At 39.1% G+C, this 72089-nt stretch overlaps 1 long non-coding RNA gene across 2 annotated transcripts; it reads left to right on the forward strand.

Annotated features, from left to right (window-relative positions):
• Positions 1-2160: 2160 nt before the first annotated feature.
• On the forward strand, positions 2161-28836 carry LOC110143200 (uncharacterized). Of its 2 annotated transcripts, none has more exons than XR_011491883.1 (4): positions 2161-2398; positions 22975-23069; positions 23640-28145; positions 28460-28836. It is a non-coding gene; the product is annotated as an uncharacterized lncRNA (long non-coding RNA). The 2 variants fall into 2 exon arrangements; XR_002315534.2 differs by having other exon boundaries at positions 23640-27316.
• Positions 28837-72089: the final 43253 nt, after the last annotated feature.

The following is a 72089-nucleotide window of genomic DNA, read 5'->3' on the forward strand; positions in this document are numbered from 1 at the left end:
CCCTTCCTCCCTCCCTCCCTCACTTCCTTCCCTTCCTTCCTCACTTCCTTCCTTTTTCCTTTCCTCCCCCCACTCTCCTTCTCTTTCTCCCTCCCTCCCTTTCCTATTTTAAACTTTCTTTCTCTTCGTACTTGATTCTGATTGCTCTTTCTCTATCATACACATCGATTTTTATTGCAGTTAGGAGTTTTAAGGTATCAATTTAAGCCTGGAAACAGCTAAGTTGGACCCAGAAAGTTGAAGATTCTTCCCTGCAAACATGGCAATCAGGCTGATTCATTCGTCCCTTTAATTCAACAGTAGGAAGTTTTGTCGAACGAGACATCACGGAGTAACCTGAAGAGCAGGAGCTGTTCCCCCCCTGTCCTGGTGCAGTGAGTGCGTCCCTGTGTGATGGGATGTTAACATCTTGCTCTCTTTTGCTCAAATGCTCCATGACTGGAGATGTGCTTGTTCAGTTCAAGACTTTGTTCCTTCTAAAATTAGAATGCTTTTGATAGACATCATGCCTCTGGGGCAGGTAACATTTTTAACATTTAGTTGATCATAAATTATTGATTCATGCCACATAATCTTAGGGTAGAGAAAGCTGAGATCATCTCATAGACTATTTCATTGAAAAACAAACAAACACCTTTTATATGGGTGTGCTTTACATTTAAAAATGCATTTTAGTGTCCTACTGATGCATTGTTATCACTGTAGATGATCAGGATGCCACTTCAATTCACCCCCCAAATTTCCCTTATGTACTTACTAGAAGCATCTGTAAGTGGTATCATAAAGCATGTGTTCTTTTGTGTCTGCCATCTTTGACTCTTTGGTGGCTCAGATGGTGAAGAGTCCACCTGCAATGCGAGAGACCTGGGTTTGATCCCTGGGTCGGGAAGATCCCCTGGAGGAAGGCACGGCAACCCACTCCAGTATTCTTTCCTAGAGAATCCCCATGGACAGAGGAACCTGGTGGGCTACAGTCCATGGGGCTGCAAAGAGTCAGACACGACTGAGTGACTAAGCACCCAGCAGATCTTTGACTCAGTGGAACACTGCTGTTTGTCAGTAGATTCCTTCTTATTGCTGAGTTGTGTTTCCTTGTATGGTTACAGCACAATCTGTTTGTCTGGATATTCACCTTTTCATGGACACTGGATTGTTTTTTCTATCATGAATAGAGTTGCCATGAAGATACCTGCCAAGTCTTTGTGTGCAATACATTGTCATTCCTCATGGGTAAATACCTAGGAGTGAAATTACAGCCTCAAATGGTAAGGATATGCTTAACTTTATAAGAAGTTGCCATCTCTTTTCCAAAGTGCTTTTTACTATTTTATATAACACTTGTTCCATACCTTGCAAACACTTGCTATTGTTCACCTTAAAAAAATTTAACTATCCTGGTATGTGATTAGTGGTATCTCATTGTGGTTTTATTTTGCATTTACCAAATGACTACTGCAGTTTAACATCTTCTTATGTGTTTCTTTTCCATGTACTCTTGTGAAGTATTTGTTCAAATCATTGTCCTTTTTTTTTCAATTGGATTGCCTTTTCATTTCTAAATCATAAGAGGCTTTTTTTCTAATATAAATTTTGGCTACATGTTCTTTATATATATTTACAGCAAATATTTTCTCCAAGTATTTGATAGCACAAATCCTCATCATTACTTTAAAAAATTTCTCAGTTATTTTCAACTGTTTATTCTTTCAGATGTAGTCTGTGACTATTTAGCTGAGTTAAAAAAAATCACTTTGAAATTTTAATTTAACTTGTTAAATTTATCAATGAACTTGAGAGAAGCTAGACAGGTTTATAATATATTTTTCCTTTCCTGTCATATGGTATGACTTTCCATTTATTAAATTCTTATATTTTAAGTAAAGTTTTGCTTTTTAATAGAGTCATGAATATTTTTGTTAATGCTTAAATATTTATTGTAATGCTTATTATAGTGTAATAGCTTTTTCCACTGTATCATCTAGCTATTATGGAAGAAAGTTGTTATTTTAAAATATTGATTCTTTCAGTAACCACCCCCAAATCTTGGTTCAACACAGTAAACATCTATTTCTTCATCATGCAAAGCCCTCTGCAGGTCTAGGCAATTCTCCAGGGAAGTTACCCTTTGTATGTTGACTCAGTAACCATATTGAATTTATCTTGGAACACCCTTTTATCAGAAAATGCTTTCACAATTGCACTTGCCTTAGTCAAGGAAAGGGGAATTGGAGAATTAAGCTTTGACATAATTTAGTTTAAAGCATAAAAAAATGCTTTAGCCTAAAATGGGCAGGGGTCACTACTGCACTGGCCAGTAGCTAGTCACATGACCATGACTACCCTTAAGAAGACGGGAGGTACGCTGACGTAGAGGAGCATGGGATATTTGTGAATACTGGTATGTCCTCCATATTGGTTTTGTTGATGCAAATCTCTTAATAGGTGCAAGAATATTTCATTTGCTTTTTTGCAGTTTCTTGGCAGTTGTTTACTTTATCTTTAAATAATTTTATTGACTCCTTTAAAAATCAGGTAATTCTGGTGAAAAACTTTTGAATGATTTAAGTTAATATTAGGGGTATGGGGACATTCTAACTCTTATGTGAACTTAAAAGGCAAACCTCAAATGTTGTGTAAGTAAATGTAAACTTTGCTATTGAAAACTGAAAATGGAAAGAGGCTTCAAAATAGAATAAAATTATCTTGTATTAAAACAGTGTTGAATTTTTCAAGTGACTTTTCATAGTCTATTTTAGTAATGCTTTTATTTCCTTGATCTATTGGTGTTATGAATATCAGCATATTGTTTTATGTTAAATCATCCTTATATTCAAGGACTAAATTATTGTTGATTATTTTTACTGTGATAATATACTTGATTTAATTGAATTTTATTTAATAATATTTTTAATAATATTAATCATTGAGATGAATCTGCTATTTTCCTTTCAGTGTTATCTTCGCTAACTTTTAAGATATTGGGGATTTATTGCCTTTAAAAATGAAATGAGCAGTGTTTCCCCTTTTTACATGCTCTAAAATCCCACTCCAGTATTCTTGCCTGGAAAATCCCATGGACAGAGAAGACTGGTAGGCTATAGTCCATGGGGTCGCAAAGAGTTGGACACGACTGCGTGGCTTCACTTTCACTTTCTTTCAAAATGGCTCATAATATGGGAAAATTAAAAAGAAATGCCCCTATAAAATAATATAGGCATCTTGTGACTGAGTGATAGTCACTCAGTTGCGTCTGACTCTTTGCGACCCCATGGACTAGTGTTCCAAGCTCTTCTGTCCCTGGGAATTCTCTAGGCAAGAATACTTGAGTGAGTTGCCATTTGGTTGATCCTCAAACACTTGTCATTTTTCCTCTGTCTTTTGTCTGTTTGCATGCAAATGTATACAAACCATTTTAGAATTGATTTTGGTGGTTTATACATCCTCAGAAAAGTTTCTAAAATTTTTATATTTTCAAAATATTAAAAGTTTTCTATGTTATTTAATGCTTTCATTAAAACACTTTTATATTTTTTGTATTTATTTGTGAATAGATTTGACAATTTTTAGAATATTTCCCCCAAACATCAATTCTTAAATTCATTTTCAGTACTGCTTTGTTTCTTTATTCTAATTTATTCATATTGCCTTAGTTTTATATTTTTTTTCTCCTACTTTCCTTGGTTTTCATTTTATCATTCTCTTTTTAACTTCTTTATTTGACTTTATTTTTTCCTGTTTAATAACTTAAGTGTTTGCATCTGCAAATTTCTTTCTGAATACATCTTTGGCTACATACATTGCCTGATGTTATGTAATGATGTAATGATGTAATGTATATTACTGCCTAACAAGTTTGTAATGTTATTTTCCTTTCCTCTTTGAGAGAATATAGTGGGTAGGATGCATAAACTCAGTAATGCATTTTTATAATGTAATGCTTTGTTATTAATAGTGTGGCATAATAAATGGAACTCATGCAGTTTCTGTTTATTGAGATTTTCTTTGAAGTCTAACACTTGCATAATTATTATAAATCAGTGATTCTCATATTTCTAATGAGATTCTTATGAATTCCTGAGGTGCTTCTGGGAATGCATACATCTAGGCCCTTTTTAAAGATTATAATTTATTAGGGGTGAAGGTTTTCATTTTCCACCAATACTTAATTGATCCTGGTATAACTATATTCAGAGAAATACAACTATAAATGATGGAGTGACATTTGAATAAAATCTATATTCTCCATTTTGGCGGGACAAAGTTCTGTATTCCAGAATTGGTTGTCATCGTATTTTTCACCTTCTTAGAAATTACTCCAGCCATTGAAAAGAAACTGGAATTTAATACAAGAAATTAAGTATTTACAACATTATTAGCAACACTGAAGGAATGGGGTCTACATTGGACATCCAGTGAAACTCCCAGAATGTGAAAGAATGGACCTGGCAGCAAAGTTACTGTTTCTGAGGCCACTGCTTTAGTTGCAATGCCTCTCAGAACTCAGGAATTTGTGGAGACTGGAAACTAGAACCCTCCTTCTACCAAACCTGTTTCCACAGCCTAGTTTTCATAGACAGCCAAAAAGGAGTCAGGGATCTGATGAATGTCTTCCCTTCTGCTTTCTAAATCCTAGTAAGGGTACCAAAGTGACAGAACTAATTCACGTCTATAACTGAAAAAAAAAAATTCTGGGGGTTAGAGATTTTAGCTTTCCACTCTCTCCCACTAGACAGAGGATGGCATGGAATGTGAAAGCATTATGTGCTGATAGAAACAACTTGTATTAGGGATGTGTCCATGGACTTGAATGGATGACCTGAGACATCTAGAAGGAGAAATCTATCCTATATTAATTATTCATGATGGAGATGAGGAAGTTAAAGACTGCTTCAAGATTTTGGTCATTGGTTGGGGTTATCCCTGAACATGACAGACACCAAAGAACAATGTTGTGTGTATATAAAGGAAAATAACTTGAAGTAGTAGAAAATATTAATATTATTTTACAAATTTTGAGTTCAAGTTAACATAGAACTATGGCTCAGCTGGTAAAGAATCTGCCTGCAATGCGGGAGACCTGGGTTCGATCCCTGGGTTGGGAAGATTCCCTGGAGAAGGGAAAGGCTACCTGCTCCTGGCCTGGAAAATTCCATGAAATGTATATTCCATGAGGTTGCAAGGAGTCGGACACAACTGAGTGACTTTCATTCAGAGAACATGTAGAATATAATGAAATATCTAAACCTAAACCCACCAAAAAGAAAAAGTTAAAATTTGAGAGAGAAGCAGTGTATACATTTAATATAAAGAAAAATTATATCCAATATTGAAGCCATCAGAAGAAATATAAAGGGAAATTTAAATTAGATGTAGTATCAAAAATAGGAATATGTAAAAACTATTTTAGGAAGATATGTGTCAGGGCAAAAAATCAGTTACTGTGTGGGGACATGAAAGACATGGACTGAATTTCTAATTCTGTCTTTATATGGTATGTTGCATAAGAAAGTAGTTTAATCTTTAATGAAGCTGATTTTGTTACCTATAAAATGACATGTGGCAGTTAGCGAATGCTGCATAACAAAATTCCTCTAAAATCCATTGGCTTGAAACAACTAACATTCAGTATTTCTCATGAGTCTGGAGGAGGTCAGCTAGGAGGTTATTCTGGATAAGACTAGAGTTATTCATGTCAGTTGTGGTCTGGGGAGCTCATTCTGCTGATTTAGACTGGGCTCTTTCACACTTGTGTAAATTGATGAACTGTGGCCTTGTCTAAGACAGCTTTGTCTAGGACAACTAACATCTCTTCTTCATGGTAACAAGCTTTGGGCTTGTCCACTTAGCAAAGAAAAGTTTTAAGAGAAAAAGTCGGAGGGTCTTCTTAAAGATTAGGTCTGGAATTGCAACCTTGTCATTTTCAGTGCATTTAAGTCATAGGGCAGCCACAATTTTAGGATTTGGACAAAAACTCAAACTACAATTGATTGTATTTAGGGGAAGGACTTTATGAGCATTTTTCATTTTCTTCTTTTTGCTAATATTAGTTTAGAAGTTTTGAAATTGATAATTGTAACTAGAAAAAGTATACTTTAAATATATACATTATTTAGAAAGTATATTTCTTAGTATAAAATAAAGCATTAATTCATTTGCAGCCTGAATATTAACTAAGGTGACCCTCTGGTTGGAAAGCTTAGCAAAAATGATTTGAAAAACTTTTCCTAAAATTATGCATCAAATTTGCATAAAATGGCCTTTTTCAGATTTCTATGAATTCCTAGAAGATTAGTTTCTTTTGATCCTACTATCTCTGCCTACACAGTACTAGGTCTCAGTCACAGTAGGTATTGCTTCATTTCTGTACACACTGACCACTAATCCCTTTAATTTGCTTTTTTCACAAGCAGCATTAGCAGTAGGCTTGGGATGAATGCATACACAGACTTTATTGAGGGTTTGGGGTGATCAGGGTGATGTGAGAAGTAACTTCACACTATAGTAGAGGATACAACTTAAAATATAAAATACATTTGTCATTAAAGTTCCTTCTCTCAAGATGCTCTGCCCCAGTCCTGACCCATAGACCTACAGGCTCTTAGCCTGCAGCCCTGTTGCTTGAATTTTTATTTCCTCTCCAGTCTTTTCTACGTCTTGCATGTTGTATCTAATCCTACAAATTCTTGATTTTTTTTTTTTCCTCATGAAAATCAGTCTTGCCAATTCTCTGTCCTCTGCCTCCCTCCTAATATGCCTTTTGAAAGATTCAACCTTTTGACCCAAGGATTTCAGTAAAAATTTTTCTTTAAATGTGAAGAAATGGGAGTCATTCCATAATTGTTATATTTTTTTGCAAACACAAGAAATAGCTGTATGCATTGCTATTTGAAATCATATAAAACTCCCCTCCACCTTCATTTATTCAGTAAATATTTTTAAGCATCTACTATTTTCCATGCATTATGGTCCTCCTTAAGAATTCAAAAGTGAGTATATTTCTGTCCTTATGGAGCTTGTTCCTCCAATACCATCTCATTTCCTAAAGTTGCTAGGAGAATGAAATATTGTTCTAAATTCCTGTCTTATAGATATCAAAGTTTTTCCATATTATTTAAAAAAACATAAAGTGCATATACCAACCTTCAAGGGACATAATAGTAGTAGAACTTGACACTAAGGCAAAACAAAACAAAAAACCAAAAAACAGTGACAACTGCCTGCAAAATCTCTCAAGGAAGAAAATGATTCATTAATTTACCAGCCAACATTTTCTAATCATTTCCTTACTCATTAAGCAGCAAACTCCTAGAGATCAGGATGGTCCAGAAGGAATTTATCATATATTTCTGGACTCAGACATCTCTCTGCCAACTGGGGGAAGCAGAATGTATGTGTAAGGAGCAATTAGATAGCATTAAATACTAAATACCCAAATACAACCATTATTTCAGTGGTCATAAGGAAGGGGAGATGTCCATGAGGACCGATGTGTCCCAAGAAAACTTCACACAAGAATCAGGTCTTGATACATTTTGAACAAATTCAAAAGCATCTTGGTCTACTCTGAACTGGACCCCAAATTGGGTCAACTTGTAAGATAAATAAGCTGGATCACATTTATGTCTCAAAATCAGCCTGGCCATACAAAATTATACCAAAATGTTTTCTTTCTTTCTTCTGGCATGTACCAGTCTCGCATGTCTTTAATTCTATTCAATGCTACATCACTACATGCATAAGATAAAACACCTAATCATAGTCCATTACAAAGCTTTTAATAAGATAATAAAAAATCTACAGATTCCTTTGTGGGAGACAGTCAACCTTCAAGAAGGAAAGAGGCTTGTTGGGGGTGGTAGTGGAATTCAATAGCCCATTCAGTGTTGAAATGTGAACACTAAAGCCACTCTTTGGATAAATTCAAGCCAGATTTGGCCTTCAGCTCTAGCTGGGCAGTTCCCAGATGAGAGCAGGTCTTCAGTCTGTAGAGAAGAAGCGAGGAATAATGCCTCTTTTAATTAGTTTCAAAATACTGCTGCAATGCAGACTGACAGCTTCTGATGCCAGATTGTGAGAAGTACACATAATGGCAGTCTGTTGAAGAAGCCATTCTACTACTCAAGGATATGCTTATTGATATAAATTTAAAAACAAAACAAAAGAAACCAGGGTAAAGTGACATCAGATGACTAACCTAACAGTGAGATACCAGCATTATATCAAGCCAAGGCTATATAAAACTTAAAATCATAAAAATAATACATAGAAACTTTACAACTTGCAATCACTGTAGATTTTCTGTACAAAATTTAAATAAATAATAGCATTTTGTGATAAAATAAAGCACACATGAGCCCACTCTACTATAAAAGTAGAGAGTGGTATAACTAGATGTGACTTTTAAGATTACCATCATTTCTGAGCAAATCAGAGGGCTGGAGTCAGGCACTTATTAGAATTTTTACTGAGATACAAGTTTCAATTCAGTACTATTATGAAAATCTATGAGAATAAGTCTTTTCTGTAGTTGAGTTTTCTAGTAGGTAAATGAGCGTCTACCTCTCAACTTGGCTTCTTTGTAAAGAAATGGCCATCCAGGAATAAAGAAACTATAAGAATAATTGAAAAGGTGGTTAGCCTGTGGTTTAAGGTCATGTGCATAAGAAACTTGTACTGGTCCTTTGGCCTCAAGTGAGCAACACCCCGATTTATGTTTCACCCCCGCACTGAATGTCAGTGCACAGATACTCCTGGGAGAGAACATCTCTTCTCATCTTTAAGAGTTTTGGGGTTAGTTTGATGAGGCTGCCATAACCTAGCACCCAGAAGAGTGACTTCAGTTCAGTTCAGTCTAGTCACTCAGTCAAGTCTGATTCTTTGTGATCCCATGGACTGCAGCACGCCAAGTCTCCCTGTCCATCACCAACTCCTGGAACTTACTCAAACTCATGTCCATAGTTGGTGATGCCATCCAATCATCTCATCCTCTGTTGTCCCCTTCTCCTCCTGACTTCAGTCTTTCCCAGAACCAGGGTCTCTTCTAACGAATCAGCTCCTCACATCAGGTGGCCAAAGTATTGGAGTTTCAGCTTCAGCATCAGTCCTTCCAATGAATATTCAGGACTGATCTCCTTTAGGACGGACTGGTTGGATCGCCTTGCAGTCCAAGGGACTCTCAAGAGTCTTCTCCAACACCACATTTCAAAAGCATCAATTCTTTGTTGCTCAGCTTTCTTTATGGTCCAACTCTCACATCCATACATGACTACTGGAAAAACCACAGCTTTGACTAGATGGAACTTTGTTGGCAAAGTGATGTCTTTGCCTTTTAATATGCTGCCTAGGTTGGTCACATTTTTCCTTCCAAGGAGCAAGTGTCTTTTAATTTCATGGCTGTAGTCACCATTTGCAGTGATTTTGGAGACCCCCCAAAATAAAGTCTCTCACTGTTTCTATTGTTTGCCCATCTATTTGCCATGAAGTGATGGAACTGGATGCCATGATCTTAGTTTTCTGAATGTTGAGTTTTAAGCCAACTTTTTCACTCTCCTCTTTTACTTTCATCAAGAAGCTCCTTAGTTCTTCTTCACTTTCTGTCTTAAGGGTGAGGTCATCTGCCTATCTGAGGTTATTGATATTTCTCCCAGAAATCTTGAGTCCAGCTTGTGCCTCATCCAGCGCAGCATTTCTCATGATGTACTCTGCATATAAGTTAAATAAGTAGGGTGACAATATACAGCCTTGATATACTCCTTTTCCTGTTTGGAAACAGTCTGTTGTTCCATGTCCAGTTCTAACTGTTGCTTCTTGACTTGCATATAGATTTCTCAGGAGGCAGGTCAGGTGATCTGATATTCCTATCTCTTTCAGAATTTTGCACAGTTTATTGTGATTCACACAGTCAAAGGCTTTGGCATAATCAATAAAGCAGAAGTATATATTTTTCTGGAACTCTTGCATTTTTAATAATCCAACAGATGTTGGCAGTTTGATCTCTGGTTCCTCTGGCTTTTCTAAATCCAGCTTGAACATCTGGAAGTTCACAGTTCATGTACTGTTGAAGCCTGGCTTGGAGAATTTTGAGCATTACTTTACTAGTGTATGAGATGAGTGTAGTTGTGTAGTAGTTTGAACATTTTTTGGCATTGCCTTTCTTAGGGATTGGAATGAAAACTGATCTTTTCCAGTCCTGTGGCCAGTGCTGAATTTTCCAAGTCTGCAGGCATATTGAGTGCAGCACTTTTATAGCATCACCTTTTAAGATTTGAAATAGCTCAGCTGGAATTCCACCACCTCCTCTAGCTTTGTTCACAGTGATGCTTCTAAGGTCAGGGCATAGACTTGGATTACTGTGATATTGAATGGTTTGCCTTGGAAACAAACAGAGATCATTCTGTCGTTTTTGAGATTGCATCCAAGATGTAAGGTCTTGATGTTGCATTCTAGGATGTCTGGCTCTGGGTGAGTGATCACACCATCATGGTTATCTGGGTCATGAAGATCTTTTTTGTACAGTTCTTCTGTGTATTCTTGCCACCTCTTCTTAATATCTTTTGCTTCTGTTAGGTCCATACCATTTCTGTCCTTTATTGAGCCCATCTTTGCATGAAATATTCCCTTGATATCTCTAATTTTCTTGAAGAGATCTCTAGTCTTTCCCATTCTATTGTTTTCCTCTATTTCTTTGCATTGATTGCTGAGGAAGGTTTTCTTATCTCTCCTTGCTCTTCTTTGGAACTCTGCATTCAAATGGGTTTATCTTTCCCTTTCTCCTTTGCTTTTCACTTCCCTTCTTTTCACAACTATTTGTAAGGCCTCCTCAGGCAGACATTTTGCTTTTTTGCATTTCTTCTTCTTGGGGATGGTCTTGATTCCTGTCTCCTGTACAGTGTCATGAATGTTCATCCATGGTTCATCAGGCACTCTGTCTTTCAGATCTAGTCCCTTAAATCTATTTCCCACTCCCACTTTATAGTCATAAGGGATTTGATTTAGGTCATACCTGAATGGTCTAGTGGTTTTCTCCACTTTCTTCAATTTCAGTCTGAATTTGGCAATAAGGAGTTAATGATCCAAGCCACAGTTAGCTCCTGGTCTTGATTTTGCTGACTGTATAGAGCTTCTCCATCTTTGGCTGCAAAGAATATAATCAATCTGATTTCAGTGTTGACCATCTGGTGATGTCCATAGAATCTTCTCCTATGTCATTGGAAGAGGGTGTTTGCTATGATCAGTGCGTTCTCTTGGCAAAACTCTGTTAGTCTTTGACCTGCTCCATTTTGTACTTCAAGGCCAAATTTGCCTGTTACTCCAGGTATCTCTTGACTTCCTTCTTTTGCATTCCAGTCCCCTATAATGAAAAGGACATCTTTTTTGGGTGTTAATTCTAGAAGGTCTTGTAGGTCTTCATAGAACCATTCAACTTCAGCTTCTTCAGCATTATTGGTCAGAGCATAGGCTTGGATTACTGTGATATTGAATGGTTTGCCTTGGAAATGAACAGAGATAATTTTGTTGTCTTCGAGATTGCATCCAAGTACTGTATTTTGGATTCTTTTGTTGACTATGATGGCTACTCCACTTCTTCTAAGGGATTCTTGCCCACAGTAGTAGATATAATGGTCATCTGAGTTAAATTCACCCATTCCAGTCCATTTTGGCTCTCTGATTCCTAAAATGTTGACATTCACTCTTACCATCTCCTTTTTGACCAGTTCCAATTTGCCTTGATTCATGGATCTAACATTCCAGGTTCCTATGAAATATTGCTGTTTACAGCATCGGATTTTATTTCCATCACCAGTCACATCCACAACTGAGTGTTGTATTTGCTTTGGCTGCATCTTTTCATTTTTTTCTGGAGTTATTTCTCCACAGATCTCCAGTAGCATATTGGGCACCTACCAACCTTGGGGAGTTCATCTTTCAGTGTCCTATCTTTTTGCCTTTTCATACAGTTCGTGGGTTCTCAAGGCAAGAATACTGAAGTGGTTTGCCATTCCTTTCTCCAGGGGACCACTGATGACCCATCTGTCTTGGGTGGCTCTACAACAGCATGGCTCATAGTTTCATTGAGTTAGACAAGGCTGTCTTGTGATCAGATTGGTTAGTTTTCTGTGATTGTGGCTTTCAGTCTGTCTGCCCTCTGATGGAGAAGGATAAGAGGCTTATGGAAGCTTCCTGATGGGAGCGACTGACTGGGAGAGAGTGATTTAAACAACAGAAATGTATGTTCTCATCATTCTGGAAGCTAGAAATCCAAGATCAAGAAGTCTGCCATATTGGTTTCCTCAAAGGTCTCTCAACTTGGTTGGCAGGTGGACGTCTTCTCTTTGTATATTCAGAGGTCTTTTTTCTGTGAGTCTACTCTTTCATAAGGACACAAGTCAGATTGGATTAGAGCCTATCTTAATATTCTCATTTTAACTTAATCACCTCTTTAAAGACCCTGCTTCCAAATATAGTCACTTCTGAGCTATGGGAGGTTAGGACTTCAACATATGAATTCAAAGGGGACACAGTCCAGTTCATAACATCCCCTCCCACCTTCGCTTTGTTCTTCCTCACCCAGGTACCATCACCTAAAAGTGCATGTGTGTGGGCTTTGTTTTTCTTTTTCTCAACTTTTTATTTTATATTGGAGTATAGCTGATTACCAGAGGAGAAAAAAGGAGAAAAGAAGGATATTCCCATTTGAATGCAGAGTTCCAAAGAAGAGCAAGGAGAGATAAGAAAACCTTCCTCAGCAATCAATGCAAAGAAATAGAGGAAAACAATAGAATGGGAAAGACTAGAGATCTCTTCAAGAAAATTAGAGATGCCAAGGAAACATTTCATGCAAAGATGGGTTTGATAAAGGACAGAAATGGTATGGACCTAACAGAAGCAGAAGATATTAAGAAGAGGTGGCAAGAATACACAGAAGAACTGTACAAAAAAGATCTTCATGACCCAGATAATCACGATAGTGTGGTCACTCACCTAGAGCCAGATGTCCTGGAATGTGAAGTCAGGTGGGCCTTAGAAAGCATCATTATGAACAAAGCTAGTGGAGGGGATGGAATTCCATTTGAGCTATTTCAAATCCTGAAAGATGATGCTGTGAAAGTGCTGCACTCAATATGCCAGCAAATTTGGAAAATTCAGCAGTGGCCACAGGACTGGAAAAGGTCAGTTTTCATTCCAATCCCGAAGAAAGGCAATGCCAAAGAATGCTCAAACTACTGCACAATTGTAGTCATCTCACACGCTAGCAAAGTAATGCTCAAAGTTCTCCAAACAAGGCTTCAACAGTACATGAACCGTGAACTTGCAGTTGTTCAAGTTGGTTTTAGAAAAGCCAGAGGAACCAAATATCAAATTGTCAACATCCGCTGGATCATTGAAACAGCAAGAGAGTTTCAGAAAAACATATATTTCTGCTGTATTGACTATGCCAAAGCCTTTGACTGTGTGGATCACAATAAACTGTGCAAAATTCTTAAAGAGATGGGAATACCAGACCACCTGACATGCCTCTTGAGAAACCTATATGCAGGTCAGGAAGCAACAGTTAGAACTGGACATGGAACAACAGATTGTTTCCAACTAGGAAAAGGAGTATGTCAAGGCTGTATATTGTCACCCTGCTTATTTAACTTCTATGCAGAGTACATCATGAGAAACACTGGGCTGGAAGAAGCACAAGCTGGAATCAAGATTGCTGGGAGAAATATCAATAACCTCAGATATGCAGATTACACCACCCTTATAGCAGAAAGTGAAGAGAAACTAAAAAGTCTCCTGATGAAAGTAAAAGAAGAGAGTGAAAAAGTTGGCTTAAAGCTTAACATTCAGAAAACTAAGATCATGGCATATCGTCACATCATTTCATGGGAAATAATGGGGAAAGAGTGGAAACAGTGTCAGACTTTATTTTTGGGGGCTCCAAAATCACTGCAGAGGGTGTCTGCCACCATGAAATTAAAAGACACTTACTCCTTAGAAGGAAAGTTATGACCAACCTAGATAGCATATTAAAAAACAGAGGCATTACTTTGCTATCAGAGGTCCATCTAGTCAAGGCTATGGTTTTTCCAGTGGTCATGTATGGATGTGAGAGTTGGACTGTGAAGAAATCTGAGTGCCGAAGAATTGATGCTTTTGAACTGTGGTGTTGGAGAACTCTTGAGAGTCCCTTGGACTGCAAGGAGATCCAACCAGTCCATCCTAAAGGAGATCAGTCCTAGGCGTTCATTGGAGAAACGTCAATACTTTTGGCCACCTCATGTGAAGAGTTGACTCATTGGAAAAGGGTGATGCTGGGAGGGATTGGGGGCAGGAGGAGAAGGGGACGACAGAGGAGGAGATGGCTGGATGGCATCACTGACTCGATGGACATGAGTTTGAGTAAACTCTGGGAGTTGGTGATGGACAGGGAGGCCTGGTGTGATGCGATTTATGGGGTCACAAAGAGTCAGACGTGACTGAGCAACTAAACTGAACTGAACTGAACTGATATCTGATTAACAATGTTGTGTTAGTTTCAGGTATACAATAAAGTGATTCAGTCATACATATACATGTATTTATTCTTTTTCCAATTCTTTTCCCAGTTAGGTTGTTACAGGATATTGAGCAGAGTTCTCTATGCTGTACTACTACTGCTAAGCCACTTCAGTCGTGTCCAGCCCTGTGCCACCCCATAGACGGCAGCCCACCAGGCTCCCCCATCCCTGGGATTCCTCAGGCAAGAACACTGGAGTGGTTTGCCATTTCCTTCTCCAACGCATGAAAGTGAAAAGAGAAAGTGAAGTCTCTCAGTCGTGTCTGACTGTTCGCGACCCCATGGACTGTAGCCCACCAGGCTCCCCCATCCATGGAATTTTCCAGGCAAGAGTACTGGAGTGGGGTGCCATTGCCTTCTCCACTATGTTGTGCAGCATGTCCTTTTATACATAAGCTTGTGAAAGTGAAGGTTGCTCAGTCATGTCTGACTCTTTGTGACCCTGTGGAGTATACAGTCCATGGAATTTTCCAGGCCAGAATACTGGAATGGGTAGCCTTTCCCTTCTCCAGGGGATCTTCCCAAACCAGGGATCGAACCCAGGTCTCCCACATTGCAGGCAGATTCCTTACCAGCTGAGCCAGCAGGGAAGCATACATAAGGTTATCCATTTTAAATACAGCAATGTGCACATGTCAGTCCCAACTCCCTATCCTTCCCCACTCACTCTTACCCCTGGCCCTGGTAACCATAAGTTCCTTCTCGAAGTCTGTGCATCTGTTACTGTTTTGTAGGTGAGTTCATTTGTATCATTTTTTTAGATTCCACATACGTGATATCATATAATATTTCTCTTTCTCCATCTGACTCACTTCATTCAGTATGACAATCTCCAGGTCCATTCATGTACTGCAAGTAGCACTGTTCATTTTAATGGCTGAGCAATATTCCATTGCATTTATGTACCACATCTTCATCATCCATTCTTCCGTTAATGGACACTTAGGTTGTGTTCATGTCTTGGCAACTGTAAACAGTGCTGCAATGCACACTGGGGTGAGTGTATTCTTTCAGACTGTTTTTCTCTGGGTTTATGCCCAGGAGTGGGATTGCTATCAGTTCTATTTTTAGCTTTTTAAGGAACTTCTGCATTGTTCTCCATAGTGGCCGCATCAATTTACATTCCCACCATCAGGATAGGGGGCTTCCCTGATGGTTCAGAGGGTAAAGCATCTGCCTGTAGTGCAGGAGACACAGTAGTTGCGGGTTTGATCCCTGGGTCAGGAAGAACCCCTGGAGAAGGAAATGGCAACCCACTCCAGCATTTTTGCCTGAAAATTCCCATGGGCAGAGTATTTTGGAAGGCTATAGTCCAAGGATTGCAAAAGAGTCAGACACAAGTGTGTGGCTAAGTACAAGCCCAACAGTATAGAAGATTTCCCTCCTCTCTGCACCCTTCTCCAGCAGCATTTATTGTATGTAGATTTTTTTGGTGAGAGCCAAAAGCAAAATTACAACGAGATGACACCTCATACCAGTCAGAATGGCTATCATCAAAAAATCCACAAACAAGAAATGTGTGTTGGCTTAACAGTCCATTTCTTCCACTAGAATAGAAACTCCCTGAGGGCAGGACTGCATTGGCTGCCAGGGCCATGGTAACATTTCTGCATGGAGAATGTTGTCTGGCTGACAGTGAATCTGGCTTACAGTTTCAACGAAGAATCAGAAACTTAAAAACAAACAAGCAAACAAGGAATATTAGTCAGCAAAAACAGGTATTTGTGAAAGTCTTGCGATATATAACTTTAATTGTCCAAGGCCTTTTTTCAAGCAAAGACCCTGCACTAAGTAATGTTTTATAATTTGTGGTTAAAATGTTCGTATAAGCTTGCCAACAATATATCCTTGGGAAAAACCATTCTCTTTTACTGGAAATAAATACATTTTTTTTGGTACTAAAATACTTTAGAAAAAATATGATAAGATTAAACAGACTTAAAAAATGGAATGTCCTTACACAGAAATAAATAAACAAAAAACAAAGAAAGAAAGAAAAGAAAAAGGAAAAGAAAATATTTCTTTAAAAATGTTGCTACTCCTAAAACCCCATCATCTGGGTACCATGGTCATGGGCCTACTTTCTGTCATCAGTTAACTGACTTTCTGTGTATCTTTCCAAGGTTTCTTTTGTAATGAATTGTGACATATGGGGATTAATTTCCTTTCCCTTTTTGCACTTAAAAATGAAAATTAAAAAAGCAAAGGAAATATAAACATACCCACAGATTTTTTTTTTAAATCTGTAGTTCTCACTGATTTTACATAAAATTTCCAAATTGAAAAGTCTGGAGAAGTTAATCACAGAAAACAGTCCATTAACTAGAGCCATTATTGAACAGGGGTGAACTAAACCTATCAAGTGGGCTTCCCAGTGGCTTAGAGGTAAAGAATCTGCCTGCAATGCAGGAGACACAGGAGATGCAGATTCGATTCCTGGGTTAGGAACATTCCCTGGAGGAAGGTGTGGCAACCCACTCCAGTATTTTTGCTGGGAAAATCCCATGGACAGAAGAGCCTGGTGGGTTACAGTCCATGGGGTTGCAAAGAGTTGGGCATGACTGAAGTGACTGAGCAGAGCATGGCAGACATATCAAATGCCAGTATTTAGCCTAGATTTCCTCTTAGAAAATAGTTCTCAAACTTGAATGTAGATCAGCATCACATAGATTACTGGTTTTCCCTCCTAGAGTTTCTGATTCAGGAGATATAAGGGTGGACCCAAGAACGTACATTCCTAACAAAGTCTTAGGTGGTGCTTATGATTTTCTGTGGTGTTACTTTTAGAATCTCTCTCTAAGACATCATGATGGCATTGGAGTGGTAGCAGCTGGCTTTTCTGAAGACCTTTTCCCGAAGTCCTAGATGATCCTGATATGGCAGAAAGTTTAGAGTAGAGAGTGTTTAACAGTTACATGATGCTTCACCCTCCTGCTTTAGAAGCCAAACTACTTCCATAGCTAATTACATGGGAAAAGAGAGGGCAACTTGGTAGATATTTAGTCTATAAAAAAAGCATCATATGGGTAAAATGGATTGGGAGTTATGGATTAGCAAATGTAAACTATTATATATGTGCATAATATGCAAATGTAAACTATCATATGTGTGTATATATATATATATATATAGAATGGATAAACAACAAGGTCCTAAAGTGTAGCACAGGGAACTATATTCAATATCTTCCAATAAACCATAATGGAAAAGTATATAAGAAAGAATGTGTGTATATATATATATATATATATACATATATATATATACACACACATACATATATCACCACCTGGGATGCCCATTATACATAAGGGCATTATATATATAAGGGCATTATATATATATATATATATATATATATATATATATATATGGCATATATAGTCCATCCCAGGTAGCGCTAGTAGTAAAGAGCCCACCTGCCAATGCAGGAGATGCAAAAGATGTGGGTTTGATTCCTGGGTTGGGAAGATTCCCTGGAGCAGGAAATGGCACTCCACTCCAATATTCCTGATTTTTATGGGCAGAGGAGCCTGGTGGGCTACAGTCCTTAGAGCCCCAAAGAATCGGACACAACTGAGTGAGCACACACACACACATATATGTGTATGTATATATGTATATGTATATGTGTATGTGTATATGTATATGTATATAACTGAGTCACTTTGCTGTATGGCAGAAAATAACATTGTAAATCAATTATACGTCAATAAATTATAAAAATGCATCACAGTCATTTTTCTTGGGATGAAGACTTCCCCTATAACTACTTTAAAATTAGAACAAATAAGATGTGCTTATTGGAAAATTAGAATTTCCTGAAGTACTTAGAATAATAGAGGGAAATCTCATATCCCCTCACTTGATGCAAACTCATGTTTGAACACCCATCCAGGTTACTTTGTTCTTATTTCTCTTGAAAATAACATTTAGAGGCATCTACTAAAGTGTAGAAAATGAAATCTGACTCTGGTGGATAAGTTTGCACTTTTTGGAAAACAGGGTGCTTGCAGGAAGATGCTGATACTGTACTGATGCTCAAGTGGGCATGGCTTATTAACTAGAGCTGAGACAAGAGCTGGATCTCATTATCTAGATCTGCCATCCAGTGAGTGATTCAGGGCCCTCACTTGCCTGGCTCTTTCCAGGACCTGGGAGAGGCCTGAACAATGTGTTCATATGGTCACAGACTTTTGTAAATATTGTAAAACTGTAAGATATTTGTGTATCTTACAAATTTTGTGTATTTTCTTCATCCCCCACCCTTGTCCCCTAAACTGTAGAAAATTTTATTCAGGTCCAGTTTGGATAAAATTCTAATGCTTTCTATAGATGAAAAAAATTTGAAGGGAAAAAACTGCATCTTTCACTGTAAACTATATGCTCTTTTTTTGGGGAAAGATCTCTTTAATTTTATGAAGGAAAACAAAACAAAAACAGGAAGCAGTTTCATAGGAAGACATTTTACCCTTTCATAATTTATCTTTAACAGGTGTATTGCTGTCTATTGAGAGATCAATTTAATGAAGTTATTTGTGTCTCTTAGCTTTTATTTTAATAATTCAAGGCTACTAGCAAATTCACAGATCAAAGGTTTAAGTCTTAATTGGTAACTTGCCTTTTAAGGCGCCTTAATCATTTGAGTGTAGTTACATTGCACTGTTAATATAAATTTCATGGCTTTTTTTCTTTCATTTCTGTCCAAATACTCATTTTGAGGTGTTCCTCATTTGTTCTCCTTCAGTCAGCCTGATTCTCTCAGTCCAATGATGTTGGTTCTGATAGTAACTAGCATATCGTTAACTACTCTGAGCAGCTAAGCACAGCACTGTAATCCTCAGAGTGTCATCTGTGAATAGAGGGGTGGTGAATCATATCTTTCCACCACCTACTCCTCCACCCCCAGGATTAAATGAATTAATTGATTAAGCTCAATGTCTTGCAAATGGTGGGGTCTTTGTAAATACCAGATGACTTTGCATAAAGGAGTAGAAGACTGGAAGCTAGTTAGACAATTTTGGTGTTGATATAACTGGTCAAATATGTCCCCCAACCACCCAACTGTTTGCTGAATTAGGAAAAAATACATGCATGTTGTTTTGCCTTGAAGCAACTTTGAGCGACTGTACTTGATGTAAACTAAAAAGCTAATGATACAGATCTTGAAATCAAGCCTGGACCTGTATAATTTTTAAAAATCAAAACATAATATATCATTAATGCTAAAAACATAAATACTGATCTCATGGAAGGTGTTAAGATGACAAAAGCTTCATACAACTGAATTGCCTCTTCTGGTCATCTTCAGTAGACACAGATTATAACCCAACTGTGAATGTAAAGAATAAAAAGTGAAGGTGAAAGTAGCTCAGTTGTGTCCGACTCTTTGCGACCCCATGGACTATACAGGCTATGGAATTCTCCAGGTCAGAATACTGGAGTGGGTAGCCTTTCCCTTCTCCAGGGGAATCTTCCCAACCCAGGGATCAAACCCAGGTCTCCCACTTGCACGCAGATTCCTTACCAGCCAAGCCAAAGGGAAGCCCTTAGTATGAATCAAAAAATGGGTAAAAACAATTTTGTTGATTCTGGTATAGACTGCTATTATATATTGCTATATACTGCTGTTCATCTTTTGATATTCACCCTCTACCTTTTACATTAGCACAGAATCCCTGAGTTTTAACTGAATTTACAGCTGTCAGAAAAAATAACAACACATTTTTTCCCTCCCTTGAAGCTAAGTGTGGCCATGTAACTAACTTCTGGCCAGTGAGGTGAAACTAGAAGTGTATGCAACTTCTGAGAAATGTCTTTAAAGCAGGGACTGAGAGGCATTGTGGCCTTCCTTGTCCCTTCCTCCACCCTTCTGTTATAGTGAAGACGTCACGGATAAAAACGAAGCCGCCATCTTAAACAGGAAGTGACTTTCAGAGTGGCAGTCACATACGAAAAAGCAAAAAACTCGGAAGGATGTGAGTTCTTCAGAACTTTGTGGAAGAGGGCCACTATAGCCACCTTAATTTGCTTGAAACAGGAGAGATCAAATTCTTACATTTACCGCTGTTAGTTGGAATTTCACTGTTACGCACAATAAAATCCAACCTTCACTATTAGTCTTACTGCAGAAGGATTTGGAGGACAAATATAACATTACAGGAACTTCCTTGTCACCCTCAAGAAACTATGACTTTCTTGAAAAGGTGTATTTCTTTCTAACTTTATTTGCTCATTATTTAGAATGTAAACAAATGGTTGCAAAAACAGGACAATTCTACAAGTCATGTGTGCATTCATAACAGTATTTTTTTTTTTCCATAACAGTATTTTTACTGAAAGAGTTTTCTGTGAATATATATATATGAGAAAAATATATTAAAAAAATAGGGTTTCATGAGACAAAGTTACAGAGTTAAAAAATAGAATATATCTGCAAAATTCTTCTATTTCGAGTCATATGCATGTTTAGAAGCCACCCCAAACCCTTTGTAAAACAGAGCAGAATAAAGAACAAATCAACATAAAGCAAACAATTTTTTAGACTATAGTGTAGATGCAACTTCTAACCAGGGCTAGTCCTATGTTGAGAAGACCCCCTGGAGAAGGAAATGGCATCCTACTCCAGTATTCTTGCCCAGGAAATGCCAAGGTCAGAGGAGCCTGGCGGGCTACAGTCCATGGAGTGTCAAAGAGTTGGAAGCAACTGAACGACTAAACAACAACAACATATTATCCATGGAAATGTTTTTCATTACCTGAAAAGAAGACTGCTTTTGCACAGGTGAAGATTGAGCTTCTTCATCCAATAGCAACAGCAAAGCTCTGACACCTACCTATTTAACCCTTGCCTTTCCTTTGATCAAGTGGTACCAATTTAAATGTCAGCTCTGGCAAAGGGATCAGGCATTGGCCAAAGTAGAAACTGACCCACCAGGTCATCCCATGCAAATAACTCAATGACCATCATGTGAAAACTTTTGGTGTTCATAGATCAGGAAAATATCTTTACCAAAAATGTTCAGTTGTCAAAGAACCATTTTACCTCTTGTGTGCACACATGTGCACATGCACACAAATATGTTTTGAGAAAATGAGGATAAGAGAACTGATCTATCCTAAAACTTTAAATCTTGACTAAAGGCATTCACATATTAATATACAAAGGAGTCATGGTTAAAGGTTAAAAATGCATATGCCACAGTGATATCATATATTGGTGTGTTATATGGATCTGTTATTTGGGTGGGCTTAGAAAGTAAAGTATTTGAAATGAAATAAAGACAAATGAAATTTCTAATCAGTTTATGGTCCTGGAGAATTTTCAAACCAAAGTTATTATAAGAGTAATGTAAGCAGGAAGATATAAGAAAAAAAGAGAAAGAAAAGAAAGAAAAGAAAAAAAAAGTCAGTTAAGTGGAATTTAAGTTGTTAGGCTACAGTGTAGAACTCCATTACCATATCTTTCTTTTTTTTAATAGTATTCTCTGAAAAGCACTAGATGTAATAAAGTCAATTTAAAATTTGTTCTACCAATCTTTTGCATCTGTAATTTTCCCATTAAACGTAAATGCCCATGAGGCAAGCTATTTGCATTACATTGCATTTGCAGTCTTTAAAACAAACTATAAATCCCCTCCTTGTTTCATGTGATTGATGCTGTGTGTATAAATACCACCATAAACCTCAAAGGGGGCTAACAGTGACAGTAAATTAAAGTTTTCAAGTCTGGCAGCATCTCAGCACTCCAGCCCTTGATCTTAAGCAGTGTTGTTAACCCCCGCCTCATTGCCCTCCTGAACTCACCTTTTTTTCCCCTTCTTTCCTGCTCTGCCCCCCATTCTGATTTCCTTGGGAAACACCTTCCCGGCCATGCAAGTCACACCAGGGCAGGGAGAGGCAGTTAATTAAATCGAGGCTGCAGTGGGCTTGCTGGAGAGCCGAAGGCCCTGACTTGCAGCCCTCCAGGATCTGAGATCAAGAATGTTGCAGACCCCTTCCCTCTGTAAACAATGGTCAGCCACAGAGATACTGATTAACTGGCAAAACCCCCATGATTAGCTGCTTTCATGGTGATTGTCTTCTGCTCAGCGGCCTTCCCATTGGGAGGAGGAGACATGAGTAGTTGATGGAGAAAGGATGCAGAGGAAAAGGAAGAAAGAGACTTCTCAATATATTTTTCAATTTCCATGTATTGAATCACCTCTTCATTCTCATTATTTTATTCTCCATTTTGAAAAGGCATGACGGATGTAATTACTTTTTATTAAAACTTAGCCTGGCCAATAGCATCTTCACCTAGATTGGAGGCGTTCCTTGAAATGTAAACAAATCTAATGCCTTTCTGGAGCTTCAGAGGACCCTTTAGTCGCTGTAATTAATTGATGGGTACAGCTGGTAAATTATTCCTTGTCTCCATCTTACTGCAGTAGAAATAGATTTGGAGAAAATGGTGATCAAAATGGTGATCCTGGAGAAATCATAACTGTTGACCCACTGACTTTGCCTCCCCTCCCAGTATGTGGTGAGTCTTCTTGAACTTGGAACAGTAAATTCCTTGACCAACCTCATGTGATTGCTCCCAAAATTGAGCCAAGGCTAATTGATTCAGGGTGCACTGTGGTTTCTCATTGTTATCTCAAATGCTCCCCATATTTTTTTTTTTACTTTTTTTCCCTAGAATAAAAGGAACATAATTGTAAAATCCCATACCAATTTTTTTCTCTAGCTGTATGTTTCATATATGACTTCAAAATAGGAACGTAAATTAGCAGAACCTCACAGCTCATATATGCAAAATTCTTGGGGGAATGACAAATCATCAAGGATGGGTAAATTATTCCTCCAGAAGGGAAAGGAAAGACACAGAGGAAAAGCAATTGGGAGGGATGCGGGAAAGGAAGACAGAGGAAGAGAAGTGAAGGCAATGAAACAGTGAAGCTAATTAATTAATTTAGGCTATTAATCTGGACCACATGTCCTCTGACGATCTCTGAATCAATGGTGGATCCCAAGTGAATATTGACAGGAACACTGAAATATATTTGGAAAAAAATACTTCTATGCTTTTTCATTTCTTCTATGATCTTTTAAGGATCTAGGAGGAAGAATCCAAGAAATATTGACACTCTGAAGAGAGTGTCTCTACCCAAGATAGATTTCTGGAGACTTCCTTTGTCTGTTTTCTTCTGAAAGACAGAACTGCTGACCACGGAATCTGCTTCTTCTGCTGCCCAGAAGCCTTCTTCAAGGAGGTAGCTGTGACAATCCATTCATCTTTCTCATTATACTGCTGTTTTTTACAAGTCTTCCGTATGCCTGATGTAACGAAAGTGAAAATTCCTGTTGACTTGGTTAAAGACACGAAGTTTATTATCATTTCTGCAAGGGACTCTTGGAACTCATTTACAGCCAAGTAAATAAATGGTGGAGAAGAGGGAGGAAACAGCTATTTATAGTCTTCACTATGTGTCTGTCACCCTATTTGGTGATTTCACATGTTATCAACCTTTGCAATAATCCCGTCAGGCAGTTTCATTTTTCTTTGTCAATAAAATAGGGAAAATGATGTCTAAGAAACATGTTCAAGGTCCTCCAAATGATAACTGGCGGTAGCTTGTTTTTATTTTTTTTTTTTTGAGATTGTCCTTTTCTCTCCTCAAAGTTTCTAATGGAGCCTGTTCCAAAACACAAAATGTGAAATCTTAAAGGCAGATCCTAAGGACAGAGACATAGACACCAGTGTCTTCCAGTAAACACATGGGTCCACCTGATTTTGGGGCTATTCATACAAGAGTTTATAATCTCATGTATCTTCTGGCCATCTGGTTATTGTTTCTGCTGTTGGAAATAAACAGAATAAGGAAAGTAAATTCGTGTGTGTGTGTGTGTGTGTGTTATACATGTGAATTGGGTATAGAGGGAGCAAGAAACAGAATGGTATAGTAGAAAGAAAGCCTGAAAGAAAAGTGCATATTTGGAACAGATAGAATTTGGTGTAACAATTAGAAACAGGGAAAGCTAAATGCAATATCTTAAACTTCTGTCTTCCCTTCCCCCCTTCTTCCCAATCATTCTTCCTCTGTGCCTTTCTTTTCCTTCTGGATTAATAGTTTCCTTCAACATTTTTGAAGGTGTGTCATCTCCCCAAGAATTCTGCATAAATGACCAGTGGAGGTTCTTTTCATCTGCATTCTTATTTTGAAGTCATACATGAAACATACAACTTGAAAAAAATGGACATAGGATTTTAAGATTTTTTTGTTTTTCATTTAGTCTAGGAAAAATAGAAAAAAAAAGAAAAGCACTCTGGGGAGTGTTTGAGATACCCCAGTTCACCTTGAATCAATTAGCTTTGGCAAAAGTTTGGGGAGCAACCCCACATGATTATGCTTAAGATCACACAAAAGCCCTTTACAAAAATAAACAATTTCTCTCCATACCTTGATGGTGCTAGTGGTAAAGACTCCACCTGCAATCCAGGAGTCTAAGGAGATGCAGGTTCAATCCCTGGGCCAGGAAGATTCCCCTGGAGGAGGAAATGGCAACCCACTCCACTCTTCTGGCCTGGAGAATCCCATGGACAAAGGAACCTGCAGGCTATAGTCCATGGAGTCATAAAGAGTGGGGCACAACTTAGCACACACACACTCTATACCTTGGGCTTCCTAGGTAGTGCTAGCAGTAAAGAACGCACTTGCCGATGGAGGAGATATGAGACACAGATCTGATCCCTGGGTTGGGAAGATTCCCTGGAGGATGGCATGACAATCCAGTATAGTATTCTTACCTAGAGAATCCCATGGGCAGAAAAGCCTAACAGGCTACAGTCCATAGAGTCGAAAATAGTCAAGACCGAAGTGACTTACACATATGCATGCATGCTCCGTACATTTCTGGCCCTAATGTAACAGTTATCCTGTCAAGATTCTCCATTTCAGAACTCTTCTCACTTTATTCTCATTCCCAGCTCCTAAATCAAAATATATTCATTTGTGTCCCCTTTCCTTGAAGGACTGTTTCAGGTTAGATGCACTGACAAACGGATTCCCATTCCAGTGTCATCAGAAAATAATTCAGATGTGTGTCTATTTGATTGACAAAATTTAAGGCCTTAAATCAAAGGAAGGGCTAGTGGTATAAAATACCTGGTCTCCAATTATGTGGTGATAGTGGGTATGATCTTAAAGCATATAGGAGTGCTGTCCTATGAATAATTCCTGCTTGCACATTTGCTCATGGCCTTCAAGGGGCTTCCCTGGTGGCTCAGTGGTAAAGAATCTACCTGCAATGCAGGAGACCTTGGTTTGGAAGACCCCTTGCAGAAGGAAATGGCAACCCACTCCAGTAATCTCGCCTGGGAAAATCCCATGGACAGAGGAGCCAAGTGGGCAACAGTCCATGGGGTCGCAAAGAGTCAGACACAACTTAGCAACCGAAAGCATCAAAGTCAGGGGCTCTTCCTGTCTGTGATTCCTTGTCCTGGGGGATCTGCAGATATTTCAAGCTCTGAGTGTGAGTCTTGGATGAGTTGTTGGTGAGTTTAAATATTAATCTCAGGGACTGATATTCTCATGTTGTTCTCACGTCATTGAACCTATCAATATTCTTTAACGTCAGCTTAGTTTTACTTAATTTAAATACATAGAAAGGTGATTACCTTTAAGGAGAATAAAAAATTCAATAAGGCACAATGCCTGCCTTTGAGGATAGTATACATTATTACTATTTAATATGAAATAAACCGTAATAAGTGATTGCAAATGGTGCAAAATGTGATGAGAATTCTGAGGCAAAAGATAGGGTTCTAGACTTGGCTCATAGTATTGTATCCCTTGTTCTTACAGGGCAACCGAGAACTAAAAGGTCTTTGTCCTTCACCTCACAAAGTTTCTGTCTTATTTAGTGAGAGTGGGTATAGAAGTAAGAATGAAATGTGGAAACACTCAAAGAGAAATTAATATAAATAATGACCAATTAATATAAATATCTAATGGCGGGGGCCAAATCGTAGCTCGAAGGGGAGTTATGAGTACCTGTAGCATGTCTTTTGCAATGTCATGTAAGAAATTGGTGAGGAGAATGGTGTAATTGAAATACATTTATTTCAGTCAATAGTAATTTGATTCTTGATACCATGTGCTTTTGTTGAATGGATTATGTATCAAAGTGTGGAAGGAATGTGAATTAGAATTGGAACCAGGACAGACAGAGCTGAGAGCAATGGGAAATGCTACCCAGGAGGAAGTTTTTGTCTTAGGCAAATGAAAAACACGGATTGGAGCAAGGTGAGATTTCCTGAATAGGGGATGACCTAGCCAAGTCTAGGGGTAGAAACCAGAAAATAAAGATGGGAGATGGTAGGGTGGTCGGCACGGCCAAGAAAGATTTCTGCAAAGACCAGAGAGGGGGGGAGAGTCAGAGGGTATGGCTGTTCCTGTTTTGAACCACAGATTGCTGGGAAGGTCAACTGGGACGGCAAGATGATCACTCTGATAATTAAAGTGGGCAAGTGGGCTGGGTGGAGATTGTGGAAAATGGGGGAGAGACTATGTTTGGTTGGATAGCTGCTCAAATCAAGCCTTTTGTTCATAGGTGGAAATGAAGCTCCTGTGTTGCCAGATTTGAATTTTCAAGAAAAACTTAACAATCTATATTTTTTCTTTGAAGTCTCTCAATTGTTAAATATTGGCCACACATTCAAATATCAGGCTCTTTCCTCCAGATGCATCATAAAACAAAGAAGAGAAACGCATGTTCCGGTCTTCCTTGGTGAGAGCTCTAATCTGATTAATTTGGTCTTACCTAAATGTATTTAATTATTTTTGGTCTGACAGTATAAAGTGTAGAAAAAAAAATCTCTGTTGCTATTGCGAGAAACATGAACAAAATTTTCAATTTTCCACTTTGAAAGATTTGCCAAGTTGTTTGATCTGTTTCATCATGAATTTCTATTAGGAAGAAGACATATCACATACTAGAAATATAAGCTGCTAGGTAGTGCACACAAAGTAAATTTGTACTTTTGATTCTACTGTAGTTCTGAATTTTTGTGCTTTTTTCCAGTCCTAAATATATGTATTCTCAATGCTTACTTATTTATATACTTTAATACCCCCATTATATCATCTGGGGAAAATGACTTCTTTGGCTTTGTTTTTCCTTTTTATGCAAAATGAGAAAGATGCTGCTAACAAAATCACAAGCCCAGAATCTCTGAATGAGTTATATAATCAAACCCTACAATTGACACAGACTCTATAAACAGAGACTATCAGAGTTGAAACTCATACTAAAAAACAGGGTTGTGGCAGATTCTGTTGTGTCACAGAACTCATTTCTGTTTCATTCCAGCTATGCATCCTTGTTCTGAAAACTTTCAGATTTGGCAAGTACAGCATTTCCACTGCCCAATGTCAAAGGCATCCCTCTTCAATATTATAAAAGCTCACATCTTTGTCAGGTCATTACTGTTTTTCAAGAATTAATTGATAGGGATTACCTGAAGAATCCAGAGGAAGAGCAGGTGCTTTGACCTGGCTATCACGGAGGCGGTAATAAACGTAATGATGGCTTGCTGCCTGCAGATTCGTGGCACCAGGTACCCATTTCAGCCCAAACAGATTGCAAATATATCCCTCCTCTCCAATCACCCTATTAATTTGGAAATACTTAGATCTAAATTTCAGCATAGGAATCTACAGATCCTACCAATTACAATAAGCCACCTTGTCCTACTAAAACCGCCACAATGCTGTTTGGTTTAAGAGAGAATGATAATTTAACTTTGGAATAATCTTGTCGTGGTAAAAAGAATTAAAATTATAACTCTTCCACAATTGTGCTGTGCAGCTTTCTATAGACAGTAGTGTGCCGAATTTCAAGTAATATTCTTCTGTTGCCCCATATCCCCAGGTCCTGGATAAAAATGAAGTGTGCATTTCATAAGAAGATCCCAGCGAGCAGTAATAAGAAAAAGTATTCAATCATAGTCAATTGGTTAAAGCTTTGGGGATGGGCTCAAGTCACCATTTTCTTCTTCTTCTTCTTTTTTAATAAGGACACAAATAAAAAAATTAAACTAAGCTATTTTTCCGCCTCAGCCAGATCGAATCAGCTAGGGAAACAGATGCCATTATATCTTTAGCAACATGAAGATAATGTCCATTGGATTGTTTCAGAATTAGTAGAAGCATCATCAATCACCTCAATTACAATAAACAAAAATTCTAGTCAATGTAATATAAGATCCTTTAAGTGTAACCTGAGATCAAATAAAAATATATACCTGATGCCATTGTGTTACTGCCCCCAATTAAAAAAAAAGGGAGGGGGAGAGGAAGTGTATTTTTTCCATTGTTGTTCTTTCATTGCTCAGTTGTGTCTGACTCTTTGCAACCCCATGGCCTATAGCCTTCCAGGCTCTTCTGTCCCTGGGATTCCCAAGGCAAGAATACTAGAGTGGGTTGCCATTTCCTTCTCCAGGGGATTTTCCAGACTGAGGGATCAAACCTAAGTCTCCTGCATTGGCAGGCAGATTCTTTGCCTCTGAGCCACCAGGGAAGCCCTATTTTCCATTAAATTTATCTGTCTGTCTGTCTATCTATCTATCTATCTATCTATCTATCTATAAAGAAAAAACCTGGCAACACCAGGTCTTTGCATTCTCAGAATTTCTCAAGAAAACTGAAAACAGAAAGTGCCCAGAGGATGTTATAATTATTTGAAAAATTAAGAGGCATGTGTAATTGTATATTTCTAAGGTTTTTAGATAGTCCTTTGAATTGGCTTCTTTTTTGGAAAGCATTTTTTTAATAAGGAATTTTATCATGCTAGATGTAAATAAATCAGTTTTCAAAAACACCAAATACTCCCCAGTGTGGTCAAACATATTTTCACATTGGCATCCTTTGGTCTTGCACAGAAATAAAATATCTTCCAAAATTTTGAAATCTAGGAAACAAAACCCAGACAGTCCAAGCAGACATATTTTTGTGAAAATCTTGAGTAAAGCTTTTTTTTTTTTTCTTTTACCTACTAGGAAATCTTTTTAGAGCCAGTATTACAGCTAGCATATTATGCCACTCTGAAACAGTTGGGAAACTTTCATTCATTCACATTCACTGTAAAAGGAATTTTGCTCTGTCTCAGCTCATTGTAAGCAGATGCTACTGAATATATTGAAGAAAAAAAATTCAATGGTACCTAAGAATAAAAAAAAAAAAACTGCTTAAAACAATAGTTGTTTAGAGAGACCTCCACGGATCCCAGTGCTCCGGAACCTTCTCCTGGGTTGTGAACAATCGAAGATTTATTCGAGCTCTCTGCACACTGGGAAATGAAGACCCAGAAGCTCATTATCATGTCTATTAAAAAGCAGAAACTGGGGTACATCTAAGAAAAGATGTATTACTTTTTAAACCGCACAGCAAACCGCAGACCAATAGGGACTTGAACTATATAAAAATACTCTCAGTAGTAGGAGAGTGGGGAGGGAGTGGGGGCCGGGGAGTGAAATTCACTCTCCCAAACAGCAGGAAAATACCACACTACTAACTTCCATTGTTGTCATAGCTTTGGAAAACTGGCTCTATACTATCCTTCTTGAAAAGTGATTTTTGAAGTCAGATTTTTGGTTTGATCAGAAGACAAAATGGGACTATTAGAGTAACTCTGGGGACCCTGCTCCAGGAAGGGTGAGGGAGGGTTTGATTAGCAATGACCAGTTAAATTCTAGTTAACCTCAATTAGAAACCTTCACCTTTGCTAATTGGATTAATTTGTCAGCAGGCAGTATACTTATGAAGTGTACTGAAGCCAAATTTGTGCTACTCTATGATGAGATAAAAATCATTGGTGTGGTGTGACTCATTTCTTAAGAGTGCATCTATAGCCAATTTCAGCAAAGGTAGGACAAAGTTGAATTTTACTATCAAGTTGGAAGAGACATTTATTACAGTGATTCTCTTCATAGCCTGAAAAAGAATATGCCCAGTAAGCAAATTCTCTTTCAATTAAAAGCTTTCCAAACTTGGGGTTTAATGAAATTTTAATTAAAGTCAGTGGAAAAGTCATGTTCAGAAAATAAATAAATAAATAAAGGTACTCAAAAGTGTCCTTTTCATTCTCTCTTAACTAATCCAAAGATACTGTTTCTCTTTCCAATTTGTTTTTAGTGTTTTGTGCACAGAAAGACACAGATCAACAAAACCTGTTGCATTATAGGCCATCTCATCACCCAAAGACATGTCTACTTTTTCATTGAAATGGCAAAGCACATGACCATGCTGCATCCAATAGCATGTTTCAGAGAGTGGCAGTATGCTTCCCACATGGTTCAGGGGTAAAGAGTTCATCTGCCAATGCAGGAGCTGCAGGTTCAATCCCTGGGGCAGGAAGATCCCTTGGAGGAGGAAATGGCAATCTACTCCAGGATTCTTGCCTGGGAAATCCCATGGACAGAGGAGCCTGGCGGGCTACCGTCCAAGAGGTGGCAGAAAGTTGGACACAACTTAGCAATGGAGCACACAGTCATGTTCTTTGTGAACAGTCTACTTCAAAAAAACTAAGCACAAATTGGCAGGACAGTTTGCTGGGCTCCATTTTAATGATAAAAATATAATATTATATTTCTCAACCTGTTAGGGTATCTGTGAATGGGTCCAGTTGGAAGAAAATAAAATGACAATGTCAATCACACATATTTCCCTGTGGTGGAAATAAAATCCCTCCAAGTGGGTCCAAGTTGGAGTGAACAGAGAATCTCTTATACTTGAAAATATGCTAATAAGGCTGCAAAATATTGTGTCTTCAAATTGGCTAAAGGGCAAATAGCTGTCGTCAGCACCATCCATCTCCTGGGTGAACTGCACCCATTTGCTTAAACAGACACAAGGCTACCAATGTCATATACATGCTTCAAAGTACAAAAGAGAGTCTGTGGTACTTTCTGCTTTTATCTATTTCACAAAGGGAGGCATGGGAAATTAGTATTCCATAGATATTCTAAGGGAATATAGGTTGTGTTTAAGAGGTCAACCTTTTTTCTTTTCTTTTTTCTCTTGTAATAAAGGTACCACAAATAGGACCTTAAATTCTTTGCCTTTACAAACAAAGCATTTCAAAGGAAGGAGACAGTAAAAATGATCAGATTATGACAATTAATGGCAATATACAGTGCTTCCTTTGGGTGTGTGTATGCGTGTGTGTGTGTATGTGTGTGTGTGTGTGTGTGTGTGATCTAGCTATGACCGGGGCATTGAACATTCCTTGTCTATAACCTGAACCAAACCTCATTGTCACCTGTTGATAATAGAGAAGAAAGGAAGCCAAGCATCAGGATCAGGGCACAATAATGTCTGTTGACGATAAATTATCAAAACAATAATCATGTTTAGCCAATCCCTTTGTGTAAAACTGTTATTATGATTCCAGTGCCAGCTGTCTGAAACTTTAATTTAAGTGCTTGCTTGAGGCAAGACATTTGGAATGCTAGTTTAGAATGTTTTATAGCTCAAGCAATATGTTTTACTAACCTCAAATACTGTGATGATGGTTTAAATGGTGACTATAATTTGTACATGGGGGCTCCAGGGTGAGTTTTGCTTTTCCAGAGAACTGTCTGCTGCACCAAAAATTCAGACATTTCTGGGTTCTTTTGGGCTCCCTATCCTCAGGGGCCCTGGATGCTGCATCTTCCTGCCCCCAGGTACGCACTGCAGATGGTTAACTTTGGGGAAGTTGCTTCAAGTTGCTGCAGTTGGAATGTTCCTCAGAAACAGCCATGTTCAGTGGAAAGCACAGTGCTAGAAAAGCTAGGGTTTAGTGTTAGGTGGGTAGGTAACTTTCAGTCTGTTCCTCACCAACCATTCTCTTGACTCTAGACCTTGAAAAGAAGGCAAAAACCAGATCCTGTCCCTGTCTCCACCACATATTCATCATTCCTTAGTAATGGATCAGCAAGATGTTGGTATGTTGATAATAAAGGATAAGATTCTACTTTAAATATAGGAGGTCCCAGGATATAATCCATCTATAAGAATTTTTGCAGTTGTCCTTATCATGCATAAATTATAATAATGGAAAGATGAAGGCCATTTAAGATTAGTTGCAATGTATCATACTGGACTATTATTAAGATAGTATAATAAAATTATTATGTCACGTTAGAATAAATTCTAACACATATTATATCCACTATCTCAATATCATAGCAGCATCTTTTCATGATAAAGTCCTATTTTGCAATGGAAGTTTCTGGTGTTTAAAGAGGCTATATTGTTACTGAAAGGTAGGGGTCCGGCTGCTATCCACTCAAAAGCCATTATAGAGGCCAGGTTGAAGGAAAGTAAAGTTTGCTTTATTTCAAATGCTGGCAACTGGGGGGTGGGCAGGGCAGACGGCTGTCCAAAGGCCGACTCCCACCACTGACAATCAGTGGACAACAGCTTTTATAGACACAGTGGGGAGGGGAGGCTACATGCAGAAACAGCACAGTCAGCTGACAGTCACGCTCAAATTGATCATCGGTGGTTCTGACCAGCGCCATCTTGGTTATTTTAGGTACAGTTGATCTTATTGGTTTGTTTCCATTTCTTTGAGGCCAGCCCTCAGAACTGTGGCCGCTTATGCCAGGGCACCGTCTGGCCATCACGTGATTAACTTCTCCACCTGGGGTTTCAGTATCTAGAAGACAGCTCACAGGATGTGGATCAGAATGCCATCTATAGCTTTTGAGACGACACTAGAGGTTCTTGACTCTGCTTGATAACTACGTTATTATCTGTTCTCCTTTGACTGTTGCGCTGTGTTTCTGAATGTTCTCATTTCTCTGATTAAACCTATTCTTTGACTAAAGTTTTCCACAGACCAAAGGCAAGCGGAGGACATGGGGGAGATAGGGCAAGGGTGATAGGTTCCTGCTCTATTTCACTATGACCGAGTAGGTCACGGATCTCCAAAGACCAAGGCCCAAAGCTAGGCGGCCTGAGTCAACCAAGGACACCTGCGATTTTCACCTTTCCACAATTCCTTCTGGATTCTCTGAGTCATCAAAGAAATACTTTCAAGTAACCTTTGATAGAATTTGTCTTCTACTTACAAACACTACAACTACCAGTGAGAGTAAGTTACAAATTTAATGTCTAAGTGTCTGGGGGAAATTTTTTCCTAATGAAGGTTCCTAATATCTAATGGCTGTTTTGAGTGTTAGGCATTTAATAAAATTGGGAAATAACTTGATACCTAAAGTATAACTCAGGTTGTATCTTTTCCCACTTAAAAAAAAAAAAAAAAGCCTAATTTAACTTAAGAAATGTCTCCTAAAATTTTACAAGATGAAAATCTGCTGGTGGAGACAGGTGGGAAAACATACTGAAGCTATGGCAAGTATATAGGCTTCTCTGACGACAGTCTTTGTCCAGCTAATTGACTCAAACAATAGCAATTGTCTCAAATTATCCTGATAGAAGAATCACACATATGTGCATTGGTCATATGTAAAGCCAGATGCATTTCTGGAAAAAAAAAAAGCTATGTAAAAATCATTCCCAAACACAATTCCTGACACAGAGGTATAATAAATATAAAAGCAAATATGTACCAACATCAATACATTTCTTTTTACTGGAACTGGGTAAGCTTATCTTTTGAAAGAATTCCAGAGGAAATGTGATATAAAGCAATAATGTGTGCTCTCCTATCTATGTGTTGGTTTTATAATTCCAGATGACTACATATGAATCTGTAGTGGGCTGCCTTTGAAATTACTATGCTGAGAAATAAATGCTCTACTTAACAGGCATCTGCAATGTGACTTGTCAATCAATTTATATTTTTACAAAGTCACCATTTATAGAATATAGGTGATGCTTGCAACATTAATGAACATGCAAAAAAATGTTGGTGTTTCTCAAGAAACAAGGCAGAAGGGGTATATAAAAAGCCACATAAGTAATGTCTATCTATGTGGAATGAATGAGTTGAGACAGTAATTAATCAATAGAGTCAAATTAGAGGATGTTTCACTGGAATGCCTCATTGTTTCAGGAGTACCCAATTTTTAAAATCCTCAAAGTTTAGGACATAACTGATTCATGTGATGATGGAACTGGACTCAACCTGAGTCAACTCAATTATTTACTAGGTTTTTTGTTACTGGATTATTTACATTAGTGATCAGTGTCCACACAATCAAATGGATCAACTATTTGGCAGTTCAAAGTGGATAATATAGTGTAATATTTTGGGGCCTCAGTTTTGAGGTGAAATTGGCATGACTATTTTATTGCTTTGTCTATTTTTTAAAATTGATTTTCATGCAATGATTAATGTTGATAGTATTTTTTAAAATGTTAATTCTGTTAACTGTTAGATGATAAGATAGTGAGACATTTTGTTTTTAATAAAATGCTTATGTATTTTTCATTAAGGAAATTAGATTTTTTTCATCATAATAATATTCATTTTCATGTCTCTACATGCAGTGACCAAGTTTTCTCTTTAAAATGATTCAAGCACCCAGTCTTTTTATTTCATTTCTATAACATTTATGCTGGCCTACATCTTTATGCCAGTATTTTGATTCCTGGTAAGGCCTAGTGAAAAGTTTGCACTCTATTGCTTTTCTTATCATCTTTAAACACCATTTTATCCTTTTTGTCAGTCACTTTCCTGCTCAATCTTCTGTAGGCTACTTTCCCCACCAGCTTTCTAAACAGATTTCACACATTCATTTATTTATTCATTCACCCACTTATTCAATAAATCGGTTATCACCAACTACAATGTCAAGAGAGTAGGCATTGTGTGAATTGCAAACAAGTAATGGTTTCTACCCTCATGGGGTTTAAAATCTAGTTTTGGAAATAAAATCCATAAAAATAGCTTTAGTATAGAGGCCCTGATATCAGATTGTCTGTGATGGAAACCAGGTTCCTCAATTCATTAGTTGTATCTTTGGGCAATTTACTTAACCCAGATATGTCTCAGTTTCCAAATCTGTAAGCTGAGGTGAATGATATTACTTATGTCAAGGGATTATTGTAAGCATTAAATGAGACAACACATGTGAAGCCTTAGAACATTCTGGTTTAACAAAAGCACTCAAGACAAGTTCAATGGAATGGTTAAGGGGAAGAGAATAAATAAGTATAATGCAAGGAAATTTGAAACAAACCGAAAGAAGAAAGAAAAATGTCAGTCACTCAGTCATGTCCAACTCTTTGCTGCCCCATGGACTGTAGCCCACCTGGTTCCTCTGTCCTTGGAATTTTCCAGGAAAGAAGACTGTAGTGAGTAGCCATTCCTTTCTCCAGGGGATCTTCCTGACCCAGGCATCAGACCTTGGTCTCCTGCATTGCAAATTCTTTACCACCTGAGCCATGAAGGAAGCCCAAATAAAGCCTTGGAGCATTCTGGATTAACAGAAGCACTCAAAACGAGTTCAATGGAATGGCTAAGGGAGAAGATGAGGTAGGTATAGTTTAAGAACATTTGAAACAAACCAAAAGAGGGAAGGAAAGGAGGGGGCTGAGGTCTTTCAAAGAGAAGAGGAAACCATTCCACACATGAGTGCTTACAGGAGACCCCTTGATCAAAGTGATGTTGAAGATGTGGCTGGAGGGATTGATCAGGATTGATTGACAGATGAAGAATGAGGGGTGCGATGCCTGGACCGAACCAGCACAGTTTCCTGAGGAGTATTCATAACTCATCACGCCAGTTCACCCAGTAGTGTTGTATTTACACTACCGGCTGTGCTTGGACGTCTACAGCGTTCCTTCTTCTGGCTCACTGCTGAGCTTTCTGGGGATGGCTCTGTTGAGCAAAGAACATTCAGACCTTGTTGGGAGGCATTGCACCCTACCCAGTCTTCCTTTACTGACCTCCTCGTGCTAGTACGTTACATTAAAAAATACACCTGCACACATGAGAAGATGCTCAATATCGCTAACTGTTAGAGAAATGCAAACTAAAACTATAATCAGGTTCCACCTCACACTGGTTAGGATAGCCATCATTAAAATGTCTACAGATAAATGCTGGAAAGGATGTGAAGAAGAGGGAATCCCCTACACTGTTGGTGCGGATCTCAAGTGGAGAATAATATAGAGGTTTTCCCAGAAAACTAAAAAAAAGTCTACCGTATGACCCAACAACTCCACTCCTGGGCATATATTCAGAGAGAACTCTAAGTAAAAAAGACACCCTCCCACCCCACCCAGTGCTCGTTGTAGCACTATTTACAATAGCCAAGACATGCAAAAAACCTAAATGTCCATCAATAGTTGGGCAGATAAAGAAGAGGTGGTATATTTATATGATGGAATGTTAGTCAGCCATATAAAAAGAATGAAATAATGCCATTTGCACAAACATGGATGGACCTAGATAGTATCATATTAAAATAAAGTCAGCAAGAGAAAGAAAAATACCATATTATATCACTTATTCGTAGAATCTAAACTATGACAGAAATGAAGTTATCTACAGAACAGAAACAGGCTCACAGATGCAGAGAACAGACTTGAGGTAGCCAAGGGGAAAGGGTGGGGAGGCATGAATAGCGAGTCTGAGATTAGCAGATAGAAACTATTACATGTAGAATGGACAAACAACAGGTCCTACTACACAGCCTGGGGAACCATAGTCAATATCTTGTGATAAACCATAATGAGAAAGAATATGAAAGAGAATATAAATCTGTGTATAACTGAATCATTTCACTGTATAGTGTAGAAATTAACACAACATTGTAAATCAACTATACTTCAATCAAATAAATTTGAAAAGGAATATGCCTATGAATTTCTCCCTAAACTGTAAGCCACTTGAGATCAAATCCTTTGTCTTTGTAGATGCATCTACCAAGATGCACTGCCTGCCGCCACATAGACACTCAAGAAACACATGTTGATCTCAAGAATATCACAAATAATCTGGTTCTTGAAAGCAAGTGGTAGACTTTAAGTCCCTATGGCCTGATTCATTGTGAATTTTCCAATAGTTCTGTGCCTTTACTGGGTCAAGTTCACTCACTTTAGAGTGAGATGGCTCTCTGAAGCCCACTGTCAACTCCTTTGAAATGTCAAGAGCAAAGTCATCAGTGGACAGGATTTCCTTGCCTTTACACTTTGGAGTGTCATCAAATTTTAATGTCAGAAAATTTCTCCTACTGAAGAAACATCCCAAGTTTTACCAAACTGAATTGACCTTGAATTGGATTCATAAACTCTAAACATGAGAGCAGAGGGTGGTTTTTGGCACTTTTCTTCTCTAGGCAAAGAAAATAGTAAAAGACGTATGTGACAGTGTGTGAGAGTTACAAGGGAGCCCTTCTTCTCCTGCCTCTTCATCTCTACTAGAACACTATAGAAGTAAAGAAACTGTCTTTTAAAACAATTCTTACTCAGACATACACACACATCCATCTTAAAGGGGTAGAAGATTATTAAAAAAAAAAAAACAACTTTTCTGTCTCCATCATATTTTAGAACCAAATGGAGTTCAAGTACATTTTTCATACTTACTATACTTTCAGATAATGCATTAAATAAGTCACTAATGCTTTTAAGACAGAGTCAGAAATTGCATTCCTGTAACTGAGGTAAAATCTCATTGAAGAGTTAGGATTCTTGGATGGATTTGTATCATTTCTTTATTCACTTCTTTTTCATTTATTTCTTTTCTTCCTTGACCCGGCGAAGACGCCACCAACTAACAAAAGCCCCAGTGCCATTGAAACTCCGGATGAATAATACTGACCCACATTAGCAAGCTGAGAATCTCATCTCTTTCTAGAGTATAGAGTAAAAAATTATAGAATAAAAAATAAAGAGGTTATCAGTCTTATAGTTTGTCTTCTCTTGTGATGCAGATTAAATGGTTATAACTTCACTAGACTTCAATCTACTTGACATCTGTCAAAAGGTTGGGGTCATCTTTCTTCCATTAGTAAGGGTCTCCATTTCAGCAATCCCCTCCATACCCATATTCATGTCAGATATAATTGTCTGCTTCTTGTCAATCTTCCCTGTTAATGGAATCAACAAGTGCTGAAACTAGGCAAAGAGAAAATGCTGGCTCTTTTCAGAGACACAAGAGCAAAGAGTAAAAGGGAAACACAGCGCCTGGAGCCCTTGTCATCTAGAGCCCTCTAATTTAGTTTCCAACTTCTAAGCTACAGAACTGCTTTGCAACTAAAATGCTACAAATGCTTCTACTCCAGATTTCCATTTGTGGGCCTGATCTGTCTCACGCTGTCATTTTGGTAGATGCTAAAACTTTCGAATGGGCAAAATGAGGCTAGACATTGCAGAAACATAATCTGTCTTTGGAAATGATGGGTAGATTTTGCATCTAGTTTCAGTGCTAAAAAGTGTCCAGCTGATATACTTGACCCCATTACCCAAGCCTCAGTTATTACATTACTCAGTTACTGTGCTGGTATGGAGACTCTATGACATCTTTGTGGTAAATTCACAAATTATGTGTGTTTGTGTGCTGAGTTGCTCAGTCGTGTCTGACTATTTGCCACCCTATGGACTGTAGCCCGTCAGGCTCCTCTGTCCATGAAATTTTCCAGGCAAGAAGACTGAAGCGGGTTGCCATTTTACTGCACCACCTGAGAAGCCCAAAAGCTACGCATGCGCTATTTAATTCAAAATGTTGGAAAGAAGAGTTTGGAAACACACTTTCTTAATCCATACTTCTGACTGCTTTAAATTCTTATTGATGTGTGATTGATCTTGGATTCTTTCCGAAGGAACAGGAGTCACTACATCAACCAATTGTCCCACCCCCTTAACTGTGGGATTGGACTCATGAGTTTATTTTAGATCATCTATTCTTGCTAAAATGCATGAATCTAAGAATCTTGTTGCAGAGTTACAAAATCAATAGCATATGATAAAGGGTGTGGTTAGCAGAGGAAAACCACATGTCCAGGATGCACTTTGAAACGAAAGGCCAACCTTTAACCACGAGAGCCCCCTGGGTACTTCTTACCCAGAAAATCTCTCACTAAATCATGTTCCAGCTATTTATGAAAGCTCTGATGCTGTGTGTGTGTTTTTTTTTAAACATAAAAGCAAACTTAAAGTGGCTAAAAAATCCTTATCTAAGCAGTTTCAGGGAGTAACTCTCAAGTTTAAGCATCATGTAAGCTTTTCTCCATTTGATTTCTAAGTTCATTCTAACGTGTTTACAGTTGCATTTGTATCTTCAATTCATGAGTCAGTGGCGAGAAATGAATATAACAGCTTGGTAGAGGCAAATACAACATGGCTAGCAAATATAACGCTTTTTGCCCCACTAGCATAGGAGAGAATATCTTGACATTGACATGATATATATCATTAAATATTATATATATTTATCATTATATATTATTAAATGCCATGTATTTTTATTTATTCAATGTACATGAACTTGGGCAAACTCTGGGAGATGGGAGGGACAGAAAAGCCTAGCATGCTGCACTCCATGGGGTCATGAAGAGTGGGACACAACTCAGTGACTGAACAACAACAACTTATTATATATGTATATTATTAAATGTGTATTACATATAATAAGCATATGCTGTATATACATATTCTGTATCATATATATACTGTTTATACATAATTATATATGTGCATGTGCTATATATGCCATTTAATTAAATATATGCTATATAGTGTGTTTGATAAAAGATTTTATATATTTAATAACATATGAATATATAAACTATATAATACATATCTAATAAAATAAACACCTTTGATTAAACATGTTCCAGATATATAACTGCTACCTGACCTTGGGCAAAGGTTTTTCTTGGACATGGATTGCACTTGCCGTGACTGATGTATTTCCACAAGCCAAGATTTCCCCCACCACCATCCCCTCAGTCCAAACACATACACTCCATTTAAAAATTATTCTGCCACTTTTGTTCGATTGAATTTGTTAACTGCCAAATCACTGAGTCATGCCACCCTTTTCCTCCTCAGAAGTCTGAGCCAAGTTCTGTCTCTGAGGCAAAGCAAAAATAAACACCTTTCACTAGCACTTCAGTCTCGTGGTAAAATACGAGGGCATCCTCTCACTCTCTGCAGAACAGACCCAGAAAACATCCCTTTCTGGATTTTCTGCCTTTCTCATTCTATTTTCTCCCAGAGTCTGTTTGCAAAACATTTTATGGAATTGGCAAGTTATTTGCACTGCTTTTGCATTGCAGTCTGCCTAATTCAATTGCAATTATTTGTAAACTGCCGCCATAACTCTTTCTTGGCTAATGTCTGCAAACTGTTTACTAAACAATAAACTTAATCATGCATTCATTGTTGCAAATGTCTCCAAATGGTTTCAGAGGAGAGCTGACTTGACATTTTTGCCTATTTGCAAAGCCATGAAGGATGTTTTCTGAATATATGCTAAGTTCTATAACATTTAGTCACTCCATTTCCTGCACTTCCTCTGATCTGTGATGAACTGGGATGGCCTCTCTTTTAGGTCAGCCAATGTGCTTTGCCAGTACTGCTGGATTCAAAGCAAACTGGGCAGGAGATGATGCAATGGTAGCAGGGAAAGAAGAGAAAGCATGAAAGCATGGTACAGGCAACAGTCAGCTTACATAAATATTAGATGATAGTCCCCAGGCATAATAACCAAGTGGCTATCAAATTTAAAGGCCCTGTGTGAGACTCCTTGCGAGGTGTAGGGTATGAAGACAATGGCTCTGCCTGTTGGGGAGCTGATGGGATGTGAAGATGAGAGGAAGAGGAAAGACCAAAATAACTTCCAATTTACAACCTAGATATCTGAAGAACTCACGATGATAGACAAATCAGGATGAGAAAATGATTTGGAATATGTGATAAATATGGCTCAAAATGTCTTGGTTTGAGCCAGCAACTGCATAATTTGCCAGAGTAATTTATCAGAAATGCTTACCAAGTAGTTTGGAGTGTGAGAATGCAGGAAGGGTCTGGCTGGAGATACTGGTTTGGGAACATTGGTACAGGGTGTGGCTAACTTTGGGAATGAACAAGATTTCTCCTTGAAAGAGGTTGGAGAGGACAGTCTTACTCTTGGAGAAGAGTGGAGGAAGATGAAAACTTAGTGAAGCAAATAGGAAAGGGTGGCAAGAAGACATCCCAGTTGTTACATGGTCATAAAAATGATGGGAGCATTTTAAGAAGTCCATGGTATGAAATAATTTGGTGTAGGTGTTTTGAGAGGTATGTGGAGATACATTGAAAAGGAAGGGGAAAGCATGCAGAGTTCATGATGAAGAAGTGACAGGAGATCTAGCTGCTAATGCTAGGTTCTAGGCGGAGGGATGCTGATGGAGCCAGTGTGAGTGCCAGGGGCTGCCCCCTGGAGAATTCTAGCTGTGAAAAGGAGGGAGTAATGGCTAGGGCACTTTCTACAATTTTCCCATTTTCCTCTTTTTCACAATCTTGGTTCAGGTCATTTTACCTAAGTTGTTAACACCTCCTCCATCATCCTCAGTCTCTGCTTATGAACTTACTCAATTAATGAGAAAAAAAATAGAGCAATCAGAGAACTTCCATACATTTTACTGTGTGTCTGTATCCATTGTAGTCTACCTACTTTTCCCCTTGTTACTATGAATGATTAATCTAAACTCCTCCATCAAGCCAACCATCCCATCCCTTCCTGCCTACTCAAGAACACTGTTCTGGTGATTTCCTCCTCTCCCCTACACCCGCATTTCACCTCATCTGTACTTGAATGCTCTAAGTTCTCTCCCTCCTGTGATTCCACTCTTTCTCCAGGTCTTGCTCCATCTTTCTGCCTGTTCTTGCTGCCATCAGTTCATCTCATCCTACTCTGTTTAGATTTCAGTGAAAACAGCTTCTAACACTCTACCTGTTCACTGAAACAACTCATCAGGGTCAATATGCTTTCCACATAGAATGACACCACTTTCTCTTGAATCTGTCTCCCCACCTCACTGGACACTATTTCCATCTTGTTGCTGATACCTCCTCAGTCTTCAGACTTCAAAACAGCACAGCATGCCAGGAACTGGTTTTTCTACTTCTCATCTCTATCTATGGACAAGGAAATGGCAACCCAGTCCAGTATTCTTGCCTGAAAAATCCCATGGACACAGGAGCCTGGTGGTCTATATCCAAAGGGTCATGAAGAGTTGGACATGACTGAGCTACCAAGCATGTGTGCAAGCATCTCTATCTAATTTTGACTTCTTAAGTGATTCCATCCTTTACTTTGGTTTTCAAACATCACCTAAATACTGATAACTCCAAAATCATATCTCTAGCCTGGGTTTCTTCTCTTAACTCCAAATATTATGTAGCGTCAGTGACATAGTAGGATATTGCCTGGGGGACTTTTCCTGGATGGGATGGATCTTGGGGATCGACTTCCTCAGGACAAGATGATGACTGGGATTCAATATCAGGGGAAATAAAGAAGCTAAAGTCAGCAAATCGAGCAGAGTTGGAGGATAAAAAATGAGTCGCCAGAAGCAAAGACTCAGAATCAGATCAAGGAAGAACCACAGCTGGCACCAGATTCCTGGCAAGGTAACATTTAAGTCAAACATGGAGCAGATAAGATGGTGGATCATTTCCAAAATACCCAATCAGCAATCCATGGGAGATTTCCAATATGACAGAGAGTATGTTCTAGGCCTAGGCTCTAGTTTTGGCATTTAGGTGTTAAGAAATACAAGGCATGACCACATGGTGCACCCCAGCTTGAAATCTTATTCACCCAGTGCAGACTCAAAACTTTGCCTAGTATAACCAATTCTGACCTGCTGTGAGTGACTGCAAGAGAGAAGTTTAACATCAGTTAACAAAACAAAACAAAAAACCTCTGCAATGCCAGGGTCCTGATTGGCTAATTCTGCAAAGGCCTCATCTGGGAAACCCACCATCAGGTTTCCCAAACCATTCCACTGGAATCAGATATTTTCCTCTTGTAAAACCAGCCACAAAATACAACTTGTAAAATACTCCAACTACTTTGCCAAACCAGTCAGAGAGCACCACGCCTCTTGACTTTCTAAGAATGTCTGCTCTATAATGAAAAACATAAGGACCCCACCCCCACCCCAGCTTCTCCACATGAGCTTCAGTTTGATGAAAAAGAGCACTTCACTCTGCTGGAGCATCCTTTCCGCACCACAAGGACCAGCACATCCTCACAGCTGCAAAACCACAACTTAGAAACCACCCCTCCGTGTTCACTGGTCCCCATTTCAGGGTGCAAACTTCTGCTCCAAAACTATTAAAGTGAATAATCAAAGGTCAGTTAAAAATGTGACACTTACTTGAATCAATGTCTTCTTGAAGGCTTTTGAAAGGTGCAGCAGGCATAAAATTTAATATTGATTGTTGGGGTACGTTCCAGTCCCCCGTTCAGAGTCATTTCAGAACGACAAATAATTTGTTTTGACCTGCACTGGGCTCGTATACTGGACACACACGCATCCCAGGTTCTCTTAGTTGCAACTGAGCCCTCCTTTTTCTGTCCACTTCTCTCAGTTTTTTTCTCCCCTCCTTAAATTTCTTGGTTCCTGCCGTCCCCTTCTGCCTGCTCCTCTCAGCTCCTGTTCTAATTTCAGCTGTCATTTCCCTGGCTCTCCCGAGTGCTCTGAGCTCCTGTTCTAATTTTTCATGTCTTCTCCCAGGGCCGCCCTCCTTTCTGCCTCTCTGACCCTCTCCCGCTCGCCTTCCCTTTTTCTCCGACTCTTCCTCTTCCACGTCCCATCGGAGGCTTTGCCTCAGGTTTTGCTGCCGCTCCTGTCTTCTGCAGACTGTTTAATGCAGCCAGTAATAGGGTGGCCGTTCCACTCTGCAGAAATCTCAGATTCACAGAAATAAAATAGATTTTTTTTCATGTTCTTCTAAACCCAAATTTGAATCTCATTCCCCTAAATATTTCCTTTCTCCACTTTCAGATTCTACTTGCGGTTGGAATGAATCTAAGAAGATTTTTGTTGTTGTCGTTCCTTGGTTGACAAGGGCAAAATATTGGGAGCTGATCTGAGAAGTCTTATTCCAATACAGTGTGGTCCAATTTTATTTTCTAAAGAGGTTTAGAGGAATTTCCAATGAGTATGTACGGAAGCATGAGCAAAAAATCTTCTACTGTGAGTCCATCATTCATTCCAACAATACTTAAATACATGACTTAGTTAAGGTCATGTTTTGTAAAGTGATGCTTCTCCAGGGTCTATCTCCCCTCTCTGTTGCCTAAAGAAACAATCACACTCTCGCTAATTACATGTGAATGATTTGCATTATTCGCGAACTGCTTCACTAAGGGTGTTTATTGCCAAACTGTCTTGGTGGAATTTTGAACATGCTGGTCTGTCCTGGAAGAAAAGAAATTCTCAATGAATGCAGTGTTGGGATATGAAAAGGAATTAATTCATAGCTGCTTTGAATTTAATATCTGAAGACAGAGATGGTAGTGAGTTCTACCTACTTGTTCTTAAGGACAAAAAGCCTCCTCATATAAAATTCTTCTAGCTTTGGAGATCTAAACAGTTCCATATCAAAAAATGCATTCACTCCCTTATTAAAGATTACAGAGACTTCATCCTGAGACATTTTGATTTCTAGGTTATGACCTGCGGGTGAGGGCATCTTACATAGAATGTTCTCATCACTTGTTGGCAAATTAAAATAACATAGCTCCTGGTTGTTTCCAGGAGTCTGTTTTCATTTTATATCATTGACTGGTTGTTTTGGCGTAATGCCTTCTTGTCTGAAATATAACATTTTACATTTGTTGGAAATATATACATATGTAAAAGAGGAGAAAGTTTGTATTGGAAAGGTCAGAGTTTAACACTGTACATCTTGCCTCTTATTCCTTCAAGGAGCCATTGACAATCTTTCTGGAACTAATTTTAAAGGGCTTTAAGAAACTACAAATGACACGATTTCTTGGCTCTGTACTATTGTTATTATCTTTACAGATGGCAAGTGAAAATTTTAGGTTATAACATCCAACTCACATTGACTCAGTAACCTTACTGAGTCCACTCTGTACCCAGCTCTCTGATGATGGGTGCAGGAGCCATAAAGATGAATAAGCCTAAGATCCCCTGGAGGTACTTGAACTAAAGGTCATGTCAGAGGTCAAACAAAAAAGTTTTAGCCTCATCTGAAAAATCTTAATCCCAAATAGCCTTCTCCACAAAATAACCCCAGAGCTAAACCTCTCTGGGATATCTGATTTCTAAAAAAAAATGAAGAATATAAACATATGAATAAAAGGTTATACACATTTGACTTTTTCACTCATTACTTAAAAAATTGCACAGAATATGTGCAAATTTCTCAAGGACATGGCAGAGAGAAAAGAGCACAGAGTACATATTTCATCCCATGAAAGTTTCTGATTATTCCCTGCTTCTAATTAAATCTCTTCCCTCCCTCCCCCAACCACATCCGGGTGTTTTTTTAATTTTATTTCCATGAGAATGATCAGAAAAACAAAGACATGGGGAGGAGGAAGCCCCACAGCTCTGTTGGGAAACAGGAAGTGATGTGAAACTTTGTTTGCCCTTTCTGCTGTGAAGAAGTTTGCCAAAGAGCTGTAACCCTGTGCCCTGCTATGTACACCACCTCCAGGAATGGCAGAGGTCAGCGTGGGAAAAGAAGGTGCACCCTGGGCCCAGAGTGACAGCAAAAGTCAGTGCTTCCAGGCATCTCAAGATGAAAAGTAAAACCTTTGAGACCGTGGAGTGGTTCAGAGTTGCTTGCTTTCTCTCTATCTCCCTCCCCTCCTTTCTTTTTTTGTTAAATTCCAAGTCATTATGAGCCTATTAAATATGTTGATCTTTTCAAACATCATCTAGTGACCTCAGTTGAGCCAAAACTAAAACAATCTTCTGTTTGGCTGGTGCTGAGTGCTTCGGTTCCTGTTTTCTCTCCTCAGTTGTCTATAGCTATGAGAATTAAGAAGGAAATACTCTCTAGGACAGGGGTGTCAACTGCTTTTTCCATAATTATGGGGTTTCACAGAGATGCCTATTAGGGTTTCTGAAGTCCATGAGGGAGGGCTCCATCAGAATCTCTTTTTTATTCTATAAACTGGAGTCAAACTTATTGTATATTTTGAACCATTGAAGATATAAAGAGATTTCCATCTTGTGACTGAGTATATACAATGAAATGAAAAAAGGAGCAGTACCAAGAAATTGAAAGAAAATAAAAAATAACAATGACAACAAACAAAAATCTGCAATTATACGGATATTTCAGGATGTAGCAACAAAGTTCCCTGGATCAATTATTTTCAAATTTTGTTTTAGCTATTATCCTGAAATACCCAGATGCAATGTGATAGAAAATTCTGATTTTAGGCCCAAATGATGATATGGCCTTTCTGAAATTTCTGTTTCTATTGGTCAGTTGAAGCCTTGGTCATTCTGTGTCAAAAAGGAAAGTTCTTATGAGGATATATTTAGGCTTTCAGGCAGCCCAGATTCCATTTATCAGGCCAGCATTTAACTTTCTACTCCTAGGGACTCACTTGGAAGAGTGGACTTCATATCTGAGTATGTGGCAGCATCTCTGGCAGGGCCAGTTAAACACAGCTGATGTGCTTCAGCCCTCCACCTCCAGAAATTACTCATTCATCAAATTGAATGAAGCCTGAGAATATACTTTTTTTAACCCTTTACCAGGTGATGACAGAGACAGGGCCAGGGGTAGGAAGGAGAGGAACTTGTTATTTGATCATTCCTTGTTCACCATCTTCCCTTCCAGAGGAACATCCATACCTAGCCTGCAGTAGGAGCGATACATTTGAAAAGCTCTTTCAACTCAGTGTAGCATGCTGGTCCACTCTACCTCCCTTGTTTTATTCCTCAGAAGAGGTGGGCTGTGGATTCTGAAGGAAAAAGTGGAAGGTGGTCAAGATTATGTGTCTTCTCAGTGATAGAGACAGAAATTATGTCTGTTTCAGTTCTGGAGGCTAGAAGCTCACGATCAGGATTCCAGTTGGTTGATTTTGATGAGCGCTCTCTTCCTGGTTTGCAGACGACCGTCTTCTTGATCTGTCTTTATAACGCACTTGTTAAAGGCTTCCTGATTCCGGCACTGCAAGGGGTACTTCACATATGCTGTTTCGTGGATGTATAGAAAGAGTAGCAGTGATATCAGCACCTCCGTCTTACCAACAACAATGCAGTTGTGTCCATGTCTGTGAATCAAGTAGATTTGCTTGGCCTTGGTTTCATTTTCTGTAGCAACGCCCCCTGCACTGGGGTTGTTGTGACAATACTGTCTCATAACACTGCCAGGGAAAGAGAATTTTGGGCTAAGAGAGTGGTTCTCTGAGTGTGGTTCATGGTAGAGAAGCATCAGCCTTACCTCCTTATTATCAGCTGGCCAGGGAAACTCACTTTGAGAATCACTGACCCAAAATAACATTTTTCAAGCTTCTCCTGATGAACTTGTTAAACACACCTGTTATCAGGGCTTTCTCTAGGAAATCGTGATTTAGTAGATCTGGGATAAAATCTACGGATCAATATTTTTATTTCATCTAATTTTTTTAAATGAATGCTGCAAGTGAAACAATTTCTAGGAAATTAATTTTTCTGCAATATCAATTTAATAAGTATTTGCAGGTTCCTTGATGAGTTAGATAACCAGCAGCTGAAATTCCTAGAAGCCTATATATTTGATTTCCAGGTGAAAAAGAAAGAAAAGTTGCCTGAATCAATTCAGTTATTGGAGGTTAGGTTGGCTGTTGAAGGACCAGGAATAGTCTTTGGGTGCAATAAGTGGATAAGGATAACCTGAAAACAGAAGTGAAGTGTGTAATTAAAAAAAAAAAAAAAAAAAAAAAAACCCACAAGCTTGAGAAACAGCTATCAGTTTGAAAAGGCTCTGAATTGTCTATCTTCATCCTTACTACATAGGGCCTTGACTACTTGCTCGAGACTTTCCCCACAAGACTTTGAACTTTTTCTTGAGGGCAGGGACTGAGTCTTCATCTCTAACTCATTCATTTATGGACCTTCAAGAGAGCTGCAGGTCCATAAATGAATGAACAGAGGACAAGTGGGTCAGAGGACAGGCTGGAAAGATTTAGTTCCAGTTTATAGGAAATTATAGAAGAAGCTATAGGCCATAATAAATAATGTGTACCTGAGAGCATGTGTACCTAAACACCATAAAATTAGTTTAATGATGGGAACACACTAATCTGTGAAATTTTACTTTGGTGAAGATTAGCAGGCAAATAGAGTATAGAGGTCAAAGGCAGAGGATTCCCTATGAGGCTAATACACTGGACTAGAAAAGAGATACTCTAGACTGGAGTGAGAGCTTCTCAAAGACAACCGGAAGGGGTGTGAAGAGTGGAGAGATGGCTGAAGTAGGCTTGCCAAGACTCAGTCTCTAATGAGAGGTAGCGGGTGGAGGGGGTCTTTGATGGTGACCTGAGCTTCAAGTTCAGGTTCCTTGGGGAGAGGAGGGCATATGGTTAATTAAACAGTAGAATACAAAAGTGTGTGTCATAAGATGATGAATTTTGTTTTTGATTGAAGAACCCATGAAACATCCAGGTCCTCTGGAAACATAGGTTACCTCTCAGGAGAGAAATATTTGACAGCATCAGCATTTACATGGCAATGCTTTAGGAGTGGATGGTTCATTTGGTTTTTCAGTTGTTTTTTCACTTGCTTGCATTTATCCAACCTCTCACTGTGTGTGTCCTAAGTCACTTCAGTTGAGTCCGAGTCTCTGCAACTCTATGGACTATAGCCCGCCAGGCTCTTCTGTCCATGGGATTCTCCAGGCAAGAATACTGGAGTTGGTTGCCATTCACCTATATCAATGCTATTAGTATAATAGATGGGATGGACAAAAGCTGATAAAGGGAACAAAGAAAATATTGGAAGCAAACGATTGTAATGTTTTCTTTGGATAAATTGTCTATTCTTGTATTCAATTTCATTGCCTTCCTATAAACTGACTTTCTATTGGATTCTATATAAATAGAATTTGCCTTTACTGTGGTGTCATAAACTCAGAAAACTCTGAAAAGAAGGACTTCACAAAATGACATCTAGATTGACACCTCTCTGGGCAATTTTAGTTGCTCTCTCCTTCCACAAGCAAGCATGTGCTAGACATTTGGGTATCACATACCAGACACTGGTTTTGACCCTGGGTCCTGCAATGAACAAGACAGGCCCTGATCTTGTAAAGTTTATATTCTTGTGGGAGAAGCTTTGGTCAACATACTACACATGTCTGGGACTTCTTTGTGATATAACAAATATATTTTCCACTGCCATTCACAACTCCATTTAATACAAAGGGGAGCATGCTATGTGATGGTGAGTATTTTATTAGATGTGATTACTCGTTTCCCTCTCATAGTAATGGAGGTATTTCTATTCTTTCCACCTCAGTCAAGATGAATCTCATCTATCTATCATAGGATTCAAGGAAAGACTGGTAAACAATTTGTATGACAGCTTCAGAAGGAGATATCCACTCTTTCTTTTGGTCTTCTAAAGTAACAGTGTGAATGACTTATTGGGCCAGGATTGGAAATAGAACCAGTCATGCTATTTTACAAATCTTATGTTTAGCTCTGAACAAATGCACTTTTATCCTTCTAATGATCATGTTACTCATCAGTGGAAAGGCATACATTTCGGATTCCAAAAGTCTGGTGAATGAACTAGAACCTAATTAAACTTAACCAGATCTTTTTTCCTCCTTTGGGATGTTCAACATCTTGCATAAGAAGGCCATAGCCGGGAAAGTACATTTTGAGTAGTTGTGAGTGTAGACTGAATCCATCTGAATTTGAAAGTACTCTTGACCAACATGGATTTAACTCACAGCTCCACCACTTACTAAGTGTGTGTGCTTGGAGGCTGATTAACTTCTCTGGGTTTAGTGACCTTCTCTATAGGATGGTTGTAAAAAGATCAATCTCAGAGAGTTCTTGCAAAGGTTAAATAAAATTGCATAGATACAGATATAGCTTTGCTATATACACATACAAGAGATATTTGGGGTGTCTCCCTAGTTTCCAACTCACAATTTTCGCTGAGAAGTATGGCCAAATTGCATGGGTGAAGTTGGAGTTGCCATTTTTTTTTTTTTTAATTGAAGTGTAGTTGACTTACAATGTTATGCTCATTTCTGCTATACAGTAAAGTGATACAATTATACATATATAGCATTCTTTTTTATATTCATTTTCATTATGGCTTCTGGAGAAGGAAATGGCAACCCACTTCAGTATTCTTGCCTGGAGAATCCCCACGGACAGAGGAGCCTGGCGGGCTACAGTCCATGGGGTCGCAAGAGTCAGACATGACTTGGTGACTAAACCACCACCACATTACAGCTTATCTCAAGATATTGAAGATAGTTCTGTGTGCTATACAGCGGACCCTGGCTAGTTATCCACCCTATGTGTGATAGTCTGCCTCTACCAAGTCCAAACCCTCAGTCCGTCTCTCCCCAGCTCTCTCCTTGGTAACCACAGATCTGTTCTCTATGTCTGGGAGTCTGTTTCTATTTCATGAGCAGGTTCTGTGAGCTTGTCTCTCTTTTGTAAACAGGTTCATTTGTGTCCTGTTTTAGATTCCACATATTAATGATATCACATGGTATTTGTTTTTCTCTTTCTGACTTACTTCACTTAGTCTGATGATCTCTAATTGCATCTTTGTGGCTGCAAATGGCATTATTTCATTCTTTTTAATGGCTGAGTAGTATTCCATTGTGTGTATATATTACCACATTTTTGTCCATTCATCTACTGCTGGACATTTAGGTTGTTTCCATACCTTGGCTATTGTAAATAGTGCTGCAATGAACACAGGGGTGCATGTATCTTTTTGAATTCTAGTTTTGTCTGGATATATGCCCAGGAGTGAGATTGCTGGATTGTATGTTGATTTATGTTCAGTGTTTTGAGGAACCTCCATACTGTTTTCCATAATGGCTGCACCAACTTATAGTCCCATCAACAGTGTAGGAAGGTTCCCTTTTCTCTACATCCTCTCCAGCATTTATTATTTGTAGACTTTTTAATCATAGCATTCTGACTGATGTGACTAGAGTGGCCACATTTGTGATATAATGTCTCCTTACACCTTGTTGACTAGAAAAGAACAGGAATGGGTCCCTGGCCTAAACTGGATCAGTTAGGCCTTCTCTTCCCATATTTGACGCTTGCAACTGACAGAGACAGAGACTAGGAGCGGCTGAGCAGAGTCATACCGACGCCAGAGCTGAGAAGGTCAGTGAATTTCTGCTGCCGGAGTCTTTGGGCTGCCCGGGTTTTCCCTTTTCCTAGATATCACTTCTCCTTTGAATTCTGTGATGGATCTCAATTCCCTTCCAATAGATGTCTCTTTAGTTGGAGCTGGGTTCTGATTACTCACATTCAAAATAAACTCTTAAAATATCTAAAATCGAACACTTGACATACTCTCAAATCTGCTCCTTCTAGTGTTTCCTGTCTCAAGAGTTGCACTGCCACCCACTAGTGGTTCAGTTGGACCTCTTGGGATCTTCCAGAGACTGTCTCTTTCTTCAGTATCATGTCTAGACTCTTCTGAAGTCGCTTGAGCATCTTCTGCTTTCCTAAGTATCTTTTCTCCAAATCCTGAGTTTAGTTACTATTCTCTCTCACCTGGACCCATCTCTCTCAAAATGGTTTTCTCAACTTCTCCTCCAGCTTCCCTTCAATTCATTCTCCATACAAAAGACAGAGGAAGAGGAATTCTCCCCACAGTGGGTCATGTACCTTCCCTTCTGAAACCCTTTCAGTGGCCTCCCACTGTCCTTGGAATAAACTCTCCCCTCTCCATCATCACGTCCAGGGACCCCTTGGTTTAACCCTGTAGCCCTTTCCAGCTTCACAGCCCATTTCCCTTGCCTGTGTCCTCTGCTCCTCAGAGCAAGTTTCAGCTTGGTTTCTCAATGGTTACTGATCCTTCCTGCCCTGGAGCCTTTTCCTGTGTGATTTTCTCTCTTATAAGTTTCCTTCAGATGACTTTTATTCAATCCCTCATCAGGTCAATTTCTGCATGATGTTCTCTGTCCCTCATATCCAAAGTTGATCCTCTGATAATGCATATGAAAAAGGGATCTATATTTATAGATGTATTTTGATGGTTATTTATTTGATCCTCTTCTCTCTTACAAGCTTTGATGCTCCTTAAAAAGGAGACTCTAGTCCATGAAGATGAGGCATATGTTCCATGAAGACAGAGCATATAGGCTTCACTTACCCCTATCCTTAGTGCATAGGGTGATGGTTTATTTCTCGGGGTCTTTCTTCTCAGGTCAACAAGATACAGGCTCAACTTCTGATTCAACATGGATACCAACCCCTGACCCCACTGATGACGTCTCATACCTTTTTGTCTTGAATGGGCATTGGCAATGCTTACTGGCCCTTCTCTTTGACAGCTGTGAGTACCCAAGGCCCCTCTTCGTCCCAGGACAGCAAGAAGTAGCCAGAACGAACAATGGCCATTCCTAATTATTTGGGGTCCATATGCTTGAGGGGGAAATGTGAGGTAGGAAGTTAGGCATGGGCAAGGAGGGGTGGCCTAGCTGAAAAGGATGCACCTGATCTCTAAACCCCATCCCAGACACACCCCAGTGAGTCCCAGGATAACTCACAGATATGCTACAAAGTAACTACAGAGACTTTTCCAACTCCTGAGCGTGGGCGCTAGGCACACAGTGGATACCAACTAACCACAGAGGTTTTTCCAACTCCAGCACATGTACCCTAGATGCACAGCTGTGTCCTCAAGTGACCTTAGGCAGCTGGGAAACTATTAAGTGTTCATAAACATTCTATACATACATGCATCTGATTTTAACAGTCTGAATTGTGGAAAAGGCATGAGCAATAGAGCCTGTTGTTATGTAACTTGCATAAGTTATCTAGGTGTGGAGAAGGAATTGGGTTTTCAGGTGGCTCAGTGATAAAGAGTCTGCCTGCCACTACAGGAGATACAGGAGATACGAGTTCAACCCCTGGGTTGGAAAGATCCACTGGAGGAGGAAATAGCAACCCACTCCAGTATTCTTGCCAAGATAATTCCATGGACAGAAGAGCCTGGCAGGCTACAGTCTAGGGGGTCACAAAGAGTCAGACACAACTGAATCAACTGAGCAGGCATACACACTTAGGGTGATGGATACAGGATACCTGGGTGTTGCCATGGCATCATAAAGGTGAACAAAGGGATGATGTATGTTACCTAAACCAAGGCAAGGTGAGTTGGCATCATTCAGCCCATAAACTGACCTGGAATTAAAGAATCAAGGCCATAAAGCACCTTGGCACTCTCAGATGAAAATGCTGTGTGAATATTTTCTTCCACTTTTCTCTATAAGTGCAGAGTTGTCCTAGGCAAGCAGTGCGAAAGCACAGAAATAAACCAAGGTCGATGAAATCACTATTACGTTCAGAGGGGATATTTTCCATTCGTTTTAAAATTAAAGTCTCATGCAAGTAGCAGAAAAACACACCACAGATTCTTTAGCTTGATTGTTTCAACTTTTAATAGTAAAGTCAATATGCGCCTCCAACTAACTGCCGGGGATTGTTCTGTGATTGCCAGGTTGTTTTATGTATGTGAGGAAACAAAACAATATAAGGTAACAACAAAAGATGGAAAAATATATAAAAGGGTGAAAAAAAAGTTGGCTGTGTGCTACCTCAGGCTTTAAAACTCTTCTTATACACTTCACCACAAAGTCTATTAAAGCAAAATATAGTGGAAATACAATATACTGCAATGAATGTCTTCAAACCAGCAATTTAGCGCAAAAGCTGAGGGCAGTTCTTATGCACCGACTTTTAATACCAAGACGATTTGTGGTCTCACAAAGTTCCTGCCTTAGGCAAAAGTTGTGCTGAGTTCTAATAGGTCTAGTTTGTTGGCTGTCAGAATAATGGAGAATTTGGTAGCGGAGGGGCTGGGTGCTGTAAACAGCGGAGATAATTAGAAGGTTTGCTGGGAGGAGAGTGAAGCTGGTTTATATTCAGTCGCAGGGGAAAGTGTTTGTTCAGGAAACGCCCGGTTGACACAGATAGCCTGGTTTCCAGAATGTTAATTTGGGGAAATCTTGTGGGTCACTGGATAGGCACGTTTTCTTTTTGATTGTAATGCTACTGCTATTATTAATAATATTAAGTGGGAGTTCATTGAACACCTACTATGTGCTTGATCCTACTCACCTAGTTCTTCTGTATTCCTATTCTATAAAGAAGGAATTCAAGGTTCAGAGGGGTTATTGATGTCAGGCACATGCATGCAGTAGAGTTTACAACCATTTTGAAACTATGTTCTTCACGCTATATCGTGCTGTCATCCTGTGGGGCAAAGAAAATATTGACAATCAGAATGTTTGAATGGGGATCCTAAGCACTAATGTCTGGTTTAAATTTGCAACAATCATAGAGAAAGTTGGCTTCAGAGATACAGGTCAGGATCTGTAGTGAGGTCTCACATGACTAATTATTAATGGCAGTTCAGAGATGAGGTTTTCTAATGATTTACTTTCCTTTTATGTAGATTAGTATAGAATCTAGACTGCTCTTTATAATAAGGCTATTCTTTACTCTTTGGGGCAAATTTCGTCTTCCTGCCTGGGAGGACCAGGTGGCCAGGTCACCGCAGTCTGCCGGTGTGATCTTTCCTGCTGCCTCCAGGCCACCTTGCCAGGTGAGCTGTGGCCAAGGAGAGTAAGCAAATCCAAAGGTGATTTCTCGTGAGGTGTGGGGACACAGGGGATGGTTCTGTGGTCACTAGCATTTCGACTTTGGCTCTATTTGTAGACTTAAGCACACAAGGCGAGTCACTTAAGTTGATGAGGGGACAAGGCCCAGGGGCAGCCGCTGTCTTGGGAGGCTTTTTACAAATGTGGACTAATTCTGTTTTTCTCAAATAGTAAATAGTTGCTAGTATTTCTAACCACACTGAGGGTGTCTGCAATCTAGCCTCCCTCCACCCCTCGGCCCATGAAAGCTGTAACAAAACTGGGGAATTGGCAGAGAATGAGAAACTGATGCTATCATAGGCAGAGACCAAAGAACCTGGGATTACTCAGGCTGGAAATGGGGGACACTGAGCTACGGCATTATTCTCGGTATTGACAATACTGAGAGTTGTGATCAAGGGCTCCTTTACCAAACACCTGCTCATCGGAACAAGATGGCGTCCTCACGAGTCTGCCCCATTGCTTACCTCCCGGCAAAAATTAGCCGTTGTCCTCTTTATTCCACATTCATACTCACAACGGTTTGATCCTCTGTTGTAGTGGCCTTTTGTTCAGTTATTTAGGGGAAGTGGCCAGTGTCGAGCAAAAAATACCAGCTGAGGATGAGATGTAGATTCTATTCCTGCTTCTGTTGTTTCCATGGTAACTCTGAGGCTCAGTTTGCTCATCTATAAAATGGGGATGTTAAGTTTTGCTAAGGAATTGTATAAAACCTTATGAAGGTCAAATGGGAGAGGGTATTTATAAGTCCTTCACAGTCCATAAAGGGTTTTTATAGGACACTGTTGTGCCTCTCATCACATGATTTAGACTCACTTTTTACTTGAATTATTGATGGAGCAGAGAGGTTGACAGCTTGACAAGCTTTTGGTGATAGCCTGACATCTCTCCCCTTAGCATCTCTGAATCTATTCTAAGGGTTCCTTGGAGGGCCCTAGATGAATTGAGCCACAGCAGTAATCAAGTTAAGCATGTCCCCTTGCATGGTCTTCTTATTTAGCTTCTGTTTGTGGTGTCCATAAGCCCTGTCTCAGACTCTACTTTCTTGGGGATCCCAAGATAAGACAGGACTGTGCCATAGTGTGTTACCATGCCTCTCTAGCCCTCTTTATTTTAGGCTCTGAGATGATCACAATGATATTCCCATCCAGAAAAATTATCAAACATTGTGGCTCATCTTTGAAAATTGAAGTTCAAGGAGACTCAGAATCAGACTGGCTCTAGGTGTTTCTTTCAAACAGCAGGAAAAAAGCAAGCTGACCGTTCTCACCAATCTTAGACCCACAGTCATGCTGATGGAGACACTAACAGTATAGAAAACTTTTGCTTCAATATGCTTCCCTGTAACCAAGTTCCCAAAACCCTCTGCCACTCTACAAGTCAAGCCTCTTTAACCGCTCACTTGATGACAGTTATAGTATCCTAATGTTCTCAGCATTTAGCTTCTACCTTTCTGACTACAATAACAGCCTAAGCAATCTTTAAAATTTCCGAACAAATCACATTACTCTCTTATATAATATCTGTCCAAGTTGTCCATTGCTTTCAGGATGCACGCCAACCATCTCATCACAAGTCTTAATGCCTTTTGAATCAGGTACCTGCCTCCCTCTTTAACCTGGCCTCTTCCACCATCCCTTTCCTCCCTCATCACTCAAGCTATCCACATCTCCTTTCAGCTTCTGGGCCTCTTGGCTGCCTAGGATCTTTTGCTCCTCTAATTTCCTCTGACAGGAAGGCTCTTTCTCCATTGATTTCTGTGACTAGTTCTTTCTCTTTCTGGCCTCTGCTTAAATGTCATATCTGTAAAGAAATATTCCCTGACTCCTCAATTTATGCAGGATTTCCCCTCTCTCCTCATCTGTCATCAGCTATTATTCTCTATTGCAGGGTCAGCAAACTTCTTCACTAAAGGACCCTAGAGTGAACGTTTCAAGTTTTGTGGGCCAGATGGTCTCTGTTGCCACTATTCAGCTCTGCAATTTTATGGTTAAGGAAGCCACAGACAGAATGTAAATGATGGGACGTGGCCCTGTTACAATAAAACTTTATTTATAGAAACAGGCAGCAAGTGGGCTAGGTTTGACTTTGGAGGGGGGCATAGTTTGCCAACCCCTGCACTATTGCCTTATGGGGTTTAGAGTCTTTGATGGCAATTTTTTGCAGTCTAAAATAACCTGTGCTGAGTTATGTATTTGTTGTCTGTCCGTGTTTGTTGTCTGTCCTCCCCAGTTGACTGTACATCCTATGAGGCAGGAATCATGACCCTTTTTTTAAACCACTGAAATCTCAGGGCCTAGAAAAATTGCTGGCTCAGAGTAGACACTTGAAATATATATTTGTAGAATAAATAAACAACAAAATATCCTTCTTCTTATTTCTCAACTTGGCATCTTGTATCCTTACAATTTGCTTCATAGTACTGGTCTCTGTTTTTGTAAGCCCTGTGGGCATGGACATGATGTCTATCTGATTTAACTGGTAACTCTTAGTAGCTAGCACAGTAATTGGCATGTCAACAATGAGACAATTGGGATGAGTAAATGAATGAATGAATTTAGATGATTTCCATGAGTAAAAGGAAGCATTGATCTCCAATTATGATAGATATTTGTTTAAAAATATGTCAGTATGAAAGTGAATGAATGAATAGAATATGCCTACTGGATCTGCAGAGCCATGATGAAAAATTTCTAAAAATTCTCCAAATTACTAAGTCTTGATCCACTTTAAAGATTTAGTAATCAGGCTTTTTCCATGTAGTTTTGCAATGAATGCAAATTCTCAAGAGTTGACCCAGAGGCCATGTGATATCAGATTCACCTGAAGACATTTCCTCTTCGCCTTGTGGTCTATTGGTACCTGCTTCTGAGAAATGGTTTTGTTGACTTGTGACCATGGTCGTATCTCTGTCTCCATGAAAAAGCTTAAAACTGAAGTTAAGGAATGCCAAACTGGGAAAAGACATAATGCATCATAATAGAGATGAAAAAAATAAACCATGGACAGTGTGATGATGGTATGTCCCAGTGTGCATGGGGAAATCTCTGCTTTTGTCTTTATTTTTCCTGCAGTCATTATTAATAGTTTCCCTTTTCCTTCTCAAAAGTGCCTGATTTGGACAATAAATTATCTTGTCATGGGACACCTAAGGAATGAGTTACTTTTCTTTCCTAAGGACAGGCTGAACATGCTCTGGATGCCTAGTGAGTCATTGGAGTTGGGCTTAGGAATGACAGGCTGCCCTCTCTGGCTTGTTGTGGACAATATTTCTGTCCATGCCATTAATGGAAGCCTTGGCAGGAATGACAGGGGCAGTACCAGCAAAGCAAATTTATTTATTTGATTTATCCTAAAGTGAACTCTCTGTGCCTCATGTACATGGTAAAGCCAGTCTCTCCAGGTTTGAAATCCCTGACCCAGCTATTTGGAAGGTGCTGGTGCCACCAACTAGCATATGTCTTCACAGAGGTACTCAAAATGCTCCAAATAAAAGTCTTAGACTGGGTGGGGGGGACACCCTTCCTTCCCACTGACTCCTCAAACCCTGATTTTCTAGCAGCCATTAGGAGTCTCAGGCATGAATTTCCCATTGACCAGTGAATTGAGATTGATGCCAAGGGCAGTGCTTAGAACATTGACTCTGGAAGCAGGCTTCTGGGCTCTACATCCTGGCTCAGATATTTGTGACCTATATTGTCCTGAGCCTTCCTATACCTTATCTCCTTACTAAAATGGGAGTATAGTCTCAATTTCTTAGGGTTGTTGTCATGACTTAAAGAGTTCATTTCTGCAAGACATCTAGAAGAGTATCAATTTAGGATTAGTAGATATGGACTATTGAATGGATAAACAACAAGGTCCTATTATATAGTACAGGCAACTATATTCAAAGCCTGTGATAAATCATAAGGGAAAAGAATATGTAAAAGAATATATATGTATGTATATATACACACACACACACATATATATGTATAAATCAATATTGAATATGGAACTAAATTAGCAATAATTGCTGCTGTTTCTGCTTAGTCACTTCAGTCGTGTCCAGCTCTGGGCAACCGTTTGGACTGTAGCCTGTCAGGCTCCTCTGTCCATGGGGATTTTCCAGGCAAGAGTACTGGAGTGGGTTGCCATGCCTTCCTCTAGGAGATCTCCCCAACCCAGGGGTCAAACCTGGGTCTCCTGCATTGCAGGCAGATTCTTTACCAATGAGCCAGTAGGGAAGCTCTAGAAATAATTGCTACCCTGATATAAAAGAAAGTATATATGTATAACTGTGCCACTTTGCTATATAGGAGAAATTAACCCAACATTGTAAATCAACTATACTTCAGCCAAAAAAAAAAAAAAATATTATGGAACATACTATGCTGTGGTTCAGTCGCTAAGTCATGTCTGACTTTTTGCAGTACTATATGTAACTATAAAATTAAAATTCATTGCTTTAAAAAAAGAAGAGTGTCAGGCACATAGTGCTCACTCGATGATTGTAAGTTTTTTATTATGTGCTTGTACTTAATGCTGTTGAATGGATTTTCAGTGTTTAGGTAAAAATTATTTTTTTTTTCAAAGGATTTGAGAACTGTTCACTAGCATGTGGAGTTCTGTATAACAGCTACTCATAAATCTTCTTATTGACACATTTGCTTTGAAGTTCATGAAAGGGTCTCAATTTCTTAACATTTGCCTCACTGCATGATGTCCCCAAATATTTTGCCATTTATGTACCTCTGTGAACCTAGGACACAATAAAATAAATTTAATTAATTAGCACAGATAATTAGTGTCCACATTATGTATCATCCACATAATGTATTGATTCAACATTGCTTCTTTATTCTGAAACATCCAGTTTGACAGACACATAAGAGTAAAGTAATATAAGGTTCAATTCTATTTACTAGCATCTGATTGTATTCTCTTGATAAGTCAGATAATTAAATAATTCCTCAGTAATTTTTAGTATTAATATCATATATCCTTTCTGGTTACCAGAATTATTATTCCTTAAGAGTAGCAATTATTGCTAATTTGGTTCCATATTCAATATTGATTCCTGCTAAATGATTCTGAATCTTAAGACTATTGTGTGCTTTTTAGGTCTTAAAAACATGTACTCGCATAACTTTTCCATTTCTTAGCTCATTTAATTTGTGATTTAGTTAGGCAGTTTTGCAAAGTTAATTTGGTCACATCTGAAATCTAGACACGGTTGTTATTTCCTCTGTAATACACAATTCATGAGCAACAGCTATTTTTTTCACTCTTCTAGAATTATTGGTTAGTTAGTTCAGAGAGTGTTGTCAGAAATCTTAGAATATATTTTGTAGTAGTTTCATTTTCCAAACAGGAGGCCTGAAGAAGTTCCATGATAGACCCAGGTTCAAAACCCAGCCCACGCTCATGGCTGTCTTCCGCTTCTTCATCCTTGTCATCATCTCTTCCCTTCCCTTAAAAATATGCTCTCTGTTTCTCCAACTCTCATTGTCTCAAGCCAAGCAAATGTGGCTGGTCCTCAGCTGTAAGAGGGCAAGTGGCAGGTTCTTGAAGGTAGGGCCAGACATGCTGATAGTATGATGGGGAGAGGGAATTTGCACTAGGGTAGCTCCTGAGGGTTTTGAGTAGGTGAATGAGGAAGGAGGGGAAGGAAATAGACTGGAATAGACCACAGAGTTGCAGAGGGGTAGCCACAGTGAACAGGTACCTAGTCATCTTCTGTATCAGACTCCACTCCACTGTGGACACGTTCCGTCCCACTCTGCTGAGTAGGGTTTCCCAAAGTTGTCCCTTCCCCTCCAGTCTCACTCACTGTTACATCCCATCCATCCCTCCACATTCTCCATTCTAGCTAATGTGATTCTTTTACCTGAATTCCCTTTCTTGACTTTTCCCCACCCAGGCCCACCCTGCATGCCCCGCTTTGCACAAATCTGGCCTCATCAGGTACTTCATTTCAACCTCAGCAAACTCCTTATTGTCTTGCAGGGGGAAGTCCAAATAAGCATCACCACATGCTGGTCCTCATCTGTCTTTCTGGCTCAACTCCAACTCTCTTCATTTATTTATTTATTTTGTTGAAGGATAATTGCTTTACAGAATTTTGTTGTTTTCTGTCAAATCTCAGCATGAATCAGCCATAGGTTTACATATATCCCCTCCCTTTTGAACCTCCCTCCCATCTCCCTCCCCATCCCAGCCCTCTAGGTTGACACAGAGCCCCTGTTTGAGTTTCCTGAGCCATACAGCAGATTCCCATTGGCTATCTATTTTACATATGGTAATGTAAGTTTCCGTGTTACTCTTTCCATACATCCCACCCTCTCTTCCCCTCTCCCCATGTCCATAAGTCTATTCTCTATGTCTGTTTCTCCACTGCTGCCCTGTAAATAAGTTCTTCAGTATCATTCTTCTAGATTCCTTATGCATTAAAGTACGATATTTCTCTTTTTCTTTCTCTTTCTGACTCACTTCACTCTGCATAATAGATTCTAGGTTCATCCACTTCACCAGAACTGACTCAAATGCATTCCTTTTTGTGGTTGAGTAATATTCCATTGTGTACATATGTAACACAAATTCTTTATCCATTCACCTGTTGATGAACATCTAGGATACTTCCATATTCTAGCTATTGTAAACAGTGCTGCAGTGAACAATGGGACACATGTGTCTTTTTCAATTTTGGCTTCCTCAGGATATATGCCTGGGAATGGGATTGCTGGGCCATGTGGTAGTTTTATTCCTAGTTTTTTAAGGAATCTTCATACCACCTTCCATAGTGCTTGTATCAATTTACATCCCCACCAACAGTTCAAGAGTGTTCCCTTTTCTCCACACCCTCTCCAGCATTTTTTGCTTGTAGACTTTTTTATGATGGCCATTCTGACTGGTGTGAAGTGATATCTCATTGTACTTTTGATTTGCATTTCTCTAACAATGAGCGATGTTGAGCATCTTTTTATGTGTTTGTTAGCCATCTGTATGTCTTCTTTGGAGAAATGTCTGTTTAGGTCTTTTCCCCACTTTTTGATTGAATTGTTTGTTTTTCTGGCATTGAGCTGTATGAACTACTTGTATATTTTGGAAATTAATCCTTTGTCAGTTGTTTCATTTTCTATTATTTTCTCCATTCTGAGGGCTGTCTTTTCACCTTGCTTATAGTTTACTTTGCTGTGCAAAAGCTTTAAGTTTAATCAGGTCCCACTTCTTTACTTTTGTTTTTATTTCTGTTACCCTAGGAGGTGGGTTATAGAGGATCTTTGATTTATGTCATTGAGTGTTCTACCTTTGTTTTCCTCTAAGTTTTATAGTTTCTGGTCTTACTTTTAGGTCTTTAATCCATTTTGAGCTTATCTTTGTGTAGGGTGTTAGGAAGTGTTCTAATTCATTCTTTTACATGTCACTGTCCAGTGTTCCCAGCACCATTTATTGAAGAAGCTGTCTTTGCCCCATTGTATATTATTGCCTCCTTTGTCAAAAATAAGGTACCCATAGGTGGACTGGTTTATTTCTGGGCTTTCTATATTGTTCCGTTGGTCTATATTTCTGTTTTTGTGCCAGTGTACCATACTGTCTTGATGACTGTACCTTTGTAGTATAATCTGAAGTCAGGAAGGTTGATTCTTCCCCCTCTATTCTTCTTTCTCAAGACTGCTTTGGCTATTCAGGGTCTTATGTGTTTTCATATGAATTGTGAATTTTTTTGTTCTAGTTCTGTGTAAAATGTCATTGGTAATTTGATAGGGATCATATTGAATCTGTAGATTGCGTTTGGTAGTATAGCCATTTTCACAATACTGATTCTTCCTACCCAGGAAAATGGAATATCACTCCCTTTGTTTATGTCATCTTTGATTTCTTTCATTAGTGTCTTATAGTTTCCTGTGTACAGTTCTTTTGTCTCCTTAGGTAAGTTTATTCCTAGATATTTAATTCTTTTCATTGAAATAGTGGATGAGATTGATTCCTTAATTTCTCTTTCTGATTTTTCATTGTCAGTATATAGAAATGCAAGTGATTTCTGTGTACTGATTTTGTATCCTGCAACTTTGCTAAATTCACTGATTAGTTCTAGTAATTTTCTGATACTATCTTCAGGATTTTCTATGTATAGTATCATGTCATCTGAAAACAGTGAGAGCTTTTCTTCTTTTCTGATCTGGATTTCTTTTATTTCTTTTTCTTCTCTGATTGCTATAGCTAAGATTTACAAAACTATGTTGAATAATAGTGGCAAAAGTGGACACCCTCGTCTTGTTCCTGATCTTAGGAGGAACACTTTCAGCTTTTCGCCATTGAGAATGTTTGCTGTAGGCTTATCATATATGCCCTTTACTATGTTGAGATAGGTTCCTTCTATGCCCATTTTTTGAAGAGTTTTAATCATAAATGGGTGCTGAATTTTGTCAAAGGATTTTTCTGCATCTATTGAGATGATCATATGATTTTTATCTTTCAATTTGTTAATATGGTGTGCTACACTGATTGATTTGGATATATTGAAGAATCCTTGCATTCCTAGAATAAAACCAACTTGATCATGGTGTATGAGCTTTTTGATGTATTGTTGAATTCTGTTTACTAAAATTTTGTTGTTCTGCATCTTTGTTCATCAATGATATTGGCCTGTAGTTTTCTTTTTTTGTGTTGTCTTTGTCTGGTTTTGGTATCAGGGTGATTGTGGCCTCATAGAATGAGTTTGGAAGCATTCCTTCCCCTGCAAATTTTTGAAAGAGTTTTAGAAGGATAGCCATTAACTCTTCTCTAAATGTTTGATAGAGTTCTCCTGTGAAGCCATCTGGTCCTGGGCTTTTGTTTCTTGGGAGATTTTTGATCACAGCTTCAATTTCAGGCTTGTAATTGGGTTGTTCATAATTTCTATTTCCCCTTGGCTCAGTCTTAGAAGATTGAACTTTTCTAAGAATCTGTCCATTTTTTACAGATTATCCATTTTATTGCCATATAGTTGTTCATAATAGTCTCTTATAATCCTTCGTATTTCTGCATTGTCTGTTGTAACCTCTCCTTTTTCATTTCTAATTTTGTTGAGTTGATTCTTTTCTCTTTTTTCCCTTGATGAGTCTGGCTAAAGATTTGTCAAATTTGTTTATCTTCTCAAAGAACCAGCTTTTAGTTTTATTAATCTTTACTATTGTTTCTTTCATTTCTTTTTCATTTATGCTCAGATCTTTCTTTCCTTCTACTAATTTTGGGTTTTTTTTAATTCTTCTTTTTCCAGTTGTTTTAGGTGTAAAGTTAGGTTGTCTATTCAATGTTTTTCTCATTTCTTGAGTTAGGATTGTATTGCTATAAACTTTCCTCTTAAAACTGCTTTTGCTGCATCCCATAGGTTTTGAGTTGTCATGTTTTCATTGTCATTTGTTTCTAGAAATTTTTTTATTTCCCTTTTGATTTCCTCAGTAACCTGTTGGTTATTTAGATATGTGTTGTTTAAACTCCATGTGTTTGTTTTTCTTACAATTTTTCTTGTAATTGATATTTAGTTTCATAGCCTTGTGGTTGGAGAAGATGCTTGATATGATTTCAATTTTCTTAAGTTTACTGAGGTTTGATTTGTGACCCAAGATGTGGTCTACCCCGGAGTACGTTCCATGTGCACTTGAGAAGAAGGTGTATTCTTCTTCATTTGGATGGAATGTCCTGGAGATATAAATGAGATCCATCTTATCTAATGTATCATTTAAGACCTGTGTTTCCTTGTTAATTTTCTGTTTTGATGATCCATCCATTGGTGTGAGTGGGATGTTAAAATCTCCTACTATTATTGTGTTACTGTCAGCTTCTCTTTTTATGTCTGTTAGTGTTTATCTTATGTATTGAGGTGCTCCTATGTTGGGTGCATAGATATTTACAATTGTTATGTCTTCTTCTTGGATTCATCCCTTGATCATTATGTAGTGTCCTTCCTTACCTCTTGTAATCTTTATTTTAAAATCTATTTCGTCTGATATGAGGATTGCTACTCCAGCTTTCTTTTGCCTTCCATTTGCATGGAATATATTTTTCCATCCTCTCACTTCACTGAAAGTGAAGTGGGTTTCTTGTAGACAGCATATATATGGGTCTTGTTTCTGTATCCATTCAGCCAGTCTGTATCTTTTGGTTAGAATATTTAATCCATTTACATTTAAGTAATTATTGATATGTATGCTCCTATTGCCATTTTCTTAATTGCTTGGAGTTGATTTTGTATATCATTTTTCTTCTCTTGTATTTCTTGGCTATATACGTCCCTTTAACATTTGTTGTAAAGCTGGTTTCGTGGTACTGAATTCTCTTAATTTTAGCTTTTCTGAAAAGTTTTTTATTTTTCCATCTATTTTGAATGGGATCCTTGCTGGGTACAGTAATCTTGGTTATAGATTTTTTTCCTTTCAGTACTTTAAATATGTCCTGTCATTCCCTTTTGGCCTGCAGAGTCTCTGATGAAAGATCAGCTGTTAAGCATATGGGGTTTCCCTTGTATGTTGTTTGTCTGCTTCTCCCTTGCTGCTTTTAACATTCTTTCTTTGTGTTTTAGTCTTTGTTAGTTTGATTAGTCAGAGAAGGCAATGGCACCCCACTCCAGTACTCTTGCCTGGGAAATCCCATGAATGGAAGACCCTGGTAAGCTACAGTCCATGGGGTCACTAAGAGTCGGACACGACTGAGCGACTTCACTTTCACTCTTCACTTTCATGCACTGGAGAAGGAAATGGCAACCCACTCCAGTATTCTTGCCTGGAGAATCCCAGGACAGGAGCCTGGTGGCCTGCCATCTACGGGGTCGCACAGAGTTGGACACGACTGAGGTGACTTAGCAGCAGCTTAGCAGTTTGATTAGTATGTGTGTTGGTGTGTTTCTCCTTGGGTTTATGCTGTGTGGGACTCTTTGTGCCTCTTGGACTCAATTGACTATTTCCTTTTCCATGTTAGGGAAATTTTCAACTATAACCTCTTCAAAAATTTTCCCATATGCTTTATTTTTCTCTTCTACTTGGACCCCTATAAATTTGATTTTTGGTGCATTGTCCCAGAGGTCTCTGAGACTGTCCTCAGTTCTTTTCATTCCGTTTACTTTATTCTGCTCTTCAGGAATTATTTCCACCATTTTATCTTCCAGCTCACTGATTCATTCTTCTGCTTCAGATATTCTGCTATTTTTAATTTCAGTAATTGTGTTGTTTGTCTCATGTTTCTTCTTTAATTCTTCTAGGTCTTTGTTAATTGATTCTGGCATTTTCTCCATTTTGTTTTCAAGGTTTTTTTATCATCTTTACTATCATTATCCTGAATTCTTTTTAAGGTAGTTTGCTTATTTCCTCTTCATTTATTTGGACTTCTGTATTTCTAGTTTTCTCCTCCATTTGTGCAGCATTTCTCTGTCTTTTCTTTTTTTGAACTTATTGTGTCCCAGGCTTCAAGGTTGAGTTCTTTCTTCCCTTTGGTTTCTGCCCTCATAAGGTTGGTCCAGTGGTTTGTGTAAGCTTCATATAAGGTGAGATTTGTGCTGAGTTTTTATTTGCTTGTTTGTTTGTTTTCCTCTGATGAAGGTGAGTGAGGTGGTAATCCTGTCCACTGATGATTGGGTTTGTATTTTTGTTTTGTTTGTTGTTTAGATGAGCACAGGGTGCTACTGGTGGTTGGGTGATGCCAGGTCTTGTATTCCAGTGGTTTCCTTTGTGTGAGTTCTCACTATTTGATACTCCCCAGGGTTAGTTCTCTGGGAGTCTAGGGTCTTGGAGTCAGTGTTCCCACTCCAAAGGCTCAGGGCTTGATCTCTGGCCAGGAATGAAGATTCCACAAGTGGTTTGTTATGTCATTAAGTGAGATTAAAACAAATATCCAAAATCGAGAAACCAAAGATGAACTCGAGACATATGGCAGTTATAGAATCAGGCAAATAAAAATTAAAATAATGGAATGTACACATATACATATACACCCATGAGCAAAGTATTAATAGTCCAACAAAAATAAAGTACAGTAGATTGACTTGGCGAATTAAGGAAATTAAAAATTATATTTACCAGTTAAGATCAAAACTAACTAAAGCACAAACTGGAAAACAAAACTAAAGCAAGGTGCCAAATGGGGAATAAAGCAATGAAAATAAAACTAACAAATATGATAAGAGGAAAGGAAAGAAAGAATAGATATGCAAAGTTAAATGGAGAGAGAGAAAGAAGACTTATATACATTAAAGATTAGCTGCAAGGGGAAAAGAACAGTAGGGAAAGCAAACAAAGGAATAAATGTAGAAAAAATAATAGGCTTAAAAAATTAAAAGTTAAAATTAAAAAAAGAGAAAGAGAGAGAAAAAAATGAAAACTCCACAGAACTACAAAAGATCAATGTAGAGGCAGAGGTTTATAACAAGTATAAAAAATGTGACAGCAGGAAAAAAAAACCCTCAAAAGCTTAGTTAGATTTCATAGTGCCAATAAAATTGACAACTACAACAGAAGTCGGGGCGGGGGGGCAAAAAAGAAAAAATCCAAAAGAATCTATAGAACAAGTCAAAACATAAGATTAAGAAATATCTTTCTTGAGTCTCTGCTGTCAGAGTCCTTTCCCTCGCTGGGAGTCACAGACCACCTCACCTCCCTAGGATTCCCTCCAGCACTGTGCTGATCTCTGGACCTGCTGTTGGGGCCGCTCAAATTGTGATCTGGTCCTACTGCTGTGTGTTTTTGCCTCCAATGCCCACAGCTATCAGAACTAGTGTGTTTTCTTTTGTGGGAGCTCTCAGTGTCCTTTTATATATTCCACAGACACAGAGTCTGCCTAGTTGATCGTGTGGATTTAATCTGCAGCTGTGCAGCTGGTGGGAAGGTTTTGGGTCTTCTTTCTTAGCCACACTGCCCCTGGGTTTCAATTCTGGCTTTACTTCCATCTCTGCATGTGGTCGTCCATTGGGGTTTGCTCCTGAGGCTGCCCTGCAGGACTTGGGTTTGCCCCTGTGAGGGCCAGGCATGGAGGTGGTGCAGCATATTGAATTGCAGGGGTTCTGGCAGCACCAGGTACTCAGGGGGGTTGGCGGCTAGGGCAGCAGGAAATATAGTGCTCTAGAAGGGTATGGCGACCAGTGTTGGCCCATATGCTCCAGTATTCTTACCTGGAGAACCCCCCTCCCTGACAGAGAAGCCTGGCAGGCCACAGTCTACAGGGTGGCAAAGGGTCAGACACTACCGAAGTAACCCTTCACGCATAGACACAAGACATTTTTTTGCCCCTGGCAGCTCTGCCCCAGTGAGGGTTGAGTGTGAAGGTGGCACAGCTGCTTGGCTTGCGGGGACCCTGGCAGCACCAAGTGTGCAGGGACACGGACTGCCTCCACAGCAGGAGTTAGGGCCCTATCAGAGTCTTTGTTTGAGCTTCTTATGGTGATCAGAAGGCCTCTTTGGCCTGTCTTTCTCTGTAGCTCTGCCCGTTCAGGCACTTAGAGGGCTCCATTGCCTGGGGTCCTTCTCTGTTTTTCCTCACATCAGGCACATAGTGGGGCACCCCCTGGCTGGGGTCCTTCTCTTCAGATCTGTGCATCAGGCACTTAATGGGGCACCTTGTCTGGGGTCCTACTCTGTAGATCAGCACATCAGGCACTTAATGGGGCACCCTGGCTGGGGTCCTTCTCTGCAGATCCGCGCATCAGGCACATAGAGGGCCCCCCCGGCTGGGGTCCTACTCTGAAGTTCAGTGCGTCAGGCGTTTGATGCGCCAGCCTCTCTGTTGTTCAGCTGCAGATGCTGGCCTGTGGGGGGAGAGTGGCTATGGTGATGGCTCCACCCCCTACACTGACTCAGCAGTATCGCCTTGCTTCCATGGCTGCCTGGTTTTCCTCCACAGGCATTTCCCACCACGATCTCCTCCCTCACATCCCCTCGATCCGTCTCGCCACAGTCAACGGCAGCCCTCGCCTTGGGATTGCTCCACAATCCCTAAACTCCAGCTCCCAGCTGCTGCCCCTTCCAGGGGACCCACATCCCTGTCCAGCATATGTATGGCTGCAGCAAGGACTGTCTGATTCTCATTCCATTTGGGCTAGCACAGATTAGCTGTTTCACTCTCAGCCTTAAATGTTTCTCCTCTGATTCAGACAATTGCCCCGAGGTGAGGATGGGACCCCTGCTTCGGTTCCTCTACCAGCCAAGGGCAAGTCCAGTCCTACTAACACTCCTGTTTTTACCCCTAGTTCCTTCATCCTACTGAGTTTTCGTGGTTCTATATATTCTTTTCCACTGGTCAGGTCCTCTTGTCTGCTCTCAGCTGCTGTTCTGCATGTACATCTGTGTCTGAAGGTGCATTCCTGATGCTTCCATGAGAGAGGTGTGCTCCACGTCCTCCTCCACCATCTTGCTCTCCCCGACCTCCGAATCTTGCAGCAATTCACCATGCTGGCTGGCTATGCTTGACCTCTCTGTTCCCGATGGAAAAGTCCTCCCCCTTGTCTCCTTCCCAGCTTCTCCACCCAGAGAAGTGCATAGATCTTTTCAAGTTATGTTTTTTCTTGGATACATGCCCAGAAGTGAGATTGCTGGAACATATGGCAGTTCTATTCAGTTTTTTAAGGAAGTAAAAACTATTTTTCACAGTGGTTGTACCAACTTAAGATTCCTGCTAACAGTGTAGAAGAATTCCTTTTTCTCCATACTCTCTCCACCATTTATTGTTTGTAGATTTTTGACTTAATTTTTCTTGGAACCATATCACTGACCTCATTCCATGACCCTTTCAGTCATCATGGCCCTATGATCTCATGTTTTGCACTAAGAAATATCAGTCTATGTGCAAGTTTATCAACCATCTGAAATCAACCAATCTTCTGTCTTCTCTTTTTCTTTTTTTTTTCCTTTAAAAGTTACCATAAACTTTCCTACTTTAACTGTCAGGCTTTATTTTCTGTCTATAGGAAGAAAAGTTCCTGTACATTAATTTTGTCTTATTTCTTTGTTTAATTAAACAATCTTTCTTTGGCATAGCACAGGCCTGATTTAAATTTTTTTTCATTGTCTATTGTCTTTCTTATGACATTTTCCAGGAACTGTACTAATTTAGGGGATCTTTTATTTCAATCATACTCATCAAGCAAAGAGGTAATTTTTTTTTTCTGGAAATGTGAAAATTATTTTGTATAGCTACTTCCTCTTATGGATTGTTCTTTAACACTTCTTACTTAATGTCATTGCTCTTCATTCTAAAAAGGAGTGCTGAGCAGCAATGCTGGTTGAAGAGACACAGTACCTATTCCTTTGAAACAGCTGAATTTTCTTTTTAATGTTCCTTTTTTTAATTGGAGGGATAATTACTTTACAATCTCCTGTTGATTTCTGCCCTAAAACTTATGGTTGATTCTATAAGTATATATATACTTATGGATATATATATATATATATATCCCATATAAACATATGTATACACATATACACATACTTATATATAGATATACATAAACCATATATATATATCTTCCCTCCTTCCTGTCCTCCATCCCCCCTGTCCCATTCCTCTAGGTCATCACAAAGCATTGAGCTGAGCCCTTCATGATGTACCGCAGCTTCCCACTAGCTATGTGTCTTATAGAGAGTGTATATATGTCAATGCCACTCTCTTGATTCATCCAAAATGCTCCTTCCCCCATTGTGTCTACAAGATGTTCTCTACATCTGCATCTCTATTTCTGCCCTGCAAATTGGTTCATTAGTACCATTTTTCTAGATTCCATATATATGCATGAAACAGCTGAATTTTAAACATCCTTGGGCAGCACCTGAATGTGCCTCTTGTGACAGTCCTAGGTCCACTTTTATATTTAGGTTGATATATCTATCAACAATCTCGAAGTTTAGGGACAACAGATTTAGTTTTGTTAATAATTTCATACAAACACTTTATCTATTTTTTTCTTTTACTATTTCTTAATCTTATGTTTCAGTTCAGTTCAGTTTAGTCGTTGAGTCATGTCCAACTCTTTGCGACCCCATGAACTGCAGCATGCCAGGCCTCCCTGTCCATCACCAACTCCCAGAGTCCACCCAAACCCATGTCCATCGAGTCGATGATGCCATCCAACCATCTCATCCTCTGTTGTCCCCTTCTCTTCCTGCCCTCAATCTTTCCCAGCTTCAGGGTCTTTTCCAATGAGTCAGATCTTCACATCAGGTGACCGAAGTATTGGAGTTTCAGCTTCAACATCAGTCCTTCCAATGAACACCCAGGACTGGTCTCCTTTAGGATGGACTGGTTGGATCTCCTTGCAGTCCAAGGGACTCTCAAGAGTCTTCTCCAACACCACAGTTTAAAAGTATCAGTTCTTCAATGCTCAGCTTTCTTTATGTCTACACTTTCTTAGAAAAATTTAAGATTGGTTTTAAGTGCCCGTTTGCAAGACAGTGGGATCCACAGTTGCTATTCTCAGTATCATGAGTAGATCTTTCATAAGGAGCTCAAATCTTTGAGCCAGGAGAGAAGAGAAGTTACCTGTTGATCTCCCCTAAGGCTCCTGTGCTTCTAGCCTGAGGCTGTGACCCCAGCTGATGCACCAGCCCAAAGTACAGTTTCTAGTTCTCTGTCCTGTCTTCTCCTTGTTGCCTATGTGAACAACAGTAGGGTTGTGCTTGGACAATTTGTCCTCTTGTTCTTCTTCCATGTTTTTTTACATTAGTCAGAATAAAATGCTGAATCTTTCATAGATCAGAGTGAAGGAAAAAACAGGGCTTTCTCATGCTTATCCATATCCATCGCATGTGCAGGCA

This window comes from Odocoileus virginianus, chromosome 16 (genome assembly GCF_023699985.2).
Source record: "Odocoileus virginianus isolate 20LAN1187 ecotype Illinois chromosome 16, Ovbor_1.2, whole genome shotgun sequence".
NCBI lineage: Eukaryota > Metazoa > Chordata > Mammalia > Artiodactyla > Cervidae > Odocoileus > Odocoileus virginianus.